The following is a 72,089-nucleotide window of genomic DNA, read 5'->3' as shown; positions in this document are numbered from 1 at the left end:
GAGAGATTGACACAAAATTACGGTTGACACCGGAGATGTGAGAAGCACTTTGTTTATGTAGGTTTCTCATTCTTTTTTCAGAACATACAACGCCAGCCGACACGTGTTTCGTCAACAGGAGGAAACCTGTGACCCTTCAGGGCTGTAAATTATATCATGACATCTAGAACATAAAAGGAAATAATAATGTACAACAAAATAAGATTCGCATTAGAGCAAGCATTGACCAATGTCAAGTCCCTACTAGCTAAAAAGGTGCAAATTAAAAAACATCTCAAACCGCGAAAGTGATTAGTGTATAGAGGGTGAAAAAACAAAATTGCAATGCTGGCCAAACGGTCACTGGATTTTAAATGCCATAGTGAGTATGTGATAAGAGAAAACAATATAAACAATATAAGCGAACGATATCACGACAGTCATCTCAAGAGTATCCTTATGGGGTCCATGTATGGATCAGAACAACCAAAATGTACTGAGGGTTACATAAATTGAAAGGGCTAAAGGTCAAATCAACCACCATGCATAAGTCATATGTAGATTGGGTCGAAATTGGCATGTACTTTGACCACGGAGTTTGGAGAGCGAGCCTCTACATCAAAGCCACATGGTGGGTTAATGAAGTAACAAAATAGTATAGTATGGAGCGACTATTAAAAGGGGGGCAAATGGTCAAGAAAACTGCTGCTATATTTTACATTCTAGTAGTCAAGGGCTATGTAAGTTGTGTACATGGTGGGTGGCGTCTAAATACATGCACCAAACCTCATACGTTGTACTTTGATTATTGACAGGTAATACTAACATTGGTAACACCATGAATACAGTAGAGCAACTACTTGCAAAGCCGTTCCTTGGAATGAAACGTGAAGACAAACTAATTGTAAAACAATTAGGACCTCACCGGCCAGACCTAAACCTACAACAAAGTTCCCTAGACAGAGGGAAGCTTTACACACGTTCTTTCACAAACACCTGGTACACAAAAGTTGATTGGCTTACAGGATGTCCTTCAACAAATACTCTGTTCTGCTTCCCCTGCCTGCTGTTTGGTGGTGAAACTCCTTGGACCAAAAAAGGAGTAAAAGACTTGAAGCATTTGTCAGATAAAGTAAAGAAGCAGGCACACACGAAAACACATATGGAAAACCTGACAAGACTGGGAATGTTGGGAGATAAACCGATTGAAGCCCACATAAGCGAGGCCTACCAAACAAATATACGGAAGCACAATGAAGCAGTTGATAGGAATAAACACGTGCTATCAAAAATCATTGACTGCATTCGCTTCTGTGGTGATTTTGAACTGGCTTTACAAGGGCATGATGAATCGGAAGGTTCTGCAAATCCTGGGATATTCAAAGGGCTTGTGTACTTAATAGCAAGCATAGACCATGTATTTGAAGCACATCTATCAAGTGCTACAGTCTTCAAGGGCACCTCGAAAATCATACAAAATGAACTGCTTGAGTGCATGCTAGAGATTGTAAAAAGCACTATCGTACAACAGCTGAAAAACACAGACTTTGTGGCTATTCAGGGTGATGACACCACTGATGTGGCCACGAATACACAGTCAGTGTTGGTCTTTCGGTACCTTGACAGTGACAACAAAGTTGTGGAAAGGTTCTATGGATTCACCCATTTAAAAGACGCTTGTACAGAAAGCATTTCTTCCGTTATTCTACAGGAACTAAACTTGATTTTTCCAGAGCAGCCTCAAAAACAAAAACTGATTGCACAAAGCTACGATGGTGCTGCAGTAATGAGTGTAACCTCCGGTGGAGTACCAAAGAAAATAAAAGATGTGTACCCTAATGCCCATTACGTGCACTGTTATGCCCACCAACTAAATCTGATTATGCAACAACCAGTAGGAAAGATCTCTGAGGCAAAGATATTCTTCATGGATGTAGGAGGAATGGCAGCATTCTTCTCACGCTCCCCCAAAAGGACGGAGGTACTTCATACCATGGTTAACAGAAGGATCCCAAAGGGAGGCCCAACTCGTTGGAATTTTCACATCCGTGTAATCCGCCTAATACACCAATATAGGGTTGATCTTGAGAAATGTTTTGACACCATAGAAGCCAATCTAGACTTTGACTACAAAAGCTGGAATGAGGCCCGTGGCTTTGCTAGAACAGTGCAAGACAGGGAGTTTCAGTTTTTGCTGTTTTTGTTTTTTGAAATAATGCTAAAAGTTTAAACACTGTATGAAACGTTACAAAAACGTGAAATAGATACTATCCATGTGGAAACAGCTATCAACGGCTTTGTCACAAGCATAACGAAAGTCAGAGAAGAGGTTGACAATTTAGACAGCAAACTGCCAAATGATTCTACTTTCTCTAACTGCAGAAAAGACATCAGCAGTCTAGTCCGAATTTCCAAAGAGATATGTGACAATATAATTATGCAGGCAAAAGAACGCTTTTCTTTTGCAAGCACTGAATACCGCTGTGGATGCTTACCCTATGCTCAACAAAGAGGATCTGAGAACAGAATTAACTGTACTGTATGGAATGCATGTATACCGGCAGGCCACTACTGCAATTTCTTTGCTTGCTTTAATTCTGAACCTTAACATGGAAAATTCACTAACAGAAACAGTGACTTTATTAAAAATACTCATCACCACACCGATGACAACAGTAGAGGCGGAACGTTCCTTTTCCGCTTTGAATAGAATTAAAACATTCCTGAGAAATACCATGATTCAGGAAAGGCTGAATGCCTTAGCGATGCTTTCTATGGAGAGTGACTTAGTTAAAAGAATACCAGACTTCAATGTTCAAGTCATTGAGAAGTTTGCTTCCATGAAAAACAGACGTGCTGATTTTCATTACAAAAAGTGAACACTCTATTTAAATGCTGCTAGTTTGCGTCCTGTTTATTTGTTTGTTATTAAAATACATCTGTGAGATACTCAGCAATGCATTGTGTTTCAAAGTCTGTTATGAAGCTCTGTGGCTATGATGAAGATGAAGATGAATAAGCAGCTACCTATGTTATATGACACCACTTTATTAATGTAATAACTGCACTTTCACAATTGCTTTATTAACCTTCCTTCTTTCACAAATTTGCTTGAAAATGCACCATTTGTCCACTCTTTTTTCAAAATGTTCTCGGGGGAAATCCCCGCAAACCCTCCTTAGGGGGTTTGAGCTCGCTCGCTACGCTCGCTCGCTACGGTGCAGTACGATTTTCATTTTACGCCTCACCACTTTCAATGTCACCAGCTGCCACTGGGTACAACACATATTGCTAATGCCGAAACGACCATCTGCGGTAAACCATATTCAACTTTCTATGGAGAAAAAGTTCACTTACCCAAACATATTGGATAAGTAGGCCTCAACTCTACCTGGCAACAGCTATGGGGAAGGGGTCAGGCTCTGAAAATAAATAAGATTGTACATCACCCACTAGGCACTTTAATTTTGGGCACCGATCTACGTCTGTTCATGTGAGACATATTCTTGTAAAAACAACAGTGTGGGGGGAAGCATTCTTGCTAGATACTCATATGTGTATTGAAGGGCTATGGATGAGGATACAATATTTCATCCGGAATAAAATATATCTTGTTGTCTACATACTCAAAGTGGACTGGGGTTCGCTGAGGAAATATGTAGATATATTGTTTTATGGTAATCATACTTGCTGTATCTTAAATCAGCATACTACCGCCGTGCGGCTCCAAACCACTGCAGTGTTAGTTATTATTATTAGCAGGTTTAAATATATCTCTTGAAGGGCTTGTCATGGAAAGTTACAAGTATTTCTGAGCACTGGCGAGATAAACATCTCGGTACAATCACAAGCCGGGAGTCGTCTCTATATCTAAACCGCTAATCTGCCTGTAGTTTAAGACCCCACAATACTTAAGGTTAACAAAGGCGTGACTAAATCGCAAACGTTAAGTGTTGGACTTGGCCCTTTTGACAGGTTCACCCCAAAACTTTTTGCATTCTCCAAGCCTTTTACTGTAACCTGGTGTTGATAATTTTCAGCCTCTGAGCACTTTAGCACTATGCTTCAGTGTAAAGTACGTGTGCTCTCTGTGTGCGTGTGTTGAGATTGGCCTGCCCTCCCATAGGAATACATTGGGGGTAAGTGTGTCTGTGGTAATTCCTGGTATGAGAGTAGGAGATAGTGACCATCTTGGGCCCCGCTTTGCATGTCAGTGAAATTTATCACTAATGACATGCAAAGTGGGCGTGCCAAGATGTTAGCGACTGGAAACAGTCGCTAACATCTCTATATCCTTTTGCCAACTTTTGGAGATATTCGCGCTAAGCGCGAATATCTCCAAAAGCTAACACCTGCCCCTGAGCAGTTCTTAGCCATGTTATCCAATGGTAGGTGGATAACATGGCTAAGAGCATTAGCCAACATAGCAATAATTATCGCTAGTTGTTGGTAATATGTCCCAGAGTTTTCAGTAATGGGAGGTCTTCTTTCAGATGATAGAGAGGGCATGAATAACTTTGGAAGTGTCTTTGAAGGAGGAGAACTTTGAGGTCAGTTTTGAAGGCTTGGGAGGAGGTGGTGGTCCGGAGCAGAGGCGGAAATGAGTTCCAGGGGGCCTCATTTATGAGAAATGACACATCGCTGCTTGAAAGCAGCGATGCGTCACTTCTCAGTGTGCACTCCTTGCGACATTCCTGATGCGTCAAATTTAATGTATGACGCATCATGTCGCAAGGAGTTAAAGATACGTCAGTATTTCTGACGTATCTGTAGGCGCAAAAGTGAGGCATTCCTGGAGTGTGTCACAAAAGTGACGCAAATCCAGCAATGCGTCCTTTCACATGGGGCAAACCCCATGTGAAAAGGCCTGCGTCAGTCTTACGCCTGCTGTGAGGCCGGCGCAAGATTTTGATGCAACGGCGTCCTAAAAGTGACGCAGTGAAATCTCATAGATTTCACTGCGTCACTTCTACGACCCTGCCTTGCGTCAATACGCCCCCCTTGCATACATTATACCTGGCGCAGGTATAATGTGGCGCAGGGGTTTACAAAGTGACGCATCTACCTAGATGCGTCACTTTGAAAATATGGTGCAACAAGGCGCATTTTTACACCACTGGTGCGTCACAAAAAGTGACGCACCAGCTGCGTAAAAGTGACGCACAGCCTCATAAATGAGGCCCCAAATTCTCACTGCGTTGCCTGAAAAGGATTGGGCCATCGATCTTTCCTTCTTGAAGATGGTGCACAGCTACCATACCTTCATAGGCATCAGCGCAGGGAGAAAGGACAGGAAGGCACTGTATTACATGAATACGGTACATTCCAGCCCTGTCACTTTGGGTAGGACAGCACAGCAGGCTGACTTGCTGCGCTGCGCTTAGCCAGATTCAGGTAAATGAGGACCCTAATAATGACCCACAGCACTGCACCTGGTACCACTGGCTCTGCAGGGACATCTATTGGCGGCCTGTGGTACTGCACCTTCACGCTCATATGTAATGGGTATCTCCAGGGTGAGACCAGGCATCCCCGGCGGTCTGGTGGGGCCGTTAGTGAAGATGAGGCAAGCTAATGCCCACAGTTGCAGAGTGTGATCGCTGATCAGAGTGGGCACCGAGGCGAGAGAATTATCGAGTCCGCTGACCCTGGTCCAGAAACCTGCCGCGCCGGGAATCGAACCCTGGTCCCGGGCCGTCCTCTGCTCTCGGGTCTGCCACCTCTAACCAGTGAAGAAAACATCAGTCAGTCTGCGGGGCTCATGCTCTAAAATAAAGAAAACGAGCAGATGAAGCGCTGCTGTGAGATATAAGGGAATAAGCTACTGATTTCTCTTCTCATTCATGATATTTTTTATTGTATCAAGTCCTACAATATCCAACACTTCCCAAAGTTCACCCTCTCCAGCTCTCCAGCTCTCCAGCTCTTTTTGTTGAGGTGAAAGTAGGACCTTCAAACAAACAGCCGCTTTAAGCACCAGATGTTCGAAGCATAAATAAATACAATTTTTGCAGAGCATGGCAGATGACGAGGATAGCACAGCGGACTTCCAGAGCAGACACGCGTCACTCCTGATGTGCGCCACAGCTCCGCAACCCATGGTGTGCCTCGCATTGCTGGAGTCATGTCGCAAGTGCGACATGACTCCTGCAATGCACAGGGGCCACCCCTACATTGCATGGTGCATCACCCTTGCGCCTGCTTCAAGCAGGCGTACGGAATTGACGTAGAATGTGACTCAGTGAAATCTTATAGATTTCACTGAGTCACTTTCCAGGTATGTTCCTGCGACGGAACCCCCCCCCCTGCACCGGAACGCCTACATTAAACCTGACGCAGGTATAATGTGGCGCAGGGCCTTACACCGTGACGCATCTCCATAGATGCGTCACGTTGTAAATGCCTCGTAGAGATGCGCCACATTTACGCCGCCTTGCGTGACGCAACAGCGGCGTAAACGTGGCGCAAGGGCCTCATAAATCTGCTTCTTTAGATTTAAATATGTCGGAAGGTATTCGCTAAGATAAAAGTTCCAAACATGGTTGTTCGCATTACTGTAGTTAATACTAGCATTTGTAGAACATTCCAGATCTCTTGAATATATATATATATATATATATATATATATATATATATATATATATATATATAGTTTAGTATATACTTATATGTATATCCTCTTTGAGGGTTCTGGAGATCAGCCCTAGAACTTCAATCAATCAATCAGTCATTTGTTAAGAGCACTACATACCCGCGAGGGTCTCAAGGCGCTGAGGGGGAGGAGAGAGGGTGGCGCTACTGATCGGACAGCCAGGTCTTTAGTATCCTTCTAAAGGTCAGCAGGTCTTGGGTCTGTAGTAGGCTCAGTGGGAGGGTGCTCCATGTCTTGGCGGTGAGGTGGGAGAAGGATCTCCTGCCAGTGGTTGTTCTACGGATGCGCGGGACGGTGGCGAGTGAGAGGTCGGCGGAGCATAGCTGGCGGTTGGGGGTGTAGAAGGAGAGCCGTCTGTTGAGGTAGGCCCGGCCGGTCTTGTGGAGTGCCTTGTGTGCGTGGATGAGGAGCTTGAAGGATATCCTCTTGTTGACGGGGAGCCAGTGCAGGTTTCTCAGGTGGGGGTGATGTGGCCGTGTCGTGGTACATCGAGGATCAGTCGTGCCGAGGCGTTTTGGATGCGTTGTAGTCGATTGATGAGCTTGGTCGGGGCTCCCACTTAGAGGGCGTTTCCGTAGTTGAGTCTGCTGCTGACAAGGGCCTGGGTGACTTTCTTGTATCTGTGGTAAATTAAACATTACCCAGTCTTAATTTCAATACATTAATAAGGAATAAGGATAGCTCATAAAATGAGAGGCAGAGTCCGTGGTGTCCGAGTCAAAAGGGCTTTAATTCAAATGACTCGAGTCACTGGAGAATCGGGTTCCATCACCACTAAGGTTCAGGAAGGATCGTTATCTAACGTTTTATTCACGTAACGCATTATATATGGTAAAGCCATACAATTGCAATGAATAGAGAAGGCGGAACGCTCCAGGCGGAGCAAGTGAAAGAGAGAGATAAGAACACACGGGCGTGAAAGAAGGCGTGTAAAGAGGCGTACACGTGGGTGTTCACTTGATGAGTCATAGGTGTGTCATAGGTGGGTGGATGCATAGAGGAGGTCTGCAGGGTCAGCAGAAACCTTTACCCTACATGTGCGCGCAACTGGTCATGACGTGGAATTGACGTGTAACTGGGGAGAGCTGGGGGTGCTGACTTTAGCACTAGTAGAGGAGTCTGGAGTCTGAGATGTCAGAACGACCTGCACCTTTGGCATATCTGATATCTTGTGTTTGGAGGATGTATTATCTGAAGTAAAGGTCTCTCGAGCAAAAGCCATTCATCACTAAATGCTAGTGTGTGCATATATTTCTTCGTGCATTGCGTGGGGGCCATGGGCCTTCTATGGCAACAGGTTTAGTAAATCTCTTGCATGGAGACAGGAAGGCTAGGCCCTATGCTCTGCAGGCGGGATATGTTTACCCCTTTCACTAGACTGGAAGGTGTTTTTGCGGAGCTGAGCAGATAACTGTAGGCAAAATACCGTCTTGGCAGGCAGGCCAGGCCGGGCACCTCTCGGCTGAGCAGGGAGTAAGGGAGAGGTCAGGGATGCATACCTAAACTGCAGCTTTCAGAGTCAGAAGAGGTTCGAAGCCTGAATTCAGGGCCTGGCTCGGCTGGGCCACAAAAACGTGTGTTTCTCGATATTTAAACGTGTACCATGTAAATGCATTGGCAACGTAGGCCTCAGTGCAGAATTAACGTCTCATTCATGGAAGGCCTAATAACTGACATGTTAACGTTGAACGGAAATGCAGGGGCATTATTGTTACAGGCACGGGAAAGGAATTACATGATAACGTGGACATACATGGGGCATAGGTACATGGATAGGGTGCAAGTGGGGGACATACTGGCCACATAAAATGTTCTGTTTCCTCAATCCCTCCTTGTCCCCTACTGTGCCCTTCAGGATACATCTATATTCATGAGACCATCTATTTGTTCATATAGCATCATTTGCTCGTCTTTTTTCATTTGTGCACGGGAACGTGAACGTGGATGGGGAATACAAGCAGTGGCGCACAAGCCGCAAATCGCTGGGCCACATTGCAGACAGAGACAGCAACTGAATACTATGAGCAGTACTATTCCTAGAAATGACAGTACTGTCCAGCCCCATCCTGCTATTACACTCCAGAGCCAGCCGGACCAAGACCATGGGTCCTGATGCAATTCACGGGCTATCTTATGGAGTCTGGTTATTGCTGCATACACTGATGGTGCGTTATTAGGAATAAACACACAACAACTGGAGCCGATCACTCTACAAGCTCCGCCCCTATCGGCCAGGATGACGTCAAGAACAAGGCGGTTCTGAAGAACAACAAGTCGCATAGCAGACTGCCCTTCCCTCAAGTTTCCTAAGGCAAAAGTAGTCTCGTTCACTACTGCTTCAAGAGTTCTGGATAACCTGCGTATTAATTTACTATTTTGGACGGGACCTACGAACCAAAAATATCCTTTAATATAATCCTTATACTGGTCCCATGCTGACTCAGTCTGATCGATAACTGGGGGGAGGTCCCTTTTATGTCTAACATGTACAAGTCGGGAATCTCGATGATAATGGGATGGGGCTAGAAAAACAGGTGGCAGTTGGAACGCAATATAACACGTTCCACCCCAGTCTAAGGGCAGACGTACATAGGCTGTCTGACTGCAAATGAAATAGGAATGGCGGGAAGCTTTGAAAGTAGACTTTCCTTTATCATTGAATTCGACCACAGTATTACAATCACTGTGTCCTAGGTGCACTGAACCATTTTTCCTAACGCACAATTCACCTTTCACTGGTAAGACTGTTATAAACGGTGAACCTGTATTGATCTCGGACTGGACGTTCAGAATCATGAGATTGAGAGAAACATTTCCTAATTCGTACACTTCATTTTCTAGATCTTTTCCTTTCCTTTGGGGAAAACCATCTTTATCGGGAAAACATGCCTTATTCATGACTATATTCAGGTCCCCCCAAATCCATTCACTCTGGGAATTTTTGAACTGTCTGTCCTGTGTTAATGACATTAAAGCAAACCATGCTCCGCACGAACCATTGTGCGAAAACGGATAAGGAAAGAGGGGCAGAACTCTCTTCATTTTCTGATAAGGTCGGAGTCGGCCACATACCCAGCAATTCGTTACATTGCTGGCCTGATGAGAATGATGTAACATACGAATAAAAGTATTGTTGCGCAGTGCTAGTTGATATGATAGTTCATGGGGTGGCAGGTCACTGAATGTGTGCTCTACAGTGTCATTGAAGGAAGAATGTATATGTGAACCAAGAGGAGGAAAGAAAACATGTAGCGTCAAGCTTATACATATAATCGATATACTTAGAAAAAACATAATGATCAGAGTTACTATGCATCTACTGCGTAAGGTTTTGCAGTACTTTTGCTTCATCTCTTTCTGCCTATCTCTCTGGCTATTTGGGTCTACGATCTTATACATGTCAGGAACCTGTCTAACCGCTTCACCCGAGGGGGACTTAAACAATTAAACGCTGTCTGACTTACTAGACAGTAGTTTTTGTCTATATTCTTGTTGCGGAGTCTTTTCTAGCAAAGGGAGTTTAGAGTCAATGTTATCGGGACATTCCTCAGAGTCTTTCACTGAACCAAGTCCATGGAAACGCTTCACGTGGTGGGCGTGGATCCAGCCCTTTCTCCCTTCGACCTTGACGGCGGTCCTCGTCGTCAGCAGGACCAACTTGGGCGCGCGCCAGCGGGGCTCCAGAGGGCTTGAACGGTCGAAGTTACGGACAAACACCAGGTCTCCCAGAACAATTGCATGAGTCTTCACCTGGGTGTTGTCGGGGAAGGCAGCTGCAACCTGTGAACGACAAGAAAGGAGTGCAGACATCAAGGAAGCCAGGTAGTCTGTCAGCTAGTACTGTCGACATCTGTAATTTTTCGTGGAATAGGCGTACCCCACATATTCGGCGGTTTACCAAAAACCACCTCGTACGGGGATAGTCCGGTTCTGGAATGAGCTACCATACGCATGTAAAAGAGGGCAACCGGCAAGGCTACCATCCAATCCACGCCTTTTTCTGCACAGACCTTCGCTAACTTTGTTTTGAGAGTCTGATTGTGTCTCTCTACGAGACCAGCTGCCTCTGGGTGTCGTACGCAATGGAATTTCCACTGGTACCCTAACAGAAGAGATACTTGTTTCATTAATTCAGAAGAGAATGGCTGCCCATTATCTGAGTACACGACATGGGGCAAGCCATATCGCGGGAAGAATTCTCGGACCAACTGTTTGGCAGTGGTCACAGCAGTGTAATCTGGGACTGGGTACGCTTCTGTCCATCTAGATAGGGCACATACAACTACGAGGACATACTTGAATCCTCGACATCTGTCCATCTGAATATAATCCATCTGGAGGACTTCAAACGGGTGGTCAGGAGGATGAAATCCACCTTGTTCCACGGGAATGCCTTTGCCTGGATTGAACTGACAACAGATCATGCAGGTACGCACTTTCTGTTTTGCTGCTACACGTAAATGTTTGTTGAACCAGATGTTCTGTAAACTGTCTAACATGGCCTTTTCTCCTAAATGTGCTGGACTATGTGCTGTATTAATGATAGCTTGAACCATGGAGTCAGGGAGGAACCACGTGGCTTTGCCTTTTGTCATCCATCCCTGATCTGTCTGGACCCCTCCTTGTTCAGTCCATTTCTTGATTTCGTCTGGAGTGGCATGTGTCTGTATGTCGAGTACATCTTGTGAGGGATCCCTGACTGTCATGCAATTTGTCAGTGATGATACATCTGTCTTCGTCGTGTCAGATGGAATGTCTGCTTGAGTCTGAGCTGTAAGTTTAGCTGTTCGATCTGCCAGGTCGTTACCCTGGGAAATGGTGTCAGTGACTTTAGTATGTGCTTTGCACTTCATGATGGCTATGGCTGTAGGCAAGTGTATTGCATCTAACAGAGCTTGAATGAGGGGACCATGCTGAATCTTGGCCCCATGAGAGGTCAGAAAACCTCTCTCCTGCCAGAGGACTCCAAAGTCGTGTACGACTCCGAATGCATACTGTGAATCTGTGTATATGTTTACTTTCAAGTTCTTGGCTCGTATGCAGGCTTGGGTCAGAGCGATGAGCTCTGCTGCTTGGGTAGACAGGGTGTCAATACGATGTGTCTCTATGACTTCAGTATCGGTGGTCACTGCATATGCAGCCACTAGCTCTCCTGTGCTTGTTCTCATGCATGAACCATCCACATAAAGTGTCAGGTCTGGGTCGGATAATGCAATATCTGTGAAGTCTTATCTTGGCTTCGTCACTGTGTTAATTACTTCTACACAGTCGTGTGGTGCAGGGTCTACTGTGCTCGAGGGCAAAAGTGTGGCAGGGTTCAGAGTATTGCATCGTCTGATCTCTATGTGTGGCTGGAACAATGTCAGTTCATATCCTGTCAGTCTTGCTATAGTCAGGTGCTGTGTCTGTGTTCTGTTCAAGAGAACTTCCACTGAGTGTGGAACCTGCACTGTCAGGGGATGTCCTAACACTATGGAATCGCTTTGTCTGATTGCTAGAGCTGTTGCTGCAACTGATTTTAGGCACGCAGGCAGAGCCTGGGCCACTGGATCCAATGTACTAGAAAAGTAAGCACAAGGCTTGTGTTTTCCTGCCTGATCTTGTGTAAGGACTGATAATGCTGTGCCATCGCGTTCAGTGACAAAAAGTGTAAAAGGTTTGCTGTAACATGGTGTCGCTAAAACTGGTGCTTGACATAAAGCTTTCTTCAATTCATCAAATGCAAGTGTATGTTCCTGAGTCCAAGGGAGGACAGTCGAAGTGGTTGCCTCCTGTGTTGTCAACTGTATGAGTGGTTTGGCTAGATATGCGTACTGAGGAATCCATTGTCTGCAGTAAGAAGTGAGGCCAATGAAGGCCCGTACTTCCTTTTGTGTCTTGGGCTGTGGAAGATGTGCAATTAACTGAATGCGGTCAGGTGTCAACTGTCTACCCCTCTTGGACAGCAAGTGTCCAAGGTACACCACTTGCTGGGCACAGAATTGTAGCTTTGAAGGGGACACTTTGTGCCCCTTTTCTGCCAGGAAGTATAAGACTGTCAGTGATGCACGTTCGCAGTCTCGTTCTGTTCGGGCTGTGATCAAAAGATCATCAACGTATTGCAGTAGTGCAGTGTCAGTAGTCATGTGAATACTGTCTAGTTGTCTCTTTAATGCTTGACTGTAAATACTAGGACTTTCTGTGAACCCTTGAGGAGCCCTCGCAAATTTGAAGCTTCGGCCATTTAAACAGAATCCAAACAGGTATTGGCTCTCGGGATGGATCGGGACACAAAAGAAGGCGTTCTTGAGATCAATTACAGTAAAGAACGTCGCTTCAGAATCAATTGCAGTCAATAGTGAAGAAATGTCTGGGACCACTGGGTACTGGGGTATTATGCATTTGTTCAGTTCTCGGAGGTCAATCACTAATCTGTAAACCGGTGGTGCATTTGGCAGACCCCCCAGGATATAGCGGCATTGATTAGCAAATTTAGCGGCACAAAAATGGAAATTTAGCGGCACAAATATGGAAATTTAGCGGCAATTTAGCGGCATTTTATTTAGCGTTTTTTCCTACAACAAACACAGATATCTTCGTTTTTTTAGTTGTTTAACAACATGAAACCACGTATATTTGGTTTATTTACAATGTAGACACTTTGTTTGGCTTCAAGGCTGCATATAGGACACAAAAATGTTAATGAATAATAATGCACACGATTTCAGTTTTTTGTCTTCACTTGTGCCATCGTGGAGGCGCCTTCATGATTGGTTCACATACAGCAGGCCCTGAACCTCGTCACCACTTCATTCCCCCCCCCCCAAATTTAAAATTGATTAATGTAGCATCATACTCATCTGGCTACTTATCTCCATTATCATCATCTTCGTGAATGGATGGAAGTTATTTCAGTGGAGTTAAGTGTCTAAACCCAAGCCACGGGAAAGCCGCTCTCTTCTAACATTAGTAACCAAGAGGCCATTGTTTAGCCCTCCTGACAGGTTCCACACCCACCTGCGTTTTACGGCATATTTCAAACAAGCATTACAAAACAGCTGAGCAAAACATCCTCACATGCACGCAATAAGAACACAGGCTGAAAAAAGTCTAATAGCGTTTGGGAAATATGTGTCAAAAAAATATGAACGTTTCCCATATTGCGAAACAAAAAATCTGACTATTGCTCTTTAACTCGTCATATTCTTAGTTTTCTCTTGATTTACACATCTAAATTTCATGAACATATTTCATACTTGACACTGTATGCTTTCTTCACATTCCTTTTAGATGAAATCATAAGAGTACTGGAGAGAGGCGGGCGAGGGAGAGATGGGCTGCTGTTAGACGAGGGTAGAGAAGTTTCTGAGAAATTAAAAGGGACGAGGTGGAGGGTGAGGTTTGGAGGGGTAGGTGGGCGAGGGTGAGAAGATGTTGGTGTCTGGTGAAAATAGAGGATGCTGCCAAAGCACGGGGAGGCCTCGGCTGGCGCCGGTCTCCTCTGGGGCACATGTGTTGTTAGGTGCGCGGGCTTTGTCTCCTGCCTCAGTCCTGAGCCCTGAATTTGGTCCCTGGTGAGGAGGGGGGTTCAGTTCCCGTTAGCGCTGTTTTCTCTCAGCGAGCTGCACCAGAGCAGGGAAGCTCCAGCAGCGGGCTCGGTCCTCAGCAGCACCGCGGCCGAGAAGACAGGACAGAGAAAGGGACGAGTAGAGCCCCTCCCCCGCCGCCCAGCAGAGGCGGCGAGACTCAGCCCCGAGAGCCCACGAGAGAGAGAAAGAGGGGTGAATAACAAAGCCTCATTAACAGGTGAATGGGTCTTTCAAAGACCTGTGAAGAGCTCCGTGCGGCTCTGTGTGTGCACGGAAGCTGCCTCGGGCCCCGGCCATTGTTTGTTATGCTGTCTCCCAGTAGAGAAACTTTATGGTAAATATCGCGGCCAATATTGTTATTATCGCGGCCATCGCGGTAGTCTGCCGATTTCGCGATTTTTTTCGTGAATCGCGAAATCGCGAAATGCTGGAGGGTCTGATTTGGCTCAGTTCGTTTAAGAATCGGAATGATAGGAGAATTACATACATTGGAGTCAGTTTCAACAACCAGCCCCTGTGCAATGAGTTCGTCAACAATTTTCAGTAATGCAACTACAGCATCAGGTGGCAACTTGTATTGTCGGATTCGTGGCAGTACAACTCCTTGCTTGAGTGTGACACGGTATGGTGTAATGTGCCTGTAACCTACATCAGTCGGACCTTGTGCCCATAAATGCTGTGGTACATTCTCGAGTCTGGGGTCAAAATCTCTCAATACATAATGTCCTTTAAAATCACGTAAAAACAATCTCACTCCTTCCGGAGAACAACAAATCACTGCTCCTAGTTCTTTCAATGTCTTTATACCAAGCAAGTTTTCTGGACATGATTTCGTAGGCAACAAGTCTGTAGTGCGGGACAATGGACCAACTTCTAGGGAAACTGGCTTTGACACTTCGTTAACAATAGGCTTTCCTGAAAATCCCAGGGAAACGTTCTGTGAGCCTGAGAGGGGTGCCCCTGGAACCTCGTCAAGACTGATGGTAGTCCTGCTCGCCCCTGTGTCAATCAGAAATTTTCTGTCTTTCCCCAATACATGACTATGTACATAGGGACCCTCTTGATCTACAGGAACCTCGATAAGGGGCAAGCCAACCTCCCTCTCTAGGCTGTTTCATGAGTACCGTTGATAATCTGGGTAGTCTGACTGTGCATACTGGTACATTTGTTGCGTGACATGTTGTGTGGCAGCAATGGGTTGGGGTACAGCTACTGTCTGTTGCGCGTTCTGTGGAGTTTGCGTGTTCTGCGGGATGTTATCCTGTCTAGGAGGACGCGGTCTTTCTTTCTTCTTGCCTGTAGCTATATTGTGTTTCAGGACAGCACATTCATTTATATAGTGACCTGGCTGTTTACAGTAGTTACAGTTCCCTTTGACAGGTGCCGCGCCCTTTTTCTGGCCATCGGCTGGAACTGATTGAGCAACTAGTACTTTCATTTTCGTGTCTTTCATACGTCTCTTTTTGTGTTCCTGTTCTTCTCTAATTCGGTTCTGGTGGTACTGTAACATTTGTAACATTTGGGAAGGGCTATTTGCTTGCCAGGTACTTTCAACCTTCAGTACTCTATTTTTGATCTGTGGTAAGGAATTCTCTACTAATTTGGTCACAAAAAGATGTGGGTACGATTCACTACTTGTCTTCAGGCCACTGTTAATAATAAAACATTTTTCAAATCTAGAATAAAAATCACTAGTGTCTTCATCTTGTTTCTGTTTGCAGGCTGAAATAGCATCCCAATCTTCCTTTTTTGTAGTCAATAATCTAGGCAAAACCTGTATTAATAGTTCGGGTAGTTCTTTAGTTTTGTCCCCAAGACCAACACCCGGGCCTCGGCGTTTTTCCTCGTCTTCTAATTCTGTCCAGCTGATCTTTTTCTCTCCCACCTCCCAATCTTTTTCTTTAAGCTTTTCGTAAATACCTGCTGGTAACAGTATTTTCAATAATTTAATGGTATCAGCGTATGTGTAATCTCCCATGCGGAGCATGTCTTTTAATTCATGGTGGAACCCCCCTGGGTCTTTATCGTGACAGGGCAGTAATTTTTTCATTTCCAATAATTCCATTTTCGTCAAGGGAGTGTAAACATATACTCGTTGAAGCTCACCCCCCGCAGTCCTAACGGGATGAACCTCTCGTAGGGGATTCTGTCTGTCTATGTAAAAGGTCTTTCTTTCTCGGTGTGGGGCAGGAACCAAGTGCGGGGTCAGAAAAGTCAAGTACTTATGTCGTTGATCTAGAATAACATTAATTAATTCGGTACCTAGGCCTCTCCATCTTGCTAGGAGTAAATCGTCCAATAATTTATACAAGGGACCTGGATCAGAATGCTGACTCTCGTACAATGTGATGAGATGTTGAATCATGTAAATACCAGCTAAACGCTGTTCTTCCGGAGGAAGACTCAAAAATGTTTGCGCTACTATGTCATCCTTATATATGTCAGAATTACAAGCCCATTGAACTGCTGACCGGGCTAGTTCCTGTTCATGCATAGTACTAAGTTCGCTACTCCCTACTCGTTTTTTCAGTGCATGTTCAGTAGCTTGGAATAGGTGTTCAAGGGAATATCTTTCTGGTATTGGAGAGAGGGAACGTTTATTGTAATCTAGGCTTATGGGTCTGTCAAACGGTCTTGCCCTTCCTGCGTAATTCATTTTATTTATTTCCTCTGCTTCTGTATCATCCTCCTCTGAGACTTCGTCGTCCTCTTTCTCGGCTCGTTCTTTCTTGTGTATATCAAGAATTTCTCTACGAATTTTCCTGTACATGCATTCTATTCTGTTCTGTGTGTCATGTTTACCAACAGCTATATTGTCACTCCAGTTCATCATACCTTTAGTTACTTCTTTATCTGGCTGGTCTCGTTCCCTGATCAAACAATTAACCAAAAACTGTAAGAGCATGCATTGAAGCTCCACTTTTCTATTTGCCATGGCCTCATGTATACTTTCTGGTCCCTCTCCCGTTCTAATGAAGTGGTATATTCTATCTAAATGTTCCTTCATGTCTGGTAAAGTGATCAAATAGTCTGCAACGCGTCTTAAACGTATTGAGTATATGAGCATTACGCCCTCACCTGGTACTGGATCATATATACAATCGGTAAGTGACTGTCTAAGGGATGCTGGTGTCATTGGTTTTGGCGTGTGTCGTAGTGCTAAATATCGTAGTGTTCGTGATATTGGTGGTGGGGTGTGCAGTGTGTGTGATATGTCTCTAGTGGGCCCCCCTCCCGATGCCCCTAGACTTGAGTCGCCTTGGCTTGAGTCGGCTTTTACTGCCAGCGCTGCTGCTGGTAATGTGGGTTGATCTTGTGCTACGGGTGATGGGTGAAAAGGATTGGTAGGGATGGTGGCAGGAGGATTAGTAGGGTTGGTAGAATTGGTAGGGTTGGGAGGAGGTAAATCTTCATTTATATATTCCGGAGCAGCGTCGTCTAAATAGGAGGAAAGAAAAATGTCCGCTGCGGTCTGTTTATGACTACGGAGTTTAGTCGGGATCAATGGTGGCGGCAAGTTACTGGGTACTTCCAGGGTCACCTTAGGCAGGCCCTCGGCGAGGATGGGATACATGCCTTTAATAAGGGCATTTCTTTGTCTATCAATTTGTTCTGCCTTAACCCGTTCACCTTCTTCTTTTAACTCTTTTTCTTTGGCTTTTTCTGATGCTTCTCTACTTCTCTCTGCTTTGTGAATTTCTTTCTCCGTTCTTCTATGCGCTTCTTTACGCCACAACTCTATGGCATCTTTCTGGGATTGTCTAGCTTTCTTTTTCCACAGTGCTTCCTCTACTCTCATGATGCAATCAGCATCCCATGTCCCTGAGACAGGCCATCTATATTTCTCTTCCAGATCCTTCGTGTAATCTACCCATAAATCTAAGTACAGTATGGCATCTAGGCCATGCTTTTGGTACATAAAATGTCCAGGAGTGTCCCTAGGCGGGACGGGAACTGCCTCTTCAAGTATCCCTTTCCTGGTTCCTATCTGACGTAATTTCGGAAACAGCGGCATGTTTGAACTAACTTGAACGAAAACACAATAGGCACAATAATAGACTGGAAACAATCATTCATACCACGGCATTAAAACATTAAAACATTAGAAACAGATACTAACTAGTACTAGTAACTAGTACATAGGAAAACTCAATCCCAAAATAATCCTCGTTTATGTATGCACTGCTAAAACAGTACAGTCATACCGGTCTCATAAAGAGACACGTCTTTACCGCATCCACCTAAATGGACACGTCTGTACCGGGTCTGTGTACCCAGACCCGGTACAGACGTATGTAAATAAATGAACCCGTCTATGAGGCGTTACAGTTGAATCAGTTGGTGACGCAGCCTACACACTCAGGGGGTCACACCCTTGATCCGTTTTATACCAATCTTACGGAAGCCTGCGTCACCAGCTACACACCTCTGGCATGGACTGATCACTATTTGATACAGTTCCACTGCCCTATTGTGGCTAGTCCATCTAAGCCAGTGGTGTGTTCTGTTCCAAGACGACGCTGGAACAAACTTAAGCTGGATGAGTTCTTCCATCTCTTATCGGCTGACCCGCTTGACGTCTCGGGCCCGCCTGATCAGGTATACGACAGGTTTAGCGACTGGGTCTCTAGGGCCTTGGACACCCTTATCCCCTTGGTGACCTGTAAAACTAGAACTGGCAAGGCCAGCCCCTGGTACGACGACTCACTGTGGGCTCTGAAGGCCTCTTGTAAGCGCGCAGAGCGGGCATGGCGCAAAGCCTATTCCAGCTCTAAGAAAGCTCTATATCGGTCAACAGTGAAGGTGTACCATCGGGCGGTATGTAGAACCCGTGCCGCTTTTTATGCGACACAATTCAGGAATAGTTCGAACCCGGCAAAGGCTATCTTCAAGGTACTGAAAGACCTCACTGCCAAAAAAGTCACAACTTCACATCAGAGCTCTGTGGAGCACTGTGAAAAGTTGGCAGAGTTTTTCTTGGAAAAGGTGAATGCCATCTATCGAGCCTTTCCTGTGGTCGTTCCCTCGGCGAATCCATCTTCTAAGCCACCACCATCTGAGGGACTATATTCTCTACCTTTGTTAACCTCTGATAGCCTAGGCACTTTGGCCCGCAGAGTGAAGTCTGGGTCCCCAGAGGATCCACTTTGCCCTGAAGTGTTCAAGGACCTGGCGGTACATGACATCTCACCGCTTTGTTCCTTGGTCAATTTGTCACTTACATCTGGCGAAGTTCCACTGAAGTGGAAGCGAGCCATGGTTCGTCCTATTCTGAAGAAACCTAGCCTGGATGGGAGCAAGCCGGAGAGCTATCGGCCTATTTCACTCTTGCCGTGGCCGGCTAAGGTGATGGAGGCACACGTAAATGCTGTTCTCTCGGAACATCTCCGTCGAGCTGATATACTCGACGCCACGCAGAATGGGTTTAGGGCAGGTCATAGCACGGAGACGGCTCTGCTTTATATGGTGGAGCACCTTCGCTCCGTGCTTGACGCGGGACAAACGGCAGCGCTGGTGCTATTAGATCTAAGCGCTGCCTTTGACACCGTCTCGCACCCTATCCTTCTGCTGCGTTTAGAGGAGGCTGGTGTTACCGGCACTGCTCTCGAGTGGTTCCGGTCGTTCTTAACCAACCGGGCCTTTAGCGTGACCGTCCCGCCTTATCAGTCCAAATTCCATCCGTTGAACCTGGGCGTCCCCCAAGGCTCCTCGCTGAGTCCTATGCTGTTTAATCTTTACGTAAGGCCGCTAGCTGAGGTGGTCAAACAATGGGGTATGACCATGGTGTCATATGCCGATGACACCCAGCTAGCGGTCACGATCAGCGGGGATGCTGAAGTCGACGCTCCCAGGTTTCAACAAGGACTGAGGGCGGTCGCCAGCTGGATGACGTCCAATTGTCTTCAGCTAAACGCTAGTAAGACCGAGGTCATGGTATTTGGTAGACAGCCGGAACTGTGGGGAGAGAGATGGTGGCCGGAGGAGTTGGGTTCTGCTCCCATCCCAGTCGCCGAGCTTAAGAACCTCGGGGTCTGGCTGGACCCTTCCCTTACGTTTGCATGCCACACTAAACGCACGGCTGCATGCTGCTTCGGCATCTTACGTGGGCTCCGTCCTGTGCTAAAGTTCTTCGATGCCCCCACTAGGCAACTCATTATCCAAGCTACCGTCATCTCCAGGCTGGATTATGCGAGTTCCTTGCTGGCCGGGTTGAATGTAGAAGAGATCGGGCGCCTGCAAAGGATCCAGAACGCCGCGGCGAGAGCGGTGGTAGGCCTCCCAAGATTCTGTCCTACCTCCAGCACCATACGGGCGCTGCATTGGCTTCCGGTGGCTCAGCGGATTCAGTTTAAGGTCCTCTGCGTCGCCTATAAGATCTTGAAGGGGTCCCCGGCAACGATCCTTACGACCCTCATGGCCAATTACATCCCAGCACGACCCTTAAGATCGGCAGACCTCGAATTGGCCGTGGTGCCGCGCTTTAAGCGAAGCAGGGCCGGTGGACGCTCATTTCGAGTGCGGGCCGCTGCTTTGTGGTACTCCTTACCCCCGGCAATTCGCGCTATGAGCGATTTGCTTTCTTTTCGTCGCGCTGTGAAAACGTTTTCATTCCCTTAGTTATATGCTTGTGTTGTTTTATTTAGTTGTGTTGTGTAGCTGCCTTGTCGGGCGCCAGGACGCTCCTTAGCTGGAGCATCTGTGCGCCAAATAAAAACCACATAACATAACATAACATAACATATATGTGTTCCCAACAACGGTACTCACCGGGAAGCAAAACTGAAGGCCTCGGAAACTTGACTGGACTAGACTGCTACGGCTTCTTGCTGCGCATGCGCCTCGGAACAGGTGGGCCTCCGGATACCTCGGACCTTGCTCTCTCGGCTTGGGCTCTGGTCCGGATGGTCCGCAATCCTCACCGCCTCGTGTGGATGCCTGGTCGCAGTCTCCGTCTCCTCCGTGGGCCTGAGGGAGTTGGCAGGAAATCCCGCTGACGTGTACACTGGAAATCCGTCACGGCTATAGAAGGGGTCAGGGGGCTGCGCTTACATCACCGGCACGTGGGGAAGGGGACTAGTCCCTGTTCGGGCACCAGAATTATGTGGTAAATTAAACATTACCCGGTCTTAATTTCAATACATTAATAAGGAATAAGGATAGCTCATAAAATGAGAGGCAGAGTCCGTGGTGTCCGAGTCAAAAGGGCTTTAATTCAAATGACTCAAGTCACTGGAGAATCGGGTTCCATCACCACTAAGGTTCAGGAAGGATCGTCATCTAACGTTTTATTCTCATAACACATTATATATAGTAAAGCCATACAATTGCAATGAATAGAGAAGGCGGAACGCTCCAGGCGGAGCAAGTGAAAGAGAGAGATAAGAACACATGGGCGTGAAAGAAGGCGTGTAAAGAAGCGTACACGTGGGTGTTCACTTGATGAGTCATAGGTGTGTCATAGGTGGGTGGATGCATAGAGGAGGTCTGCAGGGTCAGCAGAAACCTTTACCCTACATGTGCGCGCAACTGGTCATGACGTGTAACTGACGTGTAACTGGGGAGAGCTGGGGGGAGCTGACTTTAGCACTAGTAGAGGAGTCTGGAGTCTGAGATGTCAGAACGACCTGCACCTTTGGCATATCTGATATCTTGTGTTTGGAGGATGTATTATCTGAAGTAAAGGTCTCTCGAGCAAAAGCCGTTCATCACTAAATGCTAGTGTGTGCATATATTTCTTCGTGCATTGCGTGGGGGTCATGGGCCTTCTATGGCAACGGGTTCAGTAAATCACTTGCATGGAGACAGGAAGGCTAGGCCCTATGCTCTGCAGGCGGGATATGTTTACCCCTTTCACTAGACTGGAAGGTGTTTTTGCAGAGCTGAGCAGATAACTGTAGGCAAAATACCGTCTTGGCAGGCAGGCCAGGCCGGGCACCTCTCGGCTGAGCAGGGAGTAAGGGAGAGGTCAGGGATGCATACCTAAACTGCAGCTTTCAGAGTCAGAAGAGGTTCGAAGCCTGAATTCAGGGCCTGGCTCGGCTGGGTCACAAAAACGTGTGTTTCTCGATATTTAAACGTGTACCATGTAAATGCATTGGCAACGTAGGCCTCAGTGCAGAATTAACGTCTCATTCATGGAAGGCCTAATAACTGACATGTTAACGTTGAACGGAAATGCAGGGGCATTATTATTACAGGCACGGGAAAGGAATTACATGATAACATGGACATACATGGGGCATAGGTACATGGATAGGGTGCAAGTGGGGGACACACTGGCCACATAAAATGTTCTGTTTCCTCAATCTGTCGGGATCCATCTGTGGCTACTTTCACTTAGTGACTTTTTTTCTGTTCAACGGCCTCTATTAAACTGTCTTGATAGAAAACCAACCAGCAGAGGTCAGTAAAATACCAGAATTGCTTTCTGCTGAGGGACTTTCATTTATTGATCTCGCCTACGCAGCGCATACGTGTTGTTAGGAAACAACCTTTAGTAATCGCTTCAGCTTTGCACTGCAGGCAAAAACGTGCATGCGTTGCATTGCTTTGAATTGCAGCGCGTGCACGCTTGGCAAATCCCTTGAGGGAGCGAGCTTTCAAACTATCTGTTAACCCCTAAGGGGGCGGGGCGGAAATGCGGCGGGGGCATGCTGGTGACGGAACCGCTCTGTCACCAGCATCGGTTGTACTGTGCTTATGACGGAGCGGTTCCGTCATGGCCCCGCCCGCTCAATAGAACGCTCAGCACTGGCGCGGAATTCGCGCCGCGCAGGAGCATCGGGCGGGCCATGACGGAACCGCTTCGTCATCAGCACAGCGCCACCGCGGCTGTTGACGGAGCCGTTCCGTCATCAGAATGGAAGGTGTTAATTACAAACAGATGGTTCCTGCTCACTCCTGCAAGGGAAGCTCAGCGCCCCTCCTCTCTCCCTTCACCCTGCTGCCTCTCGTCAAATCTAGTTGTTAATGTTACCATTGCAACTTTCAATACTTGAATTTGGAGGCTGACGCCTTTTAATTAAATGCAAATGGTTTTTGCCTTTTAACTAAATGCCCGCTTTTATTTTCACAATCGCGGGTTTTCATTATTTTGATTTTGGGGCAGCGTGCCTTTTACCTACACGCCCGCTTACTGCAGCTCTCTCGCTCTCCCCACCCCTATATGAAGGCTCTTGTAACGTCACCATCTCACCGCCCCACTATTCAGGCACTAGATTTCAACGTGGCATCTGTGAAACATGAATCTGAATGCGGAACGGCCGCATATTGCTACACAAGTAGCTAAGTGATAAGGGTATAGACGTGTACAAAGAGTACAAAGTCAGCTGCTCTGGCTGTTACACCACATTTCGAAAGAAGGGTTCAAAAATGTGGCAACACTGCACAGCAGATGAGTTCAGATCCCTAATGGAGCTTTGAACTCTTTTGCCACTGACAGCCCAAATCCTGCTGTTTTACCTTCCGCGTCACTTAACTCATGAGAGTCAATACTTACGTTTTGGCAGATGCCCTGGGCTTGTGATTCTCCCACCTTCGGCTGCTCTTGGGTGAGTAATTTGGCCGCTTGCAAAGAGGAGAAGTACAGGGCAGGCTGGTAGTAAAGGGTCCTATCCAGTTGTTCCCGGGGTCCGTGCTGGCAGAGGTGCAGCAGATCATAGCCCAACACTAGCTCTGCTGTAGTAAACATCTTGTGTACTGTAGGGTACGCAAGACGTCCCCCCCTTACCATGCCTGGGTGCTAGCTACTCTGCCCGGGGAACAGTAGCACTCAGTGGTCCACTAGGGACTGGTTTTGCCTCTCTTGCATTGTGGCTTCCTCAGCTCCTGCAACAACTCTCGCAACCTCTCTGGCCTCAGTCCACGGGGATGCTATCAGGAGCTGAACCAGACAGATCCCTGATCCCTGTTCTACCTGGCATCAGCAAACTGTGGGGCCAAACACGCACAGCAGTAGTGACAGCCATGACACCAAGCAACACACATGCACATGGGCGAGACTGCCTGTGTGGCGACCGTACCAAGGTCAGGCACAATTTCTTCACTTTTACTAATACAACATAAAACTGTCAGCCTTATCTTGAAACGGGTCCTAATCTGGCCCAACTGCAGCCTCGTTATCTAGCTGTGGATTAGTTTTAAGTATTTGCCAGTCTTTTTACGGCTGATAATTCCAGTAAAGCACTAGACCGCGAACAGTCCTGCTGTTGAACGACAGCAGGTCACTGGAATTATGCGACAGGAGAGGGTCAAATTTTGCAGCAGAGGTTCAGCAGCGTTCATTGTAGGGCGCCCTTACTTACTGTTCTGTAGCACCATCACAACAGACGCGTGTTTTTCACTGCTGCAAAGTGGCTTCAGCCTGGGCCGTCTCTCTCCACAGTTGTGGCCATTGCCAGTGTGTCTTGTTGTTTTAGAAGTCAAATGGGAGCTGCATGAGATTGCGGGGTGTTGGGAACTGTTTGGGTGTTGCTCCGTATTGTGCCAGCACAGCTGGAAAAGGCTGCCCTCCTTTCACAGTGTGGAATGTTTCATGGCTTCCCTCCCATAGAATCCTTTTCCCTCCTTCGCTTGTGTATGTTGTCTTTAATTCATGGGTCGGGTGTAAAAGATAAATCAAGTAACTGGTTTTTCCAAGTGACCTGTCCCTGTTGGGAAATTAACACTCTGACAAGATCCTTTCTGGAGCCCACCAATGGCCAGCCCTCCCTCACCTAATCGGTGTTATTTATACTACTGTTTACACTGGGCCTAACAACCTCTGCAAACGGCCCATAATGATTTTCACTGACGGTAATGCTTATTGGTAAGCAGGGCCCTAATGGCTGGCAAAGCGCCTTCTGTTTATTTCTGTAGCTCCGCTTTGAATTAGGGGGAGTGGGATTTACTGAGCATGCTTTGTGTTTGCAGATCAGTTACAGAACTGCAGTCCACGTGCTTGGTAAACAACAGTAAATAATGCTGATAAGACACAACAAGAGTTTCTAACCAAAACTCGTTTAAATGTCCTAAATACATGTTACAAAAGGTACACAGGCGCGTGCAAACTCTCTCTCTCTCTCTCTCTCTCTCTCATGCACACACACACACACACTCTAACTAGCTCACATTAAGCATAGATGCGAACACATTTGTAACCGTTCCAAATGACAGCTACGACATGAGTGACAAAGTGTGTATGGATGTATTTTAGACTAGCAGCCCGTCCCGACGTTGTCCGGGTATGAATTGCTGCCGGCCAGTAGTATATTGTTTTGTAGGATTTCGTTTTGATAGCATTTCTTATCTGTGACAGGCCTGTGAAATGCTCCGATTCACAGTGCACTGCTGATGCACTTAAGAGTGCGTATTCAGTAGTGTGTGAACTCGAGTTTCGCTGCTTTATTTTTCCTTGCAAAATTATGTAATGCGAACTCGACAACATGGCATTACCACAATTTACATTACAGAAGAACACATTAATTTGTGGTAGGCACGGGGAGACAAAGCAATTTGCCTGGAATCACAGGATGTTGACCTGATGCCGAGATTCGAACGTAGCTCCCCAGCTCAAAGGTTCGCAATTCTAGAACTTGTGGCGGGAGGTGTGTCAAAAAGTGTATGCCAGTGCTGGCCATCAATGAGAGAGACCTGTGCATTTTTCAAATCGGTGGTGAAAAAATATGAGTATATTGCTGGAGATGTGGGCCGCCGTGCCACCAATGTACTTACGGGAGAGGGTAAACACCCATCATTCCGCAAATTTCTTTCTGCATACTTTCATTACGAACGTACCATGACTCCGCAATGCCATTATAACGCATGGCAATACATTTTATATGCTTTTACCACGCATACATTTACAACGAAATTCGTTGTAAATGCATGAATGGTAAAAGCATGTTTTTTAAAAATGTTTGGATAAGGCAAGTATGGGTATAGGGGTATATGTTTTGGGGTACTGAGGTATATGTGTTGGGGTGTTTGGGTATTTTAATGGTTCAGATATAGCTTTCGGTTATGGGGTACAGGGGTATTTTTAGGGTTCACTGCTAGGTTTGGGTTTTGGGGTATAGGTGTATTTTTAGGGTTCAGGGGTAGGTTTGGGTTTTGGGGTACAGGGGTATTTTAAGGGTTCAGGGCTAGGTTTGGGTTTTGGGGTACAGGGGTATTTTTAGGGTTCAGGGCTAGGTTTGGGTTTTGGGATACAGGGTTATTTTAGGGTTCTGGGCTAGGTTTGGATTTTGGGGTGCAGGGGTATTTTTAGGGTTATGGGGTAGGTTTGGGTTTTGGGGTACCGGGGTATTTTAAGGGTTATGGGCTAGGTTTGGGTTTTGGGGTACAGGGGTATTTTAGGGTTCAGGGGTAGGTTTGGGTTTTGGGGTACAGGGGTATTTTTAGGGTTCAGCTGTATGTTTGGGTTTTGAGGTACAGGGGTATTTATAGGGTTCAGGGCTAGGTTTTGGTTTTGGGGTACAGGGGTATTTTTAGGGTTTAGGGATAGGGGGTACAGGGTAGATTTATAGGGTTAAGATGGGTTAGTGTTTAAGGGTGTTGGGGTATTTTATAGCGTAAGGGTGGGTTATGATTATGGGGTGCAGGGGTATTTAAAGTAGGGGTGGGCGGAATTGGCGCGAACTTGGTACAATAAATCCGCAATATTTCGTTCCGTCAGATTTCCAATTATTAAAACAGAAACCTCATATATTCAAAGTAAAATAACAAGTATTTCTACAAGCTAAAATGCATATAGTCATTTCACAAAAGTGAAATTAGCTTCCAGCAAGCAGTGAGAGATGTGACGAATATGAGATCAAGCCCCTGCAAACCATTATGGGACGAGATTAGCAGTGGGAAGTGAATATTATAGTATTCAAATAATTCTACAAAGAGCTGCAGTTCACCTCGTTCTCACCAGTTGTCCCCAAGAGGCAAATGCAATAGCATTTAAAATATTATACATCAAGCTGCAGTTCACCTCATGGTCCTTAGATGTCCCTGATGAGGCAAATGCAATAGCATTTAAAATATTACACATCAAGCTGCAGTTCACCTCATGTCCCTAGATGTCCCTGATGATGCAAATGCAATAGCATTTAAAATATTATTTATCAAGCTGCAGTTCACCTCGCCGTCCCTAGATGTCCCTGATGAGTTAAATGCAATAGCATTTAAAATATTATACATCAAGCTGCAGTTCACCTCGTCGTCCCAAGATGTCCCTGATGAGTAAAATTCAAAAACATTGAAACCCTTTCATGAATGCTAAAAATTATGCTAAGCTTATCCCATAATGCTTTGCATGGCCTTTTAGTTGTATTTTTGCCCATAACTGTGCTTGGGGTGGTTCTAAGAGAATGGGACCACCACTGAATTACTATTTAAAGGGAGCAGGAATGTATAGAACCTGGGAAGAAAAACCAACACTCGTGACGGAATGCCCCCAGCGATTGTTACGCCCCCAGCACACACCCACAGCTAGGCATGGGCGGAAAATCCGTTCCGCTCGCGGATTTTGCGGATTTTCGGGAAATCCGCAATCCGCGAGATTCGCGAATCTCCCGCAAAATCCGCAAATCCGCGAGCAGCGGATTTTGCTCGCACTGCTCGCACTGTTCGCGTGAGTTCGCGCCCCGCGAATAAGTGCAAAATTGCAGAAATACGATCTTAGCAAAACTGAAAGTAACTACTTACCAGGTTCAAAAGTTCAGGCTCATCATTAGTAGCCATTTCCTGTAGTGCTTCCTGAGGGGCCCCTCCAGAGTTCAGTTGCCAGTTGAAACTATTATGTGACCCTGCTCTGAACCTCAGAATAGTTACACATATGCCACAAAGGTCCTGAATTACAGCTAAGGGAGACAAGCAGGAGCCAGGCTGGAAGTTAAAATCCATTAATCAGCCCCTAATTCATTATTGTCAGTTGGGGCAGGGCAGGTGTTGTAACTAATTTTGCAACAATGAAAGCACTTAGCAAGTGCAAAAGATCACTAATCAGGGCGCACCTAGGAAGCAGGTGCCAGCTAAAAAAATATTCTGTGACACATTAATCAGCCCCAAATTAATTCAGGTCACTTGAGGCAGGAAAGGTGTGCTTTGCTTTGCCGAAAATAATGTACACTGGACAACCAGAGGGTGTGGTGATGAAACAGAGGGTGGCATGGGTGGGCCAGAGGGTGGCATGAGTAGTCAGAGAGTGGCAGTGGTGACAGAGAGTGGCAGTGATGAAGAAGAGTGTCCCAAACAGGCTGGACACGTAGAAACAACAAGTTCGCAAAACCTGCGACCCGACAGGTAAGTTCGCAAATTGCGAAATTGTAAAAACCCTCGCGAACTGGCAGAAACACGGGCGAACACAAAAAAAAAAAATCCGCAAATTCGCGGGAATTCGCGGATTTTGCGGATTGCGAATCCGCAAATCCGCAAAATTCGCGAACACGAGATCCGCAAAATTCGCTCATGCTTACCCACAGCACAATGCAGACACGCCCACAAGGGACTACTTTGCTGGCACGGTTCTTTTACATTTTAAATGTATATGGTGGGCGTCTGCATAGCCTATGTCCTTCTGCTGCAACTGCCCTTTCCAACGCTGTATTGGGTGTTGTGATTGGTGGTGTGGTTCCTGAGTTTACCTGGCCAAAAGGGGCAGGTTCTCTCTTTATAATAGTAGTATAGATGTATTTTAGGGCTTGCCATTTTAGGAAGAAACCTGAGTTTTTTGTATACAGCACTTGAACCCCAGATGGTGGGTGTTTCCTGTCTAAGCGGACTGTTTGTCAAGAGTAGGTATGAAAGACGGAATATGTAATGTTATGTGTTTCACATCTGTATGAAGCACGTCAAGCAACTTGAGGTGTGCATGACCATCACTGCTTGCCAATTGAGTGTTGAGTGAGGTGGTTCCATGTAGAATTGGACACAGTTGGTGTTAGTCTTCAGTTTATGCGTTTTATATATGATGGGTACAAGGATGAGAGGGGAGATGGAAGCTCTCCTTTGAGGGAGGAATTAGTGAATCATAAATTTTAAGAGGGGGGTGGAACTTAGCAGGTCAGACTCTTTCCTTTACCACTGAGAAAGTTGTTTTGTAAGTTGTGTGTTTTACTATACATCCTTGACAGTATTCAGGTACTAACTTGCTCTATGTACATGATTCCCCCTGAATGATGGCTACTTTCTTTTTTCCCACGTATGAGTAGAGTCCCAACTAAAAGCTGGACATAAGAAAGGTTTAGTTCCCCCACAAAAGCCAGTGGGTGGGTTTTGCTACTCCACTAAGAGCTTTTGCCAATTCCAGGGCAAGAGATCTTGTATCTCACGATGTTTTGGTGACCATGGTGCATTACTGTAGGGTAACCCAACACAAATAAGTGTAGTGTATGCCTTTTCTAAAGGGCAGAGAAATGTAGGTCTCGTATGATTTCCTCTAGTGAGAAGGGAAACAAGTATTGGCATAGCCAATAGGTGTCGCCTTTGAGACCTTATAAGTGTTTAGCAATGCAACAGTTGATGTTGTTGCACCAAGGATATTGTGCTGCATAACTAAATACTTATGAGGTCCCAAAAGTGAGACCTATTGGCTATGCCAATGCTGGTTTGTATATTTTTCTGGTGACTGCCTCTATTTAACTTTCCTGATAGAAAATTACCAACAGTAGTCAGTAAAATATGAGAATCACGTTAGCATTCTCTAGATTTCAGTACATAGAAATTGTCTTCCATTAGCACCCGTAGACCAAAAAAATGTAAATTTGGCATTTTTAGCGATATGACCACTGAAGGCACTGATTTTATATTAAAAACAGAACTTTGGACTACACCGTTTCCCGCTCAAAGGCGTGACAGAAACAGACTACTTCAACTGCAACACCTTTGAAAGCCTAACCGTCAACAGCAGCACTAGCAATAACGAAACACTAACCTGCCATCTTATCTACCACCCCGACATGGATATAGCATTTATTACCGAAACCTGACTGAATGATTCCTCCTTACCACTCCTGGACACTCTCGTCCCCATAATCAACAAAGATAGAAAAGACCAAAAAGGAGGAGGCATAGCAATCATTCACAGAGACAATATTTCCGTGACGGAAACAGACTCCTTCAACTACAACACCTTTGAATGCCTAACTGTCAACATCAGCACTAGCAATACCAAAAAAAACAGTAACTTGCCACCTCATCTACCACCCCAGGCAACTCCACCACTTTCACTGAACACCTGTCTGACCTGATTGCCCACGGCTCACTACGAGATGTGAATGACTTAATTCTGGGCAACCTCATCCTACACTGGAATGAAGAAAACAACCCGCTAATCTAGAACCGGAACGTGCTGCTACACAACAACACCCTTACCCAACACTGCACAGAGTAACTTACGAAAAAGGAGCAATCCTAGATACCACTATCGCCAAACGCGACACAGTTACAATAAACCACACCCTGCCCATGAATTGGTCAGACTACCACTTAATCCTCTTCCACCTCACTCAACCAATCACTTTACAACCCCCCACCCAAGAACAGCCCAAATGGACCAGAAACCTCACTCAGATCAACATGGCTGACCTGGAGGAAAAGTTGAACTCCCTCCTCACTACCTCCGCGGATGATCTATCAGCGACAGAACTCACTGCACATTACAACACAACCTTGACATACATTCTAGACTAGATAGCCCCCCTGAAACGAAAAAAAACCTGGAACATCCCATCCAGTACCTGGTTCAATACGGACATCAACAATGAAAGGAGACAACTTAGAGCCACATAGAGACTATGGAGAAGCAATCCCTCCACAAGCCTACTCAAACAACTCAAAGCAGCTCGAAGAAAATACAAAAAACATACCTGCAGCGAAAAATCAAACTTATCTGCACTGCCCTGGGCAATGCAAAAAACAGGCCCAATTAACTGTTTAAATTCATCAAGCAACAAACCTCTAAGCCTCCCATACCCTCTATGCAGGCCTCCAAGGAATTGTGCAAAAACTTTGCCATCTTCTTCGAAGAAAAAATCACCAAGATTAAGCTCTCACTAGACATCAGCACCAACCCCACCTGTAAAAGCATGCCCCCAGTTACAATAGAAGGCACATGCTTGCACCCAACGAAAACATGAAAGTCCTTCAATCCCATCCCGGAAGCGGAGCTCCTCAAGCTAAGCTCCACCTCCAAACCCGCCTCTCACGTCCTTGACCCTATACCCACCCAATTGACCAAAAAACTCAAACTCTCCATAGCCCCGTTCTGGTGCAGAATCATTATTAGCTCCCTGAAAACTGTCATCATACCTGAATGTCTTGAAGTCAGCCAAGTAACGCCACTACTAAAAAAAAAAAGGCCTTGACTGCATGGACCTGAATAACTTCAGACCTGCCTCCAATCTTCCCCTCCTATCAAAAATCCTCAAAAAATGCATCCTCTCACAACTGACTCAGCACATGGACAACATCAGCCTTCTTGATCCCCACCAATCGAGATTCAGAATAGGCTACAGCACAGAGACTGTGATCCTCAGCATCACAGACGATATCCACAATTCCCTCGATACCGATCAATGCTGCCTACTCATGTAACAATTACTGGGCACACATGTAAGATAAACAGTATTGATACTGAGAGATTGACACAAAATTACGGTTGACACCGGAGATGTGAGAAGCACTTTGTTTATGTAGGTTTCTCATTCTTTTTTTCAGAACATACAACGCCAGCCGACACGTGTTTCGTCAACAAGTGGAAACCTGTGACCCTTCAGGGCTGTAAATTATATCATGACAACTAGAACATAAAAGGAAATAATAATGTACAACAAAATAAAATTCGCATTAGAGCAAGCATAGACCAATGTCAAGTCCCTACTAGCTAAAAAGGTGCAAATTAAAAAACATCTCAAACCGCGAAAGTGATTAGTGTATAGAGGGTGAAAAAACAAAATTGCAATGCTGGCCAAACGGTCACTGGATTTTAAATGCCATAGTGAGTATGTGATAAGAGAAAACAATATAAACAATATAACCGAACAATATCACGACAGTCATCTCAAGAGTATCCTTATGGGGTCCATGTATGGGTCAGAACAACCAAAATGTACTGAGGGTTACATAAATTGAAAGGGCTAAAGGTCAAATCAACCACCATGCATAAGTCATATGTAGATTGGGTCGAAATTGGCATGTACTATGACCACGGAGTTTGGAGAGCGAGCCTCTACATCAAAGCCACATGGTGGGGTAATGAAGTAACAAAATAGTATAGTATGGAGCAACTATTAAAAGGGGGGCAAATGGTCAAGAAAACTGCTGCTATATTTTACATTCTAGTAGTCAAGGGCTATGTAAGTTGTGTACATGGTGGGTGGCGTCTAAATACATACACCAAACCTCATACGTTGTACTTTGATTATTGACAGGTAACACTAACATTGGTAACACCATGAATACAGTAGAGCAACTACTTGCAAAGCCGTTTATTGGACTGAAACGTGAAGACAAACTAATTGTAAAACAATTAGGACCTCACCGTCCAGACCTAAACCTACAACAAAGTTCCCTAGACAGAGGGAAGCTTTACACACGTTCTTAATTTAATTTAATTTAATTTAAAAAACATTTGTAGAGCGCAGCGTTCACCCTACGGTTTCTTGGCGCTATATAGAAGAGTCCAGCAACTCCAGGCAGGACAACCTGGTGCAAAGAAGGTGGGGATAGGATTACAGTGAAAAAGCCTGCTTAAACAAAAAAGTTTTTAGGTCTTTGCGGAAGGAAGAATAGTGGGTAGCAAATCGTAGATGGTCGGGTAGTGAGTTCCAGAAGGTGGGAGCCAGAGTTGAAAAATTGGCTCCTCCCCACTTTTTCCGCTTGTAACGTGGGATTTGCAAAAGGGATTTGGAAGAAGAGCGGAGCTCTCTGACCGGAACATATTCGTTGATCAGAGAGGAGATGAAGGCGGGGGCAGTGCCCTGGCGAGCCTGGAAAACCATACAGCCAGTTTTGAAAAGAGAGCGTTCCTTGATGGGGAGCCAATGAAGCTCTTTAAGGAGAGGTGTGGAGTGATGAAAGCGTGGGAGACCGTACACCAAACGAGCCGCTTGGTTCTGAACCATCTGGAGTTTCCGCAGGCTGTATGCAGGAATGCCGTTGTATAGGGCATTGGCATAATCTAGCCGCGAAATCACCAGTGCGGACATGATCAGTTTAAGTGCTTGGGGGGAAAAGAAACGGGAAATAGTGCGAATAGTACGGAGAGTGAGGAAACAAGAGGAAACGACAGAACTAATTTGTGAGTGCAAAGTGAGCTGGTTATTCAATTTAACACCCAAAGTTTTAACTGTGGAGGAGGGAGTGGGGGAGGGACCAAGAGAAGGGGGCCAGAAGAAAGAGTTCCAGGGACTGGACGAACCACCTGTGAGGACCAACTCGGTTTTATCCGGGTTCAGCTTAAGATGGTTGTGGTTCATCCAGTCCCTGATGAAAATCATAGTAGAATGAAAACTTGAGACAGAGAGAGGAGAGGAGGAGAGGTTAAAGATGAGCTGGAGGTCATCCGCATAGTTATATACGGTGGCCTCCAGCTGCTGGAGTGCAAAGATTAAAGGAAAGATGTAAAGATTGAACAGTAGGGGAGAAAGAGAGGAGCCCTGGGGGACACCACAAGTGACTTGGAGTGGGGTGGTTGTAAAATCCCCCAACCGAACCGCCTGGGTGCGGTCCCTCAGGAAAGAGGATAACCAGACCAGGGCTGAGCCCTCGATTCCCGCCGCCCTGACACGTGAAAGTAAGATGGTATGGTCCACCGTGTCAAAGGCGGCTGAGAGGTCGAGGAGCACCAGAGCCTGATGTTTGTTGTAATCCATGCCCTCCCTGAGGTTGTCCAGGACCGACACCACTACCGATTCGGTAGAATGCCTGGGACGGAAGCCGGCCTGACGAGCTGCCAGACCCCCATTCGCTTCTACATGGGTGCTGAGTACCGAGGTGACATGGCGCTCAAGCACCTTACCCAAATAGGGCAGCAGAGAGATGGGGCGGTAGTTGGCTGAGATGGATGGGTCAGCGCCGGACTTCTTTAAGATGGGCACTATTGTGGCTGATTTGAGAGCGGGGGTCACCACTCCTTGTGTGAGGGAACTGTTAAGAAAGGTGATAGGGGGCTGAGGGCAGGTGGAATAGATATGTTGAAGGATTCGTGGTGGGCAGATGTCTGCCGGGGAACCAGACTTGACCTTGGGAAGTATCTCCAGGAATACTTTCTCAGTGAGGGGAGGGATTGAGGTAAGATGACACTGGACAGTGGGGGGGGAAGGGTCAACAAAAATAGAGGAGGGAGGGGGGATGTTAGCCTTGATGGTTGCGATCTTGTCCAGAAAATAAGAGTTTAGTTGGTCACACAAGGACTGGGTCGGAGGGATTTGAGGTGAGGCCCTATCAGAATAAGCAAGGTTGTTAACTATACCGAAAATCTCCCTGGATTTGTTTCCTGCTGTAAGAATTTTAGTGGAGAAATAGATGGTTTTGGCAGCTAGGATGGCTTTTTTATACTCAGTTAATAATGCTGAGTAGTGAATATTTAGTAAGGGGCAGTAGTTTCTTCTCCACTGCCTCTCTGCTTGCCGTACGGCTAGTTTATGCTTCTTTAGGTCGTCGTTGAACCACCTATTGGAATCTTTAGGTCGTCGAGTGGAGATTCGACGTAGTGGAGCAACCGAATCGCAACCTCCAGCCAGCCAGGTGTTAATCGCAATGGCTTGTGAGTTGGATGATAGACCGGTAAGGGTCGGAGGTGAATTTTGAAGCAGGGAAGTCAGAGAAGGAAGATCAACTCGATTCCAGTTCCGCGCCCAGGTATTTTTGGCAAGCGGAGCCTTGGAGACAGAGTTGAGAATAATGGAAAAAGAAATAAGGGCATGGTCAGACCAGGGACAGGGGGAAACAGACACCGGGTAAACAGAAAGGTTGAGGGACCAAACCTGGTCAAGTATGTGACCATGAGCATGGGTGGGGACAGATACGTGAGGGACAAAGTTCAGGGAAAGGAGGGATTCAGTGAATTGTTTGGAGGAGGTGCACTCTAAAGGGTCCGAGGGCCAGTAATTAAAGTCACCTAGCACCAGGACCGAGGCATAGTTAACTGCCAAGGTGGCCAGTAGGTCTTGAAATGCTGGCAAGAACGACGATGAAGGCTGAGGTGGGCGGTACATTAAAAGACACGTGATTGGAGGGGAAAAGGAAAGGGAGCGGACTACAAGGAATTCGGTGGGGGGGATGGAAGGGAAGGAAAGGAGTTGGAAGTTGAATTCAGACCGAGCAATTAAAGCTACTCCACCACCCATCCTACCCGCAGGGCGGTCGGCGCGTAAAGCGACGTAGGAAGGGGGGAGGGCTGCTAAAAGAGCGGGTAAAGAAGAGTCACAAAACCAGGTTTCGGTCAAGAGCAGTAAGTCGGGCTTCTCGGAATCGAGCAGGACAAACAGCTCATGATGGTGTTTGACCGCTGACCTGGTGTTGAGCAGGAGGACGGATAATGAAGAAGTGGGAAGGGGGGGGTCAGGCAAGGAAGAGGACAACGGCGACCGCATCGGCGGGAGGGCCGATGCTGGCGAGGGTGAAGGGGCGAGCCCTAATAAATCAATGTGGCGGCGGACTGACTCTGAGAGTGGCCAATGCCCCTGAAGAGTAATAAGCTCCTCAGCAGAGTATGAAGTCAATTTTGCATGGAGACGTGCCCCTAGCCCCGTCCGGTCGCGGACGGGCGCAGACGGGCTTGCCTTAGGCGCGCCTTCGGCGCGCAAACGGCGCTCCCGCTGCGCTCGTCCGCTGCGCTTCCGGTGGCAGCACATAATATGGGTGGAGTAGAGGGGCGTGGCCTAAGAGGTGGGCGTGGCCAATGATCTCGCCGGAATGGCGTCCAAGGACTTGTTGCAGCCGGCGTTAAGAACGCTGTCAGCTGTTTGTGTGTGGCCCAGATAACACAGGTATGCAATTTCAACAGAGAAAACAAAGTCGTTTTTAAAAATGTGGCATAAAATGCTCCCGGCGTCTGCCTGCGGAGTTTAGGTCAATTCTTTCACAAACACCTGGTACACAAAAGTTGATTGGCTTACAGGATGTCCTTCAACAAATACTCTGTTCTGCTTCCCCTGCCTGCTGTTTGGTGGTGAAACTCCTTGGACCAAAAAAGGAGTAAAAGACTTGAAGCATTTGTCAGATAAAGTAAAGAAGCAGGCACACACGAAAACACATATGGAAAACCTGACAAGACTGGGAATGTTGGGAGATAAACCGATTGAAGCCCACATAAGCGAGGCCTACCAAACAAATATACGGAAGCACAATGAAGCAGTTGATAGGAATAAACAGGTGCTATCAGAAATCATTGACTGCATTCGTTTCTGTGGTGATTTTGAACTGGCTTTACGAGGGCATGATGAATCGGAAGGTTCTGCAAATCCTGGGATATTCAAAGGGCTTGTGGACTTAATAGCAAGCATAGACCATGTATTTGAAGCACATCTATCAAGTGCTACAGTCTTCAAGGGCACCTCGAAAATCATACAAACTGACCTGCTTGAGTGCATGCTAGAGATTGTAAAAAGCACTATCGTACAACAGCTGAAAAACACAGACTTTGTGGCTATTCAGGGTGATGACACCACTGATGTGGCCACGAATACACAGTCAGTATTGGTCTTTCGGTACCTTGACAGTGACAACAAAGTTGTGGAAAGGTTCTATGGATTCACCCATTTAAAAGACGCTTGTGCAGAAAGCATTTCTTCAGTTATTCTACAGGAACTAAACTTCATCTTTCCAGAGTAGCCTCAAAAACAAAAACTGATTGCACAAAGCTACGATGGTGCTGCAGTAATGAGTGGAACCTCCGGTGGAGTACCAAAGAAAATAAAAGATGTGTACCCTAATGCCCATTACGTGCACTGTTATGCCCACCAACTAAATCTGATTATGCAACAACCAGTAGGAAAGATCTCTGAGGCAAAGATATTCTTCATGGATGTAGGAGGAATGGCAGCATTCTTCTCACGCTCCCCCAAAAGGACGGAGGTACTTCATACCATGGTTAACAGAAGGATCCCAAAGGGAGGCCCAACTCGTTGGAATTTTCACATCGTATAATCCGCCTAATACACCAATATAGGGTTGATCTTGAGAAATGTTTTGACACCAAAGAAGCCAATCTAGACTTTGACTACAAAAGCTGGAATGAGGCCCGTGGCTTTGCTAAAACACTGCAAGACAGGGAGTTTCAGTTTTTGCTGTTTTTGTTTTTTGAAATAATGCTAAAAGTAGAAACACTGTATGAAACGTTACAAAAACGTGAAATAGATACTATCCATGTGGAAACAGCTATCAACGACTTTGTCACAAGCATAACGAAAGTCAGAGAAGAGGTTGACAATTTAGACAGCAAACTGCCAAATGATTCTACTTTCTCTAACCGCAGAAAAGACATCAGCAGTCTAGTCCGAATTTCCAAAGAGATATGTGACACTATAATTATGCAGGCAAAGGAACGCTTTTCTTTTACAAAGCATTTGGTTAGTGCCACATTACTACGAAGTGATCTGTTTGCTAAATATGATATTTCCTTCCCTGAGCAAGCACTGAATACCGCTGGGGATGCTTACCCTATGCTCAACAAAGAGGATCTGAGAACAGAATTAACTGAACTGTATGGAATGCATGTATACCGACAGGCCACTACTGCAATTTCTTTGCTTGCTTTAATTCTGAACCTTAACATGGAAAACACACTAACGGAAACAGTGACTTTATTAAAAATACTCATCACCACACCGATGACAACAGCAGAGGCGGAACGTTCCTTTTCCGCTTTGAATAGAATTAAAACATTCCTGAGAAATACCATGATTCAGGAAAGGCTGAATGCCTTAGCGATGCTTTCTATGGAGAGTGACTTAGTTAAAAGAATACCAGACTTCAATGTTCAAGTCATTGAGAAGTTTGCCTTCATAAAAAACAGACGTGCTGCTTTTCATTACAAAAAGTGAACACTCTATTTAAATGCTGCTAGTTTGCGTCCTGTTTATTTGTTTGTTATTAAAATACATCTGTGAGGTACTCAGCAATGCATTGTGTTTCAAAGTCTGTTATGAAGCTCTGTGGTTATGATGAAGATGAAGATGAATAAGCAGCTACCTATGTTATATGACACCACTTTATTAATGTAATAACTGCACTTTCAGATTGCTTTATTAACCTTCCTTCTTTCACAAATATGCTTGAAAATGCACCATTTGTCCACTCTTTTTTCAAAATGTTCTCGGGTGAAAATCCCCGCGAACCCTCCTTAGGGGGTTTGTGCTCGCTCGCTACGCTCGCTCGCTACGGTGCAGTACGATTTTCATTTTACGCCACACCACTTTCAAATGTCACCAGCCGCCACTGGGTACAACACATATTGCTAATGCCGAAACGACCACCTGTCCATCTGCGGTAAACCATATTCAACTTTCTATGGAGAAAAAGTTCACTTACCCAAACATATTGGATAAGTAGGCCTCAACTCTACCTGGCAACAGCTATTGGGAAGGGGTCAGGCTCTGAAAATAAATAACATTGTACATCACCCACTTTCATTTTGGGCACCGATCTACATGTGTGTTCATGTGAGACATATTCTTGTAAAAACAACAGTGTGGTGGGGAAGCATTCTTGCTGGATACTCATATGTGTATTGAAGGGCTATGGATGAGGATACAATATTTCATCCGGAATAAAATATATCTTGTTGTCTACATACCCAAAGTGGACTGGGGTTCGCTGAGGAAATATATAGATATATTGTTTTATGGTAATCATACTTGCTGTATCTTAAATCAGCTTACTACCGCCGTGCGGCTCCAAACCACTGCGGTGTTAGTTGCAGAAGTTCTCTTGTGCGTTATCTACAATTCTGGAAACAATTGAGTAACCTCAAACATTATTAGCAGGTTTAAATATATCTCTTGAAGGGCTTGTCATAGAAAGTTACAAGTATTTCTGAGCCCTGGCGAGATAAACATCTCGGTACAATCACAAGCCGGGAGTCGTCTCTATATCTAAACCGCTAATCTGCCTGTAGTTTAAGACCCCACAATACTTAAGGTTAACAAAGGTGTGACTAAATCGCAAACGTGAAGTGTTGGACTTGGCCCTTTTGGCAGGTTCACCCCAAAACTTTTTGCATTCTCCAAGCCTTTTACTGTAACCTGGTGTTGATAATTTTCAGCCTCTAAGCACTTTAGCACTATGCTCCAGTGTAAAGTACGTGTGCTCTCTGTGTGCGTGTGTTGAGATTGGCCTGCCCTCCCATAGGAATACATTGGGGATAAGTGTGTCTGTGGTAATTCCTGGTATGAGAGTAGGAGATAGTGACCATCTTGGGCCCCGCTTTGCATGTCAGTGAAATTTATCACTAATGACATGCAAAGTGGGCGTGCCAAGATTTTAGCGACTGGAAACAGTTGCTAACATCTCTGTATCCTATTACCAACTTTTGGAGATATTTGCGCTAAGCGCGAATATCTCCAAAATCTAACACCTGCCCCTGAGCAGTTCTTAGCCATGTTATCCAATGGTAGGTGGATAACATGGCTAAGAGCATTAGCCAACATAGCAATAATTATCGCTAGTTGTTGGTAATATGCCCCAGAGTTTTCAGTAATGGGAGGTCTTCTTTCAGATAATAGAGAGGGCATGAATAACTTTGGAAGTGTCTTTGAAGGAGGAGAACTTTGAGGTCAGTTTTGAAGGCCTGGGAGGAGGTGGTGGTCCGGAGCTGAGGCGGAAGTGAGTTCCAGGGGCCTCATTTATGAGAAATGACGCATTGCTGCGTGAAAGCAGTGATGCGTCACTTCTCAGTGCGCACTCCTTGCGACATTCCTGATGCGTCATATTTAATGTATGACGCATCATGTCGCAAGGAGTTACAGATACGTCAGTATTTCTGACGTATCTGTAAGCGCAAAAGTGAGGCGTTGCTGGAGTGTGTCACAAAAGTGACACAACTCCAGCAATGCGTCCTTTCACATGGGGCAAGCCCCATGTGAAAGGGCTTGCGTCAGTCTTACGCCTGCTGTGAGGCAGGCGCAAGATTTTGACGCAACGGCAACCTAAAAGTGACGCAGTGAAATCTCATAGATTTCACTGCGTCACTTCTACGACCCTTCCTTGCGTCAATACGCCCCCCTTGCATACATTATACCTGGCACAGGTATAATGTGGCGCAGGGGTTTACAAAGTGACGCATCTACCTAGATGCGTCATTTTGCAAATATGGCGCAACAAGGCGCATTTTTACACCACTGGAGCGTCACAAAAAGTGACGCACCGGCGGCGTAAAAGTGACGCACAGCCTCATAAATGAGGCCCCAGATTCTCACAGCGTTGCCGGAAAAGGATCGTTTTGTCCACCACAAGCGTGGAAGGGTATGCTCAGATGTGAGTCCCTTGCTCACTGCACCATCAGGATTCAAGCAAGCCGGGCCGTTGACGGCTGTAATGCCAGAAACCGGTCCCCGGAAGCTTGTTTCCTTCCCAGTATAAGAATTGGCTTGGTAGTTTGGTCTGCCCTGTTCCCATGATGCACTGGGCCAGGGACAGACTAATTTGCATGTAGCCAGGTTCTGAGCTGGGATGGTGCCGTGAGCTAAAAAACGGTGATGGATCAAGCCCTGATCTTTTGACTGGGTAGGAGTATTCTGGTTAATTCAGAAACTCTGTCCATCACCACCCCCTTTTCTGAATCGTTTTGTCCACCACAAGCGTTTAAGGGTATGCTCAGATGTGAGTCCCTTGCTCACTGCACCATCAGGATTCAAGCAAGCCGGGCCGATGACGGCTGTAATGCCAGAAACCGGTCCCCGGAAGCTTGTTTCCTTCCCAGTATAAGAATTGGCTTGGTAGTTTGGTCTGCCCTGTTCCCATGATGCACTGGGCCAGGGACAGACTAATTTGCATGTAGCCAGGTTCTGAGCTGGGATGGTGCAGTGAGCTAAAAAACGGTGATGGATCAAGCCCTGATCTTTTGACTGGGTAGGAGTATTCTGCTTAATTCAGAAACTCTGTCAATCACCACCCCCTTTTCTGAATCGTTTTGTCCACCACAAGCGTGGAAGGGTATGCTCAGATGTGAGTCCCTTGCTCACTGCACCATCAGGATTCAAGCAAGCCGGGCCGATGACGGCTGTAATGCCAGAAACCGGTCCCCGGAAGCTTGTTTCCTTTCCAGTATAAGAATTGGCTTGGTAGTTTGGTCTGCCCTGTTCCCATGATGCACTGGGCCAGGGACAGACTAATTTGCATGTAGCCAGGTTCTGAGCTGGGATGGTGCAGTGAGCTAAAAAACGGTGATGGATCAAGCCCTGATCTTTTGACTGGGTAGGAGTATTCTGCTTAATTCAGAAACTCTGTCCATCACCACCCCCTTTTCTGAATCGTTTTGTCCACCACAAGCGTGGAAGGGTATGCTCAGATGTGAGTCCCTTGCTCACTGCACCATCAGGATTCAAGCAAGCCGGGCCGATGACGGCTGTAATGCCAGAAACCGGTCCCCGGAAGCTTGTTTCCTTCCCAGTATAAGAATTGGTTTGGTAGTTTGGTCTGCCCTGTTCCCATGATGCACTGGGCCAGGGACAGACTAATTTGCATGTAGCCAGGTTCTGAGCTGGGATGGTGCAGTGAGCTAAAAAACGGTGATGGATCAAGCCCTGATCTTTTGACTGGGTAGGAGTATTCTGCTTAATTCAGAAACTCTGTCCATCACCACCCCCTTTTCTGAATCGTTGTGTCCCCCACAAGCGTGGAAGGGTATGCTCAGATGTGAGTTCCTTGCTCACTGCACCATCAGGATTCAAGCAAGCCGGGCCGATGACGGCTGTAATGCCAGAAACCGGTCCCCGGAAGCTTGTTTCCTTTCCAGTATAAGAATTGGCTTGGTAGTTTGGTCTGCCCTGTTCCCATGATGCACTGGGCCACGGACAGACTAATTTGCATGTAGCCAGGTTCAGAGCTGGGATGGTGCAGTGAGCTAAAAAACGGTGATGGATCAAGCCCTGATCTTTTGACTGGGTAGGAGTATTCTGCTTAATTCAGAAACTCTGTCCATCACCACCCCCTTTTCTGAATCGTTTTGTCCACCACAAGCGTGGATGGGTATGCTCAGATGTGAGTCCCTTGCTCACTGCACCATCAGGATTCAAGCAAGCCGGGCCGATGACGGCTGTAATGCCAGAAACCGGTCCCCGGAAGCTTGTTTCCTTCCCAGTATAAGAATTGGCTTGGTAGTTTGGTCTGCCCTGTTCCCATGATGCACTGGGCCACGGACAGACTAATTTGCATGTAGCCAGGTTCTGAGCTGGGATGGTGCAGTGAGCTAAAAAACGGTGATGGATCAAGCCCTGATCTTTTGACTGGGTAGGTGTATTCTGCTTAATTCAGAAACTCCTTGAGTCTGAGATTAATCTCACAGCACACCTTGTAACATTAAAAACTCGAAAAGTAAAATGATGTCGACTTCGGGTGGGCGAGCAATTTAATAAAATCCAAGATGGCGGCACTCAGCATTGACATCAGCGCATAATGCATCAAGTGTCACCGCGGTAATGAAGTATGATGCGATGTAAGGAGAGCTGGTTGTGACGTTGTGAGAGATCTTGCAGAGACAATGGTGCGTGTAAAGCATGTGAGAGGTAAGGTGCGAGTGCAGTCTGAGTAACGGCCAGAACAGCTGGCTCCTACCTTTTAATTGGTTATGGCATTAAGGCAGGGCATAGAAGGAACAATGCTTAGTAAACGCTCTCACCTCCTCTTGTAATGACATCATTCAGCGTCCTGCGTTAAATCATCAATTTAGATACTCCCCTTTCACACGAGAGGTTACAAAGTGGATAGTCCAAATTCTTCGGGCCCGATTCACAGAACTAACTTAAGACAAAATCCTAATCGTACTACTTTTGGTATTCACAGAAGTTAGCATTTTGTCTTAAGTTTGTCTTAAGACAGACTTAAGACAGACTTAAGACAAAATTCTAAAGTCTGTCTTAAGTCTGTCTTAAGACAAACTTAAGACAAAATCCTAACTTCTGTGAATACCAAAAGTAGTAAGTTTAGGATTTAGTCTTAATTTAGTTCTGTGAATCAGGCCCTTCATATTCAACACTGTGAAACCTTCATGTATTGAGTTTGTTATTGTTTTATGTAATTACATTTGCATTCTCACAACCGTGACATTAAGTCACTGCAATATGTACCCAAAACAAGGGTTACCATTCTCACACGGATAATTTAACAATTTGACAAGAGGGGCCTTTTGCGCTTATAGTGCTCCTATAGGATGGAGGTCTATCTAGCTTAGTATTAAAACCATCTTGGTTACAAAAACATAATATTGGTTCATATAAATGTAACAACTGCAGTCTATGCAGAATGGCATGCACGGATATAAAGGAATTTACCTATAATGGATCCAATAAATATTATATAAGACAACATCTTGATTGTACAACAAAGTATGTGGTATATATAATAATATGTAAATGCCAGCAGATCTATGTTGGGAGCACCATAAGGAGTATAAAGGAACGCGTAGCAGAACACTACAGGGCCTTTAAAAATATGGACCCAAAATACCCTATAGGTCTTCATGCGTTGAACTGTACCAATAAAAGCTTTTCATTCCATGGTATAGAATGTATTCCGCCCAACATAAGAGGAGGGAACAGAGAGCTTAGAGTGAGACAGGCTGAAGTACGTTGGATCATTAGGCTAAAGGCGGTTACCCACGGGATTAATATTGATGATGAGATGCAATACTTCCTGGGTTGATTAGACACTGTTAGATATAATGTAATCAGCCCTTTAGGAGGTTAACATGTTACATTAGAGAATCATTTAACCGGTACTACCCTTTGATATACCCATGAAGAGGTTAATGTGTAATATTGAGAATCACTATACTGGTATTACCCTTGGATATACTATTAGCAATCTCAGATGTATTATTGAATCAGATTGTAACTAGTCTCAACTAGAGGGCCTTTATATATGAATTCATTTACAAATACTGTTTTAGGGATAGATATAAAGTAGAAAGGTTATAGATTATTGGAGGGCACTTAGAAATGTTCTTTATTATTGGACTTTGAGATATACCTATTAAGATATGTTGATATTTTGTCTTCTACTATTGGACATTGAGTGATAAGTATTAGGAAATACATCTTAGAAGTGCACAGGCAATTTTATAAATAAGAGTGACAAACTAATGATATTGATTACAACTTGACTTGTTAGTCATAGAAGGTAGCAAGAGTCTTAAATTACCACTGTTCCGGGCCTTAACTTGCCACTGCAAGATGGCGCCCGTTTTGGATGATAATTTTGAAGGACCTGTTTAGAAACCGGCTCACTAAGATTCACCTTTAAAGCGTTTGCTATAATATTATTAACGTATGAATGGTTGGGAGTTTGAATCGGGAGCTGTACTTTCGATGGATTGATACTATTACTTAAATAACGCGTATTATTAATGACGCCTGGAATTATTCATATATGTAATTCATTTAACCCAGCGTTTAGTAGAGTGCTATTTTGCATTTTTACGATTCAGTAATTTAAAACTAGTTGAAGTCCCTCTCTCCCTCCTGTCTGTAAGTGAGGAATTGCATAAATAATTCGTAAACAACTACTACTTCGGGTTTCGACTAGCCATGTCAAGATGGCGCCCGTTTTGCGCAATATATTCGAATGATGTTAGGATACCGCCTTGTAACGTTTCGTTTGTAGATGTTTGCTATTATATTAATAATGTATATATACGCTTAGAATCTATAGCAGAATTGATTTTAAGACATGATAGATACTAGATACTTCTTTCAGTTAATTAACGAGTAACTTAATAGGACGTCAGAAAACACTTAATAAATATCGCCACATCGCGTTGTAATATATATTATCTATTGTATATGAAGTTGAGTACAGTGCAACTCGTTTTTGACGATATAGCAACTTAATATTAGCTTATACCCTTTTTCCCTCCCTTTTAAGTGAGGGATAGTATAAAAGCCCCTAACAAATATGGCGCCGATGCTAGACGCCGATTTCACCAGGACCCCCTTGAATCGAGGCACATTGATGGTTGACACGGTAAGAGTGACTAGGATAATGTTAGGAATACAGTACCATGCAGTTAATAATAATTTGGTTCTAAATATGACCTTCCTTTTTATAGACTCTATGTGAATTATCACTGAATATTGAAGATTATGAGAAGAAATGGTACCTAGTGGACATCTTCCTATGAAGGTACTATTGGCCCCAATTTAGCTTTGCCTCATTGCCTGAGATTTATGACTAGGTACATTGGGCTCGTTGTTATAATGACTAGATAACTACCTGCCTAGTATGGGTAGATTGAATAGGAATAGTTTTGGGCTTACTTTAAACAGAGGGGTGGGACCTCAGGTATACATAAATGTATCTGGAGAGCCCCCCATGGGACACCCACCCCAACAATAGTTATATGGACGTGAAGCATCCCTAATAGAACATTAAATATAAAAGGTGTAGAAATTTGTTTAAATATCCATCAACCTTAAGGGTTTGTCTCTAGACATGAGGGCATTAATATGAAGATTATAATAATAGGGCTCTAAATACTATCCAAGATTTCAGGTTAACTTAATAATCAGGAGGGCTTTTCAATTTTGTGACTTAGAGGACTATGTATTCATATGATAGAGTCTGTATGACATGTAACATTGTGGACTTATACCCTTAATAATGGAATTACATATACTCTCTAGGATTTCTCAATCTGTGATCGTCTGAGGTGTTGCCAAAACTATAGAGTAAAGATATTCATTGGTGAGTCTAGCATCTAAACATATATATACTCTGTGTTAATAAAATTATGAGACTGTTTAATATATAGCCATTTACATCATGAGAAGTATAGACAGGTTAAATGCTGCTGTTACTGATTCTCCTTTCTTCCAAACATTTGATGGAAAGTGTATAGGTTGATCTGACAAATCTGCAAATATAAGATTGTTTGATGTGTAGCCATCTACATGTGAAATTTAGATTGTCTACTTGCTGTTGATAGTGATTCCACTCTCTTTTTTAAGAATTAGTTGGAAACTTTATAATATGCCTTGACAAATCTGTAAATATGAGTATGACTCTTTTTAGGATAAAAACAATTATTAATGTCTCTGGATGGGAGCATCCCAGATGTATGTATTATTAACTGTACTGTTTTACAATCCCAAAGAATGAGTTCCACCATAATAGATTTCTTATTGTACAACAGAAAGAATTTTAGAAAATGTTAAGTATTATATTTGATGATACTTTATTATATGAACTTTTATGAATTTTAGTAATTTTTATAATTGTTTAATTTTTCTTTAGCCCTGACGAAGTCCATTAACTATATTTAGTTAGGACGAAACACGTGTTGGCAAAAGGAAAAGAAAAGAAAAAGTACTGAGTGTCTGGAAAAGAAGAAAAATAAAGAAGAAGTTTTTTGAAATACATTGGATTGATTTCTTCCGACTTGTTTTGATATTTAATGGTTGTCCTTTGTGAATTGATCTCAAGATATTGCTTGAGTAATTGCTCAGGAGGAGAATTCTTTAAAACTTCATTCTCACACGGAATCAGGGTATCTATCATATAACAGGAGAAAGCTCTTCCTATGGACTGTGTGTTTGATACTAATAACTGGAATGCTCAATGGCATATACTTGGGTGGAACATGAATGTCAGAAAAGAATCAGAACCATACACTTAGTAGAATTTTCAAGAAACACTAAATTGATTATATTTTTGACAGAAAATGCAAACCAAGAAGGTGCTCGTGTCCCAAGTGAATTAGAAACTTAGAAAAGAGGGGGAGTGCTAGTAAGTGGTAAAAAAAAGTTGCTATATATATCAAACAACCACAATCAATGTATTAAATAAAAAATCAGTCCTCTAGTGCAATGCTAAAAGGCTGAAAGAGTGGTTCATTTCTAATTTATGTTAATGACATTTCGACCCCAAGGGCAATGGGGGGTCTCATCAGGAGATATGGGACACCTGGATAGAGACAAAGGACTGCCAATGTGTATGGTGAAAACACCAGGGAAGTTATGTGGCTCAAGACTGGGTGAAGAAAAAGAAAAGGTACTCACAAAGGACCCAGCCGGGCACCCACAGTGAGGTGGACGTGAAAGTAGAAAGTCCTATGCGATATGGGAGTACAGTCCCATTCAGTATTTGTGTGGGGTCAGTTACTTCCCATCCAAGAAAATGAAGTGGAAACCTCGTCTGGTGGCACGAGAAAGGATCGAAGGTCATGGGCAGCAGTTGCTTGATTCAGGACCAGTGTTGCAGTGTTGCAGAAAGGTAATCGGAGGCAGACGAGTGTGACAGCTGGTCTGCGTGGGAGAGGGTGAACAATAAGTCCTTCTTCCCCAGACTCGCTCATGAATTTTACCACTCACTAGCACTCCCTCACTTTTCTAAAGTTCTACTTCCCTTGGGACACTGAGCTACTTGTTGGTTTGCATTTTCTGTCAAAATGATCATCAATTTAGTTAAAGTGTTTTGTGACAAGTCAACTAAGTGTATGGTTCTGATTCTTTTTCTGAAATTCATTTTCCACCCAAATATATGCCATTGAGCATTCAAGGTATTAGTATCAAACATATAGTCCACAGGAGCCGCTGTCTTCTCTTATATTAAGTCAGTACAAGGCACATTAATATTCAGGTAGGCGATAGTTCTAGGATAGGGGTATTGTACGAAATTGTAGGATTCTGCATTGTGATTTGTCTAATCTTAGTTACCTTGACTCGCCTTATGCTGACATCATTGTCTTGATGGCTATACAGGAACATCAAGGGGGATATTTACAAGCCCCATGAGTCTCCGGACCATCACTTTCTGTGACGCTCTAGCAGCACAAATCACAATATCATATCTATGAGGCCATGCAAAGCCTTTATGCACGGATTTGAATGGCCTCATAGATAGGGAATAAGGCAAGGCAGCGCAAATCGCTGTGTTGTCTTACTCTGCACTCTGGGGGGGGGGGGTTGTGGTGGGGTTTCCCATGCAACACCCATGAACTTTGACACTTCCCCAGATTTACGAGAGCATGTAAACCTGGGGATGAGCCAAAACCATACGCCTCCCGAGGTGAGGCATAACAGGGAGAAGTATTGTTATTTCTCCTCATTTTGTCCTCGTTCTATGTGTAGAAAGAGTAAAACGTCTCTTAGGATTGTTTCCGTGATGAAAGGGGCACCTTCCTGCACATAAACAATCCCGACGGAAACACAGGCACCCTTGCACTATAGTGCAACATACATGCCAACACTCCTGATTCAGGTGGGAAACTTCCAGTTTCAAGACTAGTTTCCCACCTCCTGGTTCCTGCATGCAGAAACTGAATTCCTCTGCAGGCTTCAGCTAACAAGGAATGGTTTTGTGTTACTCTGAGTATGCAGTGCTAGCAACCTGCTTCTGCAGGCCAGTGCTCCACACTTGCATCACACTCTCTCTACTCTGCCAGAGCGCTTTCTATGTGCTTTTGACAGGTAGGAAAATAAAAATCAACATTTATGTTTCTACTATCTGATCCTGCAGCAGCAGACTTGCAAATCCCAAACATGACATTAATCTTATTCATGCCTCAATAGAAGTTAATGGGAGAAACACATTCTCTCTCTATTTAAAAAAAAATAATCTCTGGGCCTTATTTATTGTATTGTATATTGTATTTATATAGCGCTTATCACCCAGGGGTCTCTAAGCGCTTGCCTTGGGAACCCGTCCTGGCTTTTCCCAGTGAGATAGCCCCTACAGGGCATCCCCAAGGTGAAAGCCAGGCATCCCGCCGCGGGGGGCCGTTGTGGAGATTAAGCAAGCTTAATGCACAGAGTTGCAGAGTGTGAACCCATGATTAGGTCAGGCACCGAAGCGAGAATTATCGAGTCCGTGGACATTTGAGCTCAAGACCCTGCCGCGTCGGGAATTGAACCCTGGTCCGGGGCTGACCTCTGCTTCAGGGTCTGCCTGCTCTAACCAGTGAGCCACACTTCTCCACTTTATGAAGGGCTAACGCACCATTAATGCGCCATTAATGCGCCACACTGTGTCTTATATACAAAGTGACGCATGTAGGGAGATGCATTACTTTGTAAAGCCCTGCACTATATTATACCTGTGTCAGGTATAATGTATGCAGGTTGTACGTTTCCCGGTTAAAAAAAGTTGCATAGAAGTTGTGCAATGATATCTAAGAGACTTAGTTGCGCTACTTATTAAAACTTCACTGTCCCAAATCCTTACGCCTGCTTCGAGCAGGTGTAAGGACTGACGTTGGGCCTTTCACATGGGACTCGCCCATGTGTTATGACACATTGCTGGAATTGCATCTGTTGTATCGGGTTCCCAAGGCCTACATGCTCCAAAGATAACCCACTTACATTGAAAGAACTGTTGGCACGGAAGCTGAAAAATTCAAAGAACAAGTTTATTAAGACCCCATGGGGTGGTGGTACATTCCTACAGCACCCTTCGGTAATGCAAGAAGTATCACACCGAACATCGGTGTGACCCGTTCTTTTATACAATTTGCAGGTAATAAAAAGATAGGCGGTACAAAGTTACAGAGCGTTATGTACATATATGGTCATTTTTGGAACACAGCCAGCTCATTGGAGGGGTTACAACCCCGCTGGTTAGTTTGGCGGCACATTCCTGAGGGACGACTGGTCAGTTGGAACTGCGCATGTACAGGCTTGACCGTTACTAAAAATAGCCTGTTGCTGGGCAAACTCGAGTGGTCGGTGGCACGGACAGCGGAGTAAAGGGCACACTGGCCACGAGGCCGCTCATGATCTAAGATGGCCGCCGTAACACACAAAATGGCGTTTCCAAGTATAGCCAAGTTAAGCGGGAAAACGTGTAGCACAGCTAAGCGCTAACCCGGCCATTGTCAAATTACGACAGACGACCCTTTTAGCGTTTAGCTGAAGCTACCTCATAGTGAACATAATCAGGGTGTTCATCTTCGATATCAATTAGCATTATTTGAGCTACTTCTTTGTGAAGCATCATGTTATTCTGAGCAAGAGCTCGTCTTGATGGTATGCAAGCTGATAAGCACATGGAACATAAGGCTGGGCCGCATTGTATACATAAACATACAGAAAACAATATTCCAACAATGATACACAGAATCGTTAGCAGTTTCCAACCCCAAGTGGTGAGCATTGACCAGAACCACCCTGAAAGAGTCCAAGTTCCATTGTCCGGGTGTATTTCGGCAGCTATCTTGTGCAATTTTGAAATAGCATCATAAACAGATGGTGAATTATCAGGTACGTATACACAGCAGCTACTTCCGATGATTCTACATGCCCCCCCACGGTCAGCTAGAACCACATCTAGAACCATTCTGTTCTGGAGCGTAACAATCCTAGAAATCTGAAGTTCTTCGGTAATATTTCCTAGTGCAATAGCAGTATCATTGGCTACAGCCTCAACAACACGGGTTAATCGTCGTATTTTCCGGCTATTCAAAGCAGCCCCTACAAAAGAGAACAATCCCAAATTGAAGTCCACATATTGTTGCAAAGCAGTATCAGTCTGGTCGATGTCGTCCAGAACAACAGTACGTTTAACACGATTCAACACAAAATCGTGATAAAGGACATAATCATTATGATACATTGGCGGGGCGATGAATACAGGGGGCAATACAAAGGATACATAACAAGTGCCTAACCATCCCAACGGGAGCTGATGATAACCCTTCGTTCCACAAATAAAATAAGTATTGCGAGATGCTACAAACTATATGCCATTTGGGCTATCAAATGTAAGTGTAGTGTTGCATTCACTTTTCCCCGCTGGAATTGTACCTTTATTGCGTATACACAAATCAGCTTTAGTGGCAATAACATTAATAACATGTGAGTTGGATACATTGATGTTCCTCTGGTTGCTGTAAACACGTGGGGCAGATGCATTATCGGGGCGGTACTCCTCCCATTCAAATCGAGTACCCTCAGCTCGTGGATACCCATCCCGGTCATGGTAGCAAATTTTATTCAAACGGAAAAGCACCCCCCCTTTCGTTGGCCATCGCAAAGTGAATAGCAAAGTGTACCAGGCATTGCAAGACCCATTATGTGAAAACGGAAGTGGAATGAGTGGAGTGCCCCCTCTCTTCTGATGACCAGGCAACATCCCACACACCCAACAATTGGAAGTATTTGTCATGTTATGCGTATGATGCCGGATCTGAATAAAGCTATTGTTCAAATAGGTCTGCCGGTGCCGTTCTTCATGGTAGGGCAAGGTGAAATGAAAATGTTCTGATGGAGCCGGGGTAGTCGGCAGCAAATGTTCACGTGCAGGCACCACAAGTTCAACTACCCAAGCTATCACTGCTATCACCACAATGGTCAAGACAAAAAGGATGGCACCAAGTATTCTTTTATCTCGTGATGCAGAAGACGCCATAGTTCAAAGAGTTCTTAATGTCTCAAATAGTTCAAAAGTTCACAAAGTCTCAAATGTACATATGTATATATTTATACCTAAAAAGGAAAAATACGGTGCTGAGCTCCGAGGTAGCCGTTGTTTTCTTCTCCGGGGTCAAGACGGGTGTCGCTACTCTTGGCAGAACTGATCCCCCCCCTTGAGATTCCCGGTTTCCGTTTCACAAACCCCAGAGCGGTAACCAACCAGTCTCGAAAAATCAAAAATCTTCTTATCGTGGCCGCAGATTATAGCGCTCTCGTCCAGAAACAGTGTGGTCCGGGAAGGCTCCCTCAACTTCGGCCGACGTCACAGCTGGGCTCTTCTCTTTCTCCAGAATCTCCTTGTAGTCGGTCAACACAGCAGGATTCACCAGATCAGGAGAGACACGACGGCAGTGGGTTGAGTGCACCCACCGCTTTCTGTTGGTCACTCTTACTGCTGTTCGAGTCGCCAGGAGGACCTGCTCTGGGCCACGCCACCTCGGTTCCAAGCTGTTCGCCCTCTCAAACGACTTTATCATAACGTAGTTGCCAGGATGAAGATTATGAGCCTCTCCAGTGGAGTTGTCAGGGAGCGCTTCTCGAACCTGTTGATGAATAGAAAGCAAATCATTTGTTAATCGTGCCAGATAGTCATTCATCATTATACAAGGCACATCATGTATCAATCGCGGCTTAGGCACTCCCCAGATGTTCATCGGCCTTCCAAACACCACTTCATATGGTGTGAGGCCAGTTCGAGAGTGGGGTACTGATCTGAGAGAGAGTAATGCTAACGGTAAAGCATCCGGCCACTTCAATGACGTAGATGCTACAATCTTAGCCAGTTTTAGTTTTAACGTGGCATTATACCGCTCAACAAGACCTGCCGACTGAGGGTGGAATACAGCATGAAACTTCTGCTGAATTCCCAAGCCCTTCAACACATACTCCACAATTTTCCCAACGAAATGAGGCCCATTATCGCTCCATAAAAATTTGCAAACTCCAAATCGAGGGAAGGACTCCTTAATCAACATCTTAGCTGTTGTCAGAGCTGTATTGTCTTTCGTAGGGAAAGCTTCAACCCATTTGCTAAAAGCACATACCACCACTAAGACATACTTCAGGTTGTTGCAACGCTCCAGCTGGATATAATCCATTTGAAGTACCTCGAATGGTGCAGAAGGTGGAACGAACCCTCCTTTCGGAGTATGGGTCCCCTTTGCAGGATTGTGTTGCAAACATATCAGGCAGGTCTGCACTACTCTCTTGGCAGTATTTCCAATCTCGGGATGCTCCCAAACTCGTGTTAACAGTCGAGTGATTGCAAGAGCCCCCACGTGCGCCAACCCATGTGTCATCTGGACCATCGCTTGCAAGTAAGCTGCAGGCAATTTCCATCTCTCCATGTCCTTACTTCTCCAACAACCTTCATCATCTAGCACCCCATCTGCTGCCCATGCCGCAAGTTCTGATTCAGTAGCTGATTTCTGAATATCTAGTATCTCTGCTCTAGCATCATACCATCGCTCAGCCTGTGATTGTGTCACGTACATAAGTATAAGTATAAGTATAAGTATAAACCGTTTTGTAACGCGCTCTGTTACTGGTGAGTATCCTGGCGCGAGGAAAAAGACAGAAGGCAGAGAACAAGACATCGGGGGATCCTCCTAGACTGCACTCTTGAATAGGTGAGTTTTCAGGTGTTTTTTGAAAGCAGCCACTGTCGGCGTGGAGCGTAGATGGAGAGGGAGGGCATTCCAGGCCCGAGCCACCACAACAGACAGCGACTGGCCGCCCAGTCTGGCACGTTTAAAACGGGGAAGGGACAGTTTAAACAGAGAGGCGGATCTCAGGGTGCGTGCCGGGATGTACCTTGTGAATCTCCTTCTCAAGTACGAGGGGCCCTGGTCATGAGTTGCACGAAACGCCAACACCAAAGATTTGAACAGAATGCGTTGCGCTACGGGAAGCCAGTGAAGCGAGCGCAGCTCAGTGCGAACGCTCTTCCACCTGGGGATGTTAAATAGCAGGCGTACAGCCGCATTCTGAATAATTTGGAGGCGTTTGACCAGGTATGCCGGAATGCCACTGAACAGTGCATTCGCGTAATCGAGGCGAGCCAGTATGAGTGCTCTGGCAACCGACTCTCTGGCCTCCCTAGGGAGCAAGGGGAAAAACTTGCGGAGCATTTTCAGAGTGGCAAAACAGGTGCCTGTAAGTTTTTTAATGTGATGCTCAAATCTGAGATCCTCCGTGAACCAAATGCCCGGATTTTTCGCTGGTCTCCCCATCTCTTTTGGGCAGGGAATGTTAGAAGGCCAGAGTGTGCTCTTAAATGAGGGGGGGAAGGAGCCATAAAAAAGCACTTCGGACTTGTCCTCATTGCACTTCAGCTGGGCCTGTGTTAGCCAGCGAAATACCGAGGACAGACACAGATGGACTGTAGACGTGTCCAGATTATCATCTGGCCAGGTAAACAACAATTGGGTGTCATCAGCATACCCTAGGATTTTAGCCCCAAACTGTTCAGCTAGGTATACCAAAGGTGTAATGTACACATTGAACAGTAAGGGGCTAAGTGTGGACCCCTGCGGGACCCCAGTGAGCAAAGGCTTTTGGGGGAGTCAGTTCGAGACATAGCCGTTTGTCTCGCTATGCTGTCCGCAAAGGCATTTCCCTGACCCACTTTATCGGTGATCTTTTTATGGGCGCTACATTTTATTATCGCTACTTTCTTTGGACAAAGCAACGCGTTTAGGAGATCACGCACTCGTTCTCCGTGCATAATGTGTACTCCATGAGAAGTCAGAAACCCACGTTCTCTCCAGAGTAGCCCGAAGTCATGTGCTACTCCGAAGGCGTACCGGCTGTCTGTGTATATGTTCACACATAGGTCGGCACTCAATTCGCAGGCTCTTGTCAAGGCTATCAGCTCTGCTGCTTGAGCCGATTTCTGTGGTATTCTAGCTGTTTCTATCACTGTCTTAAGTGTCGTGATCGCATAGGCTGCGGAAGTCGTACCATCTGGCAGTCTCAAACACGATCCATCAACCCACAGTTCCCCATCCACATCTGGAAGTGGCATATCCTGTAGATCGACACGACCCTTTGTCTGTTCCTCAGTCAGGAAAACACAGTTGTGATGTTTTTCTTCCTGACCCTCCTCAACCGGATAGGGCAATAAAGTGGCAGGGTTCAGGGTAGCGCATCTTTTTAGTGTGATATGTGGCGCCAGAAGTGTGAGCTCATATCCTGTCAAACGTGCGCTTGTGAGATATTGGGTCTTTGTTTGATTTAACAGGGCATCTACTGCATGGGGAACTAATACCAACAGTTTGTGCGATAACACTATTCCCTCACTCTGTCGTATAGCTACTGCTGTTGCTGCAACTGCTCGAAAACACCCAGGTAACCCTCGTGCTACAGGATCAAGAACCGCCGAGAAGTATGCGCATGGCCTCTGCTTGTCCCCGTGTGCTTGCACTAACACTGATAACGCACACCCATCCTTCTCGTGGACATACAATGTGAAAATCTTTGTATAATCTGGTGTACCTAACATGGGTGCAGAACAGAGGGCTTGTCTCAACTGTTCAAAGGCATTTTGACATTCATCTGTCCATTCAAGGGGCATTGGTGTAGCTTTGGACAGTAACGCTAACAAGGGTTTTATAATGTGTGAAAACCCCATGATCCACTGTCTACAAAAGGACGTTAAACCTATGAAGGCACGTACATCTCTCTGCGTGCGGGGGACTGGTGTATCTAAAATCGCCTGAATTCGATCTGATGTTAATGCACGCCCCTCCTTAGACAAAAGATGACCGAGGTAGGTCACCTTGGGTCTACAGTATTGAAGCTTTTTCTTAGAAACCTTGTGATTGTTCTGTGCCAGAAAAGAAAGCAAAGCAATCGTACTCTCCTCACATTGTGCATAAGAGTCTGCAGCAAGCAAAAGGTCATCCACATACTGGATAAGGACAACCCCAGACTGTAACTCAAAGGAATCAAGCTGTCTTTTCAGAGCCTGGCTGTAGATACTCGGGCTCTCAGTGTAACCTTGAGGAACACGACAAAATCTATACGATTTATTATTTAACGTGAAGCCAAACAAATATCTACTATCAGGATGGACGGGGATAGAAAAGAACGCATTTTTCAAGTCAATAACACTAAAGGTCGTCGCCGTGGGTGGCACCAATGTAAGCAAGATCGTAATGTCGGACACCACTGGGTATTAGGGAATGACAATTTTGTTAATTTCTCTCAAGTCAATAATAAACCGATAGACTTTGTCGTCAGTGTCTCTCTTAAGGATCGGAAGAATAGGGCTATTACAAACATTATAAGGAACCTCCTCCACCACTCCTGCAGCTATCAAATCTTGAACAATATGTGTCAGGGCAGTTTCACCTTCCCTCGAAATCTTATACTGTGGCACCCGTGGCAGAGAGGCTCCCTCCTTTACAGTAATTTGAATAGGTGGAATACGCATCTCTCCCACATCCGTCTCTGAGGTCGCCCATAACGTGTGCGGGAGAGAGGCCAAAGCTGGAATGTCTAGTATAGTGCAAAACCTATCTGATTCCGGGTAATTGTCATTCAGGATAACCCGCACTCCCTCAGGAACGCACCGTATTGTTGCTCGAAAATATTTAAGCAAATCAATGCCCAGAATATTATCTGGTGTGTGGGGTGATAACAAGAATTGACCAAAACTGAAAAATTTGTCAAGACAAAGTGCAAGGGGTTTTGACAATGGGCTAGGAGAGGGTGTGCCATCAAACCCTACACATGTTATCATTTCGCCAGACAGGGGAGCCCTCGGAACCAAGTTTTTTGACAAAGCGCTACGAGTAGCTCCTGTGTCGACTAGAAATTGATCAGTAGAACCCAAAATGCCTGCTGTTACATATGGACCTTTCTGATCTACCGGCACTTCAATTGATTCCGTACCCCATCCTACGCAATCCTATGAGTGCACATAATCTTGATGTTCCACATTCTCGCCCTCTGATATCTGATACTGGTTCCGTCTATCAAACGTATTACGTTCATCCTGGCCACGGCCCCTCTCTTCAAACCTGCTACGATCACCTCCACTACCTCTTGCTCCCGAGTAACTTCCCCTCGACCGTCCACCTCCTCTACCACGCTGACTACGCTGCTCACGAAGTACCGGACAATCATCAGCCCAATGTCCAAACTCCTTACAGTAAGCACATTGATCCTCCGTTATATCCATACGCCCGTACGACGCATTGCCCCCTCCTCGTCTTCCTCTATCATTCCCTCTAGATTGCGTTCCACGAACCTGTGCCAACATCACCTTCGTTTTCAACTCCTTCACTTTCTTATCAACACTTTCTTTAGCCTCCAATTCCTGCCGCTCATCATACTGAGCCACAGTTAACAAAGATGCAGGGGTCGCCGTGGCCCAGGAACTTTCACTCGATTTTAATCGTTTTGCAATCTCCGGTAGGAGATTAGCCACATACTTATCTACAAACAAATGCCTACCCGTATCGTCTGTTAACGATTGACCACTGTAATCGTGAAACGCTTCTTCGAAGCGTGTAAAGAAATCTGAAACCGTTTCCTCTGGCTTTTGTTTGCACGAAGCTAACATAGTCCAATCGATCTTTTTAGAAGGGACGAGCGTTTTTAATTTAATCAAAATAGCCGCCGGGAGGTCTAAAATCAACTGGCATGGCTTACATGCCGGTTCCCTATCTAGATCAGCTGCATTTATCTCTTTCCATGTTCCCCCAAGTATTGTATCATCATTATTTCTACGAATTAATCTCCACATATCAGGTGGAAGAATTAACCCAAAAAACAAATCTATATCGACCAAAGTCATGACACAGGACGAAATAGCCCCTTCAACCCCTTCATAAAATGCCGCCGGGTTTTTACGAAGATCAGGTAAAGAATTTTTTAACGCCATAACATTCGCTCTATTTCAAGGCGTATACACCCAATTATATACGAAATATCCCTTTGCATCCTTTGACAATTTATCATCATCTGTACCTTCCCCTTTAGGCGGAACATACAAAGGTGCGGCTTCACGCATAGGCATAACATGCATTGTAGAACTCTTATCTGAACCCCGGAGAGAACACTCCTTAGATTGCCCAGTAGACTCCGGCCCGGACTCCTTATTCTTTTTCCGCTCGTCTCGCAATCTGGACGTCTCATCCCGCAGCTGCATCAGTTGCTTGAAAAACGTATCAACATCTGCAAGAACAAATAAACCTTTACCTATATTCTCATGATGAACCGCTACAGCCTTAGGTTCTAACGTGTCCGAATATTTACGAAAAATGCAGTAACGACTTCATCAGCTAAAGTGGACAAAAAACACATAAATTCCAGTTCTGACCATTTACCCCTCTCTGCAAGAACTTCAGCCACAGTCACAAAATTTGTATTCAATTTACGGGCCCAACTACGCAAATCCGCTGATCTTTCTGCAGGTAACCTGACACTCGACTTGCTCCCTTTTCCCGACTTATCCTGTTCGTCGTCATCCGAGTCCGCAGTCGGAGCCGTGGGTGGAACATACGGTGGCGGTGATCGATCTAGAAACGAAAAATCATCAATTTCATTATTAAGGACAGGATAAAGCGGTCGACGAATAGGGAATTGACCAGTCGTTTGCAATTTACGTTCCCGTTCTTCCCTCTCTATCTTCTCCTATGCCTCCTTTTCCTCAAGCTGTAAAGCCTTATCCCGAGCAGCCTTGCACTGCTCTTTGTCCGCCAAGGCAACCTCACGCTTCATACGCTCACGCACCGCTTTCTCCCACATTCTTACACAATCAAACATATTTTGTCTAGACCTTCGTTGAAACAAACATTGCTCCACAAACTGAACCTTACGCAAATCGAACGACCCATGTAGTGGCCATTGCAATTCAGGATCTGATTTGGTATATTTATTCCATAATTTACTGTTCATTATAGGGGGAAGGCCAAATTTAATGTACATATCACGGTTTGGTGTTCCTTCTGGGGGAGCCAGCTGTGCTTCCCCTAACCTAATTGTGGTACCATTTCCAAGACAGCACATCCCTCGGAGTGTGCTTAAAACAGGCATGTTCAAAAAGTATCACGAAAGCGTGATACCGTAAAAATGGCACTTACAGTACTTCACACAAATGTGCCGCTCAAAGGGAAAAAAAACAAAATTAGAGAAACATCTCTACATGCCTGCCTATGTGAAGTGCACTACACATATAGATTCAAAGTTCACAATTTCACAAATTCACAAATGTTAGCTAACTCAAATCAAAATCATAGATCATAGAACTTCGGCAAGCGTCCGAGGACTACCTTACCGATCACAAATCATAGAACTTCAGTAAGCGTCCGCAGACTACCTTACCGATCACAAATCATAGAACTTCAGTAAGCGTCTGCAGACTACCTTACCGATCACAAATCTTACCCAAATCTCAAAGGTCCAGATTCCAACTGCCAAGGTCTTTTAATCGAATCAGCCAAACGGCACTTTATCCAGCAACGCAGACGATCAAGAACTCAGTCGGAGACCGGCGCCACCTGGAAGGTCAGATCAGAAGGAAAGGAAGAAACACCGCGGGTGCCAAGACTCGGGTCACTCAGTGGCAGCGTACGCGTCCATGGCGAGTTTCCAAACCTTCGTCACGACCTCTCCTTCGGGCATCCGAGTCGCCGATGAGTCCCTTCGTGGTCGCCAATTTGTTGTATCGGGTTCCCAAGGCCTACATGCTCCAAAGATAACCCACTTACATTGAAAGAACTGTTGGCACGGAAGCTGAAAAATTCAAAGAACAAGTTTATTAAGACCCCATGGGGTGGTGGTACATTCCTACAGCACCCTTCGGTAATGCAAGAAGTATCACACCGAACATCGGTGTGACCCGTTCTTTTATACAATTTGCAGGTAATAAAAAGATAGGCGGTACAAAGTTACAGAGCGTTATGTACATATATGGTCATTTTTGGAACACAGCCAGCTCATTGGAGGGGTTACAACCCCGCTGGTCAGTTTGGCGGCACATTCCTGAGGGACGACTAGTCAGTTGGAACTGCGCATGTACAGGCTTGACCGTTACTAAAAATAGCCTGTTGCTGGGCAAACTCGAGTGGGCGGTGGCACGGACAACGGACTAAAGGGCACACTGGCCACGAGGCCGCTCATGATCTAAGATGGCCGCCGTAACACACAAAATGGCGTTTCCAAGTATAGCCAAGTTAAGCGGGAAAACGTGTAGCACAGCTAAGCGCTATCCCGGCCGTTGTCAAATTACGACACATCTGTTTTCAGACCCGTTCCAGAAATGTGTCATTACTGCGCTAACAGATACGTCAGGATTCCTGACGTATGTGTTCAATCCTTGCCATATGGAGCAGCGAAGTGTAAATACGGTGCATCCCTGGTGTCGCAAGGAGGGCGCAATTAAGTGTTGCATCGCTGTTTTCAACCAACGATGCAACACTTTTCATAAATAAGGCCCCTCCCACTTTTCTCTTCTAAAATGTTGGCATACATGGTGCAAGGGTGCCTTACCTTCAGTGGCACCAGCGTAGGGAGAAAGGACAGGAATGCACTGTATTACATAAGTACGGTACATTCCAGCCCTGTCACTTTGGGTAGGACAGCACAGCAAGCCCTGCGCCAGATTCAGGTAAATGAGGACCCTAGGAAGGACCTGTAGTACTGCACCTGGTACCGCTGGCTCTCCAGGGACATCTATTGACGGCCTATTGTACTGCACCTTAACGCTCATATGAACATTTGTCAGTCTGCGGGGCTCATGCTCGAAGTAAACAAAACGAGCAGATGAAGAAATCGATCGCTGCTGTGAGATATAAGGGAATAAGCTGTTTGCTTTTCTTATTCATGATATGTTTTATTGTATCAAGTCCTAAAATATCCAACACTTCCCAAAGTTTCACCCCCTCCAGCTCTTTTTGTTGAGGTGAAAGTAGGACCGTCACACAAACAGCCACTTTAAGCACCAGATGTTCGAAGCATAAATCAATACCATTTTTGCAGCGCATTGCAGATGACGATGGCACACCGGACTTCCAGAGCAGACTCGCGTCTCTTCTGACGCTACAGTGAGCAACCCAATCAGAGAAGAGCAAGCGGGGTCAGCCTCCTCCGGCGCTCGAATGACGTTTCATTCCCACAATCCTCTGTTCAAAAATCAGGATTTCCAGGGTTCTCGGAGGAATATTGAACACCTTTATTTTTTTTTCGTGGAAAGAAAGACAATTTTGAGGGTGCAAAATTTAAGAATAACATGTTTAGTTCTGTTTTTTTTCCCTGCTAACAGTAAACGGTAACTTGCACATACCACTAAAACGTATGATGCGGTATTCCTTATCCTCATTGTGATGGAACTTCTTTCATTACTTCACTTAGTGTGGGAGTGATTGGAGAATAAAAACATACTAATTTTTGGAGGAGTCATTGAAATAATGAGCTCCTAAACATATGTGTCCGAAAGATAGTAAAAGTTTATAAAACCATGTTGTTCAATTTACTATTGTGAAAATTGCTTTCATTACATCACCTGGGGCAGATTTAAGAGTTCTGGCGCATCTCTGCAAATCAGGAGGGATGCGCAATGCAGCGCACCATGGTGCAAGGAAGGGCAGATGCGTGACGCATCTTGTGGTGTACGGGTGGCGCATTGCTGGAGTAGTGTTGCAAGTGCGACGCAACTCCTGCAATGTACAGAGGCCACCCACACATAACGTGGTGCGTCACTCTTTACGCCTGCTTCAAGCAGGCGTAAGGAATTGACGCAGCAGCGTCGTAAAACTGACTCCGTGAAATCTTGAAGATTTCACTGCGTCAGTTTTACGGGGCTTTCCTACGAGGGAACGCCCACACTGCGACAGAACGCCCACATGAAACCTGACGCAGGTTTCATGTGGCGCAGGGCTTTACAACGTGACGCATCTGCCTAGATGCGTCACGTTGTAAATAGGGTGCAGGGATGCGCCACGTTTCCGCGCCGTTGCTTCACGCAACGGCGATGTAAACGTGGCGCAAGTCCATCATAAATCTGCCCCTTAGTGTGGGAGTGATTGGAGAATAAAAACACACTAATTTTTGGAGGAGTCATTGAAATAATGAGCTCCTAAACATATATGTCCGAAAGATAATAATAGTTTATAAAACCATGTTGTTCAAATTACTATAGTGAAGACCAGCTCTTGTAGAGCATTCAGTGTCAGCTCGTCACGACCTTGTCCGAGAGCAATCAGGCTTCCCTGACCTCCGCCCGCCCCGGATTTCTAGAAGCCCGGGCCCCTCCCGGCCGTCCCCCGCCTGCCCAAACATTGTCCGTGGGTCCCCTTACCTCAGCCGCTGCCCCGCCAACCGCGCTCCTCAGTTTACCGGTCCGCCGCTCCTCGCTCCTCACCGCCGCTGGTCACCGCTCCTCCCGCCTGTCTGCTGCTCATCACCTCACCACTCCTCCCGCCTGTCCGCTGCTTGTCACCTCACCGCCGCTGGTCACCGCTCCTCCGGCATGTCCGCTGCTCCTCACGTCACCGCTCCTCCCCCGTGCCATGTCCGTCGCTCCTCGTCGCGCTCCTGACGTGAGCACGCACGTCGCGGCCAGTGCTACTTCGGAGGACTACTTTTTTTTATGTACATTTTTTAAAGAACGTTTTTTTTTAAAATGTATATAGCCTATAAGCATCTGCACACCCTGAAGATTACAACGGTGTATCCGGTGTGTGGATTGGCGCTGTGGTTCCTGAGTTTACCCGCCTCAAAGCCTCAAAGTTCTTCCTTTATTATAGTAGTATCGATATACTAGCAGCCCGTCCCGACGTTGTCCGGGAGCAATTAGGCTTCAGGGCCCCCGCCCGCCCCGACGTTGTCCGTGGGTCCCCCGGAGCCTTCCTCCATATATTGCAGTATTATACCTCTATGTTTACTTTGTATGCTTTTGTAACCTGCACACGTCCATTTTTCCTCCTATACCTCTATGTTTACTTTCGACACTTTTGTAACCTGCACACGTAACTTTTTCTTCCTGTAATGCACCGTTTGGCTCACTTTTGTAATGCTCCGTTTGCTTCCTCTTGCTCATGATTGTCATTTTTTGCTTCATTTTTCCGCCGCTCACCGTTCCTCCCCGCCTGTCCGCCGCTCTTCACCGCCTGTCCGCCGCTCCTCGCCGCTCCATGTCCGCCGGTCCTCCTCGCCCTCCTGGACGCCGCTCCTCCCTGCGCTCCTCACGTCAGCACGCACGTCTAGGCCGGCGCTTCTTCCAAGGGACTACTTATTTTTTTCCGGAACATTTTTTAAATAACGTATATTTATTAAGTTTATATAGCCTATGTCCATCTGCTATTCTAAATGTAGTAAGTGCAATTTCGCGTTGTAGCGCTAAAAAATACCTGCTTTTAATAGGTCCCCTTTAATATATTAATTGTTGATTGAAATGGAAAGGAGTAAAAGATCTGAGGGTGCTAAAATATGTTATTATTGAGAATTTAACAAAGAAAAACAAAGAAAAGAAGTCCATGGCATTGCACAGAAAATATGCAAATATTAGTACCTCGGCCGCGCCCTGCTTGAGGTCCGACAAACCAAACACCTCACTGGTTTAGAATGGCTCGCCATTGGTTTGGACGTCACTGGAATGAGAGGCGTGGCGTCCATGCTGGATCGGGTTGAAAGACTTAAAACCTGGAAAATATTTTGCTAGCAAGTGGCCATGACAGATTGGGGTAAAATGTCGGCCTTGACAGAATGGCGATAAAGTTGTCTCGCGCACATGTCTGAGGAGCTCTTTTTCTGCCGAACAACTATCTGCTCTCATCAGTCTGTCCAACTTTATTATGTTTCTACCAGGAGGGTTCAGGACAACTATCTAAAAGAACAGATGTCATTTCTCTGTATTCTAATGAGGGTTTACTTTATGCCTCTATATTTTGCACCAGGTCCTGATGAGACCCACTGATTCACTCTTAAATCGGTAAAAACATTGGCGCATATTACCAGGCAAATGCTATAGCATTTAAAATATTACACATCAAGCTGCAATTCACCTCATGTCCCTAGATGTCCCTGATGATGCAAATGCAATAGCATTTAAAATATTATACATCAAGCTGCAGTTCACCTCGTCGTCCCAAGATGTCCCTGATGAGTAAAATTCAAAAACATTGAAACCCTTTCATGAATGCTAAAAATTATGCTTAGCTTATCCCATAATGCTTTGCAGGGCCTTTTAGTTGTATTTTTGCCCATAACTGTGCTTGGGGTGGTTCTAAGAGAATGGGACCTCCCCTGAATTACTATTTAAAGGGAGCAGGAATGTATAGAACCTGGGAAGAAAAAACAACGCTTGTGACGGAATGCCCCCAGCGATTGTCACGCCCCCAGCACACACTCACAGCACAATGCAGACACGCCCACAAGGGACTACTTTGCTGGCACGGTTCTTTTACATTTTAAATGTATATGGTGGGCGTCTGCATAGCCTATGTCCTTCTGCTGCAACTGCCCTTTCCAACGCTGTATTGGGTGTTGTGATTGGTGCTGTGGTTCCCGAGTTTACCTGGCCAAAAGGTGCAAGCAAGTTCTCTCTTTATAATAGTTGTATAGATATACTAGCATCCCATCCCGACGTTGTCCAGGTATGAATTGCTGCCGGCCAGGGGCCTTATTTATGAAGGTCTTGCGCCGCCGATGCGTCACTTTTAAAATGGGAAAAAGTGACGCACCGGTAGCGCAAGGCCTTCATAAATAAGGCCCCAGGTGTATATTGTTTTGTAGGATTTCATTTTGATAGCATTTCTTATCTCTGACAGGCCTGTGAAACGCTCCGATTCACAGTGCACTGCTGATGCACTTAAGAGTGCGCATTCAGTAGTGTGTGAACTCGAGTTTCCCTACTTTATTTTTCCTTGCAATATTCTATAGCGCGAACTCGACAACATGGCATGAGCACAATTTACATTACAGAAGAACACATTATTTGTGGTAGGCACGGAGAGACAAAGCAATTTGCCTGGAATCACAGGATGTTGACCAGATGCCGAGATTCGAACGTAGCTCCCCAGCTCTAAAGTTCGCAATTCTAGAACTTGTGGCGGAAGGTGTGTCTAAAAGTGTATGTCCGTGCTGGCCATCAATGAGAGAAACTGTGCAATTTTCAAATCGGTGGTGAAAAAATATGAGTATGTTGCTGGAGATGTGGGTCGCCGTGCCACCAATGTACTTACCGGAGGAGGATAAACACCCATTATTCCGCAACTTTCTTTACGCAGACCATCACTCTGCATACTTTCATTATGAAAGTACCATGACTCCGCAATGCCATTATAACGCATGGCAATACATTTTATATTCTTTAACCAACCACGCATACACTTACAATGAAATTCGTTGTAAATGCATGAATGGTAAAAGCATGTTTTATTTTTAATGTTTGGATAAGGTAAGTATGGGTATAGGGGTGTATGTTTTTGGGGTACTGAGGTATATGTTTTGGGGTGTTTGGGTATTTTAAGGGTTCAGATATAGTTTTGGGTTATGGGGTACAGGGGTAGTTTTAGCGTTTAGGGATAGGTATGGGTTTTGGGGTACAGGCGTATTTTTAGGGTTCAGGGCTAGGTTTGGGTGTTGGGGTATAGGGGTATTTTTAGGGTTCAGGGGTAGTTTTGGCTTTTGGGGTACAGGGGTATTTTAAGGGTTCAGGGCTAGGTTTGGGTTTTGGGGTACAGGGGTATATTTAGAGTTCAGGGCTAGGTTTGGGTTTTGGGGTACAGGGGTATTTTAGGGTTCAGGGCTAGGTTTGGGTTATGGGGTACAGGGGTATTTTAGGGTTCAGGGGTAGGTTTGGTTTTTGGGGTATTTTTAGGATTTAGGTATAGGTTTGGGTCTTGGGGTACAGGGTATATTTATAGGGTTAAGATGGGTTAGTGTTTAAGGGTGTTGGGGTAATTTAAGGGAGCAGGGTGGACACGCGGAGCTGGAATGTACAGAACCTGGGAAGAAAAAACAATGAAATATTTGACACAACGCGTGACCCGCACACACTCACGCCCCCAGCACACAATATGAGCCATGGCATGAAGGACTGAAAGTAAAAACAACAGTTGATGGACAGAATGGAGAACAATGCCATAAATTCACCCCTATTGAGAGATCTTGGCCTAATCCATCATTATTGTTTGCACTCCACGTCACCCCCCCAATTCAGACACAGTCATGAGCAAGTCTGCCTTGACCCTGTGCTTTGTGGAAACATTTCAGATCGAACTGCCAAACCATTTCTTTCACCGATTTCTGGCTATCAGCCGTTTTCAGCCAGGATAGCTTGACTCCAGTGTTGTGGAGAGCATGGGACTCACGTCTCAGCATACCCATACCACTCGGGGTGACAAATGCAAAAACAACAGTTGATGGACAGAATGCCGAACAATGTCATACATTCACCCCAGTACAGAGATCTGGGCATAAATCCATAGTTTTTTGCACTCCACACCACCCCAGTTCAGACTTGGCCATATGCAAATCAGCCTTGAGCCTGTGCCTCATGGGAACAGTCCAGCCCGAAGGGCGGAACGTACCACACGCCCCCAGCATTTGTCACGCCCCCCAGTACAAGCCCACAGCACAACACAGACACGCCCACAAGGGACTACTTTGCTGGCACGGTTCTTTTACTTTTTAAATGTATATGGTGGGCGTCTGCCTAGCCTATGTCCTTCTGCTGCAACTGCCCTTTCCAACGTTGTATTGGGTGTTGCGATTGGTGGTGTAGTTTTCGAGTTTACCTGGCTCAAAGGACACAGTTCTCTCTTTATAATAGTAGTATAGATACATTCACTGAAAAAACCATAGGTTTCACACATGTTATTGTTAGCTGGACATTTCACTCATACAAAACCATTAAAATTCCCCCGTTATAATTAGTTCAGCTAACAATAACTTGCGCACCCGCAATACACTGCTGATGAAGTAACATATTGCATCACTCATGAAATGATCAGTGACCACTCATGACATCACTGATGACATCTCAAATGACATCACTGATGACATCATCCAGTGAATGTGTGTCTTTCTGAAAAATAAATATTTTTTATATATGTATATCTAAAAGTCGATGGACGAATAAATGGGTAAATAAGTGTCTAAATGGATGGTTTTTAAAAAAAAATGATTGTATAACTGACTTATTAAGTACATCTTAGTGAATACATGTATAAGCGAGTAATGTTTAAATATGTTTAAATATTTATTTAGTGAAGTTTTGTATAGCGCTAGCTGGACCCGGGGGTATCTGAGCGCTTCACAGCAAATACAGATATGCAGCAAAGGAAAATAAGCATAGAAAAACAGGAATCAAGAACAACAAGCAGGAAATAGGATCTGTACAACAGCAACTTGAGCGCAATATGGGACTGAGATAAGGAGCAATCAACTGGCTCTGGGTTCAGAGAGATAGCGGACTTCCACCGTCAGGCGTGGGGTTCTCATTTAGCACCAGAGTGTTCAAGGAAGAGGGCTTTGAGTAGCGATTTGAATTGCAGGAAGGAGGCGGTCGTTCTGATATGGGGGGGATGGAGTTCCAAATCCTGGGGGCATTCCCGCAAAGGATTTATTTGAGGTTTTGCGTTTCTGTGATTTCGGAGGGATGAGTAGTAGTGTGTTGGAGCTTCTGAGGTTCGGTGATTGACCCGCCCTTTTGAGTTTGGTGGCCAGGTATTCTGGTTTGCCTGTAAGCAGGGCTTTATGTGTGAGGCAAGCTGTGCGGAAGTTGGCTCGTTGGTCAATCAGGAGCCATTTCAGTTCTTTGAGAGCTGGAGAGATGTGGTCAAATTTCTTTGTTCCTGTGACCATTCTTGCTGCTGCGTTGAGGGTGGAGGTGAGAGGTCCCAGGTGCGACTTGGCTGTTCCAGTCAGCACTGCGATGCCATAGTCAATTCTGGAGAGCACAAGTGCCTGCGTGGCCTGTTTCAGGTCTTTGGGGGGGAGGAAGGGTTTAATTTTGTATAGAAGTTTCAGGTTCAGGAACGAGCTTTTGGCAGTTTTAGAGATGTATTTATTCATGACCAGTTTGGGGTCGAGAGTGATTCCTAGGGATTTTGCGGAGTCCGTTGGCGTTGGAGAGTCATTGAGGGCATTTAAGGCTTTGAGCCATTCCACTATTTGTGGGTTTTCATCTTTGTTCGAAATTAGGAGCACTTCCGTTTTCTCTTCATTCAGTTTGAGGTGGTTGGCTGCGAGCCAATGTTGGACCTCTATGAGTGTAGCATTTAGTCTGTGAATGTCTGCGATCAAAGTGGTTTCCAAATAGAGTTGTGTGTCATCCACATAAAGGTGGAAGGGGATGTTGGAGTTCCTTAGAAGTGAGGTGAGGGGTTCCATGTAGATGTTGAAGAGTTGCGGAGAAAGTACTGACCCTTGAGAAACTCCTCTGCTGATGGGGAGGGGGTCTGATTCGAAGCTGTTGATCTTTATTTTTTGAGTGCGGTTGTTAAGAAAAGAGGAGAACGATTTTAAGACTGTCTTTTCGATGCCCGCTCTCTCTTGGAGGGCATTAAGTATGAGGGTATGATCCACTGTGTCGAACGCAGCTGAGAGTTCAATGAGGATGAGAAAGCTACATTGGTTGGAGTCGAGTGATATGTGCAGATCATCTAGGACATTTAGGATTGCGGTTTCAGTACAGCAGCCCTTCCTGAACCCTGACTGTGTGGGTCCAGTAGATTGGAATTCTCAAGATGTTGGGTTAATTGTGAAAGCACGCATCTTTCAAAAATTTTGGCTAGGAACGGAAGGTTCGAGACCAGTCTGAAGTTGTTCATGTCCATGTGGTCAAGGCCAGATTTTTTCAGAAGTGGTGTGACTTGACCTAGTTTAAGGCAGTCAGGGATGGAGCCCTCGTTCAAGGAGCTGTTGATGATCTTGGCCCAGATAGGGGCTAGAGTGAGCTTTAAATCCTTAGTCAGTCTCGAGGGAAGTTGATCGAGGTTAGTGAGATGAGGGTTTAGCGGCGGTGATAGGATTGCTTGTCATTTCTTCCTTAACCGGCTGGAAGGATGACCAGTGGATAGATGGGGTTACTGGGGTGTTGTGGTTGGGTGCAGGGCTCGTGCTGAATGAGCGATCAATTTTGGAGATTTTTTCATTGAAAAAGCTTGCAAAGTTTTCGCACCGGGTCTTGGACGCTACTAAGTTGGCTGCCTTTGGGATGGAAGTTTGGTTCCTAATGATGTTGAAGAGTTCTTTGGGGCGGTTTTTGGCATTGTCTAGCGCAGAGCAGAAGAAGGATGACTTTTTGCACTTGATGTGGGTATAATAGTTTTTGCGTGCTGCCTTGAGTTGGTCCCGATGGAGGGCGATGGGGTTGGACCTCCAGGTTCTTTCCAAGGATCTTAGGTGTCTTCTTTCCTTATTAATGTCAGTAGAGAACCATGACTTAGAGGGGATGCTTCTGGGTTTTTTTAGTTTCAGAGGTGCCAGGGCGAGCTCCAGGTTGGAATGGTAGAGCGAGGTGAGTTCCGAGGTTGAGAGGGACTCCGTCGTGTTTGGGAGGAGTGTGCTGAGTCCTTCTTCTAGCTTGTCTCGGGGGACTCTGGAAGTGTTCCTAACCCACTTAGGAGGGGCTTGAGTGGGTGGGAGGAATAGAGCCGGCTGGAAGATATGAATGAGAATGATGTGGTGGTCTGACCAGTCCACCGGGATGATGTGATCAATCGAGACTGCATTTTTGTTCTCAATGATGGCATCCAGGGTTGCTCCTCTGTAATGCGTTTCCTCTGAACAGTGTTGGATCAAATCGTTGTCTTGCAGAAGGGTGTTGAGAGATTGAATCAGCAGGATATTGGATTCATTCCATCTTAGGTTGAGGTCACCCAGAATTAAACTGCTGTCGCTGTTAAGTGCTGATTGGGTGATCAGATCTGACAGATGAACTCTAAATTTGTTGGAATTGCCCGGGGAATGGTAGAGGAAATGGCATTACCGTGAACTATGACAGTGAGATTTGATGTTGACTGACAGGCATTCGAAGGAGCTATACAGGCAGGAGGGAGCTTCAGAGACGGTGATAATTGCTATGCCACCACCTTTGTGTAAGGGCCTGTCTTTGCGGATAATTGAAAAACCGGGTGGCACCAGCATGTCCAGAATGGGGAGGGATAGGGTGTTTAGCCACGTTTCCGTGGTGAAGGCTACATTCAGGTCATGAGAGAGGATGGCTTCAGCTATTTCCGTTGCATGTTTGACTGCGGACCGGCTGTAGATAAGCATACAGTTCATGGGGGGTCTTCTTTTGATTTCAAATTGTCAGGCTTGGCTCTGGTGTGCAGGACTGTATGGGTGGATGAGTGTGTATATGGGTGTGTTAGTGAGTGAATGACTGTCTCAATATTATCTTTATGAGTAACTACGTATGTTTTAAACTAGTATATGTGAGTATTGATGTATATAAGTGAGTATATGTAAGAGTGAGAGATTGGAAGAGTTCCTGTATAAATAAGTATGTGTTTCTATAAGTGATTGTTTAAGAGAGTAAGTATGTGTACATTTCGGTAGAAGTAAGTGTAGTGGTGTGTGAGTAGCTGTATATGCAAGTAAATGGATGTTTGATAGTTTATTTGCATGTGTGAGTATGTGTGTGAATAACTCTATGGATGAGTATCGGCGTGTAACAGGATGTACAGGTGTATGAGTACATATGATGAGTGAGTACATGTATGAGTGACTATATAGAACTGTTAGTGAATGACTGGATGTGTATGTAGATGTTGGAATTACCTAATAGGTTGTTGTAACCGGTATTGGTATCTCCATTTTTTTGAATATTTTAGTTTCTATTATTGAATGTGTGTATCAAAGGTTATATTAGGGTGAGAGTAGGTCTGCCACTCTTTCACAAGGATGATGTCATCAGTGATGTCATCAGTGATGTAATTTGAGATGTCATCAGTGATGTCATGAGTGATGTCACTGACCATGTCATGAGTTATGTAAAATGTGACGTCATCAGCAGTGCATTGCGGGCGCGCGAGTTATAGTTAGCTTAACCTAACTACAACAGGGGAATTTCAATGGTTTTGAATGAGTGAAATGTCCAGCTAACTATAACATGTATGAAACCTGCGTTTTTTCAGTGAATTTCTAAGGTTTTTTTTATATATTTCTTTTTTATTGATATAGACACAAAATTAAGACATATCAGGAACAATACAGTCAGTCATGAAGCAAGATGAGCAATTTCAAATAACAGGAGGCATAGAAAAGGACATAGACTCTAGCAATCAATTAAAAGTTACACCACTCAATACGAGTGCACGACTGAATCGAAGTGCTACAGCCCTCGGGACCCGCCCACTCAAACTCAGGGAGCTGCGTTGCAGAGAGGTGTTCAGAGGCCATGCCCCCTTTTTACAACACTCTGTAACGCAGCTCAGTGGCACTTACAAGAGGTACCTGTTGGGCTAGGTGGCCCCTGGGGGACCTCTGGATTGAAGAGGAATTAATTCCCCAACTTAAAACGCGCCACAGGGCATGTTTGCACACATATCACCTTAAGCCCCGCCCCCTACCTTTACCACTGTGCAGGCGCGCCCCGTAGCGCACTCTAAGTTGGGGGATTAAGTCCCTTTGCATACTGGGGGTCCCTGGGGGCCAACTAGCCCACCAGGAACCTCCTGTTTGCGCCAGGGGGCTGCGTTGCAGAGAGGTGTAAAAGGGGCATGACCTCATTACACCTCTCTGCAATGCAGAGAGGTGCCTTGGGGGTCCTTGTGGGACCCCCTAAGCAGGCCTTAGGGGGTCGGGGTGTTTCTACCCTGCCCCTTTTTGCGTTTTTCGCATTTCTTTTTCTGTTTTCTTGTGCCTCGGTTCTACCGAGGCACAAGATGGCTGCCAACACTTCCTGGTTTGGAGTGTTGACAGACAGTTGACAGCCAATTATCATGCCGCACGTGCTCGTAATGGTGCTTGTACTGTCCTCGGACTGTATGCGTACGGTACTTCGACTATAGATATATCGATGATTTTACTTTTGGTTTTCTTAGAAACTACTGAACGGATTTACACCATTTAACAAAAAGCGTGATCTGTAAACCAAACTCTACCTTTTTTGCCAAATTTGGTGTAATTCCGTTCAGCAGTTCCGGCTGTAGCCGCGACTGAATATCCCTATAGAAAATTGCATGGGGAAAACAGGTTTTAGGAACCCCCTTTTTTCTCGGCCCCCGCTTCACGAATGACCCCGAAACATTCCAGGAAGGAGCACAGTGGAGCTCCCCATCTTCTTTGAGAATTTCACGAAGATTCGTCAACCGGCCCCTAAGTTATTCCAAATAGAAT

Source organism: Lissotriton vulgaris, chromosome 1_1 (assembly GCF_964263255.1).
Source record: "Lissotriton vulgaris chromosome 1_1, aLisVul1.2, whole genome shotgun sequence".
NCBI lineage: Eukaryota > Metazoa > Chordata > Amphibia > Caudata > Salamandridae > Lissotriton > Lissotriton vulgaris.
This window is presented reverse-complemented; position numbering follows the sequence as displayed.